General features: G+C 36.3%; 2 protein-coding genes across 3 annotated transcripts; one reads left to right on the top strand and one right to left on the bottom strand.

Moving 5' to 3' along the window:
• Window positions 1–24,246: 24,246 nt before the first annotated feature.
• On the bottom strand, window positions 24,247–34,229 carry LOC124388914 (mitochondrial poly(A) polymerase). 2 transcript variants are annotated; one of them, XM_046854039.1, is made up of 10 exons: window positions 34,018–34,229; window positions 32,455–32,624; window positions 31,720–31,953; window positions 31,267–31,491; window positions 30,312–30,520; window positions 26,502–26,728; window positions 26,188–26,280; window positions 25,890–25,963; window positions 24,917–25,253; window positions 24,247–24,336 (listed from the first exon to the last, which is right to left on the bottom strand). In XM_046854039.1, the coding sequence occupies exons 1-10, from the start codon at window positions 34,169–34,171 to the stop codon at window positions 24,323–24,325; spliced, it is 1,737 nt and encodes a 578-aa protein (XP_046709995.1). In that variant the 5' UTR covers window positions 34,172–34,229; the 3' UTR covers window positions 24,247–24,322. The 2 variants fall into 2 exon arrangements, with proteins under 2 accessions (XP_046709995.1, XP_046709994.1); XM_046854038.1 differs by lacking the exon at window positions 24,247–24,336 and having other exon boundaries at window positions 24,364–25,253; window positions 34,018–34,228.
• An 81-nt stretch (window positions 34,230–34,310) lies between these two features.
• map3k8 (mitogen-activated protein kinase kinase kinase 8) lies at window positions 34,311–44,233 on the top strand. Its single transcript, XM_046854041.1, has 8 exons — window positions 34,311–34,707; window positions 35,523–35,881; window positions 36,528–36,698; window positions 37,786–38,047; window positions 39,332–39,438; window positions 40,118–40,270; window positions 42,331–42,577; window positions 42,667–44,233. Exons 2-8 carry the CDS (start codon window positions 35,543–35,545, stop codon window positions 42,789–42,791), a joined length of 1,404 nt encoding a protein of 467 aa, XP_046709997.1. The 5' UTR covers window positions 34,311–34,707; window positions 35,523–35,542; the 3' UTR covers window positions 42,792–44,233.
• The last annotated feature ends 23,000 nt before the right edge of the window (window positions 44,234–67,233 follow it).

Here is a 67,233-nt window from a genome sequence, read left to right as displayed (position 1 = left end):
TGGGATGAGCTTGTTTTTGGTCTTCACAAGATATGTTTTCAGAGACACCACAACATTTGCACATCTGTAGGGTGGACGATCAGGGTAACAGAACTTTGACCACTGTAAAGCTTGTGATAAATCCAATTGACTTTATATAACCTATTGGATGTTTAGCTTATTGGTGTAAATCTACCCATTGGGGAGATCTGTTTCCTCACATCACACATCTCCTGTGGCTACTTAAATTTAGATAAACAAACTTTAGGAAACTCATAGCTTGTGGAACATTGAAGTAGCATCCGCTCAACCTCTCCAGCTATTGTGTGTGTGTTTGTGTGTGCATGTGTGTGTGTGTGTGTGTGTGTGTGTGTGTGTGTGTGTGTGTGTGTGTGTGTGTGTGTGAATGTGTGTGTTAATACCACAACACATGAAACCTGTACGGATTTCAATGCCAATATACATAAACCAAAAAGAATAATATAAACACTGGCTGGCCTGAGCAGGACTTATATTTAAACAAGCACCAAGCAGAATCTTCACTAAAAAGTGATGAAAATAGCAATAAAATCCAGATAAAAGTTAATGACACAAAGGGTACTGTGTATATTACAGTGTATATACAATAGTATTTATTAATTCTGTCTCCAAAGTCTTAGGTCATAGCTAAGGCACATCTTGCTTTTCAGCCAAAATATTTAGATAATTGTAACCAACTACAACTGCCTTGTGTGTATGTAATCCAATAGTATTCCAATATACCAATATTTATACAAACATCATAGAGGCTGTTTTGAAATAGAAAAATGCAAATGAAACAGCCAAAAATCTTCATTGATTATGATAAGTTTTCAACATGGTTATGACATGTTTACCAGCACAATAGTACTGCAAAAAGTATGGTCACAGAAAATACTGATTAGAATATAATAGGTACTGTGGGAGATAATTAAAAAGACACTATGATGGCCTGTTATTAACCTGATAGCAAATGGTGTTAAATTGAAGTCATTACTTACATCTCACATCACTCACATCACATGTATGAGTATGTTTTGAATATAAAAGGATATGATGTTGATCTGTTTTTAACATTATGTGAGTGAAATGGTTGGTGGTTCAAAACATCAACTTTCTACTTATCCCTTCGGGGTGGGAGTTGGATTATGTCACATCCTGGAGCCATAATAAAGTCTCAAATTGGGTGTGATGCAATATAATGGAATTTCTCTGCTTCCATTTGCTAAAGTATTGAGTTATAATAGATCAACACTGAGAGCAGAGATTAATGTGAATACTGAGAATTTGGTGGCTGCTGGTTGGTGGCTATAGACTAGGTAAGTTGAAGATCTGTGGAAGCCAGTTTATATGGTGATTGTTTTATGCCATACAGTCTTCCTCATTTACACAGAATTTTGTATGAGGGTCATGTATATATGATCCACCACTCAATGAAATTCAAAATACTATGATATTTTGATCAACTATGCTAAAAGCATGAATAGTAAAAAGTCAGACTGTGGTTTCTTTAGTAGGAAAACATGTCTGGCATTTTCTGGCCCCTCAGATACAGGATGGTGCCAAGCTGAAATCAGATGAAATAACTACTAGTGTTTAAAGACACACAGTTATTTAAGATTGAGCTCAAGCTTTCTTCTCTTCTGGTCCAGCCTAAACCTATAATTTAGCATAGTTATTTTAGAATACTTGCATTGTCCTGTGGTCACTTGGGTCTATACCATCCAGAAAAGGAAATGTCTCCATAACCAAACAGTGCTACAAATCAGCCCATTCTTCATGCCTGTCTGGTCTGAACTTTCTGATGACCACTACTCTGATTACAGCTGACACATGAAACCAAGCAACAAAAGGGAACATTTTTAAAATATTGTGGTTGAGTGTATTTGCTCATGCTGTATGCTGTCGTGCTATTATCTGTCCCACAGTAGAATAAAGGAATTTATATTTTACACACACACACACACACACACACACACACACACACACACACTCATTCCATGGTAAGGCATGACATGTTAAACCTACTGTCGTTGATTGTGGATGTTCACTGTTCACTGTCTGAATGTAAATAATAAACTATGAATTAGGAAAAATATATATATTTATTTCATTTATTGATAATTTAATAGTCCCTTAAAAACTTCCAATCACAATGAAATGGACTGTTCAACCTACTATTCAATCTCCTGCTACTGCATTTAATCTATCCAGTTTTCCACCACAAAATTTGGAATGAAGAAAAGGAAAGAGTCTGATTTAAACGGCCTCTATGTTGAACTAAACTGAGCATTTATTGAAACAAAATTTAACCACAAACATAAATAAAGTGAGTGTTAAACAAGTTAAATTAATGAGTGATTCAACAAAATGCCATCAAAAATATGAAAGGACTCTGAAACCCCAGTCTGAACACCCACTCCAAACAAGGACCTACGCACAGTTATACAATAACTGCACAAAGTGGATATTTGTAGTGCCACGGTGGTTTTGCACACATCATATGGCAAGTAAATACCCTTAAAACGACAAGCAGACCTCCCATGATCCACTTCTCCTCCTCCACTTCCACCTTGACCACAGCAAATCCTGAAGCAACTTGATTTTCCTGAGCAAGCTCCCACTCTAACGCAGAACAGATGTGCGTAGGGTGGAGCAGAGGCTGAAGGGTGGGGAGGGGTCGAGCATTAGAGACCAAAAGAAGGAGATGTTTGTAAATTCTGCCCCAGCTGGGGCATCTGGATATAGTATGAAAGGCTGAAGCATTGCAGGGAGGGGGTCATGGGACAGTGGGGCTCCGTTTAACACATGAGAATCATGTAGTGGTGTCTCACCTCTGAACTAATGTCTAAACTGCTGCCTACATGTAGTGTGGTAATTCAAGCTGATATACTTTGATGTGGAACAGGCTCACAATCTCATACAGAGAGACAGCTATTGAAAAACACTATGTAGGTTATTCAGGGTGAATTTCACACACTTAACCCACCTGCAATGTCGATTCTATGATGTGAAAATGGCGCTAAACCTAGAAGCAGCTGATTACCATACTACTTACTTATCTCAAGAAATTGTGTTAAATTGAAATTGACTTTTTTTAGGATTGCCCTTACAGTTCATAGGATTTTTTAAAACTCCTATATCCTATGTCAGTAGGTTGCAGCTATCTTTAGAAACATGACCTCAAGTTTAACATTAACAAATTAATTACTGGAATGAAACCACTGTAAAAGTGAAGCTGTGTTGATTGTAAGGAAAGCTGACTCATTGTATGGACTTCAAACTTGACCCAATCTTGGACCTGAAATCCACTACTGTACATTACAATGTTAATGAAAATAACACATTATAATATAACGATACAAATTGTAGCATAAATGCACCCTAACATTTATAACAGTTCTGATACAAAAAAAACCATATAAAAACAAGATGACAGCAATGAAACTACTTTAAATAAGAACAAGTGCATTAGAATACCGATGCTCCTGCTAAGTGCCTCTATTTGTGTTTGCAACTCTCTTTTTATTTCTGCTTTGTATTGTTTAAAAGCTGCTTTGGGTTTTTGTGGTTATCATGGTGAACTGGGCCACAACTGCACAAAATACCAGCGTTCACCAATCAATCAGAGTATCTGAAGGGTTAAAGCATGCAACCCAATAGCCAAAGAAACACTTTGTTCTGGTTTTAGACTTTTTTTTTCAGCTTGTAGCAGATTTGGCAAAACTTTTAGTCACAAAATACGAACACAAGTGAATTGTGAAGATGCAAGCAAGGAATGACAATACCAGGTGCGGATGATTCTTTTTCTTGGAAAACCTGTGACTAATGTTAATACTGAGTCTGAACAGGGCATTCTTGTTCTCCATGCACACATCAGACATCTTGGCTAATTTAACACGACTACCACAGACCTTTCGGCTGCCAAATATGAAGTCAGACAGTTTTCTGGGAGGAAACTGAGAAAGGAGATTCCCCATTTTAATCAATAAATAGAGACCAAGAGAGGAGGGGAAAGAAAGAAAGACAAGGAGAGAGACAGAGGGATGCAATCCAGGCCACATAAGAAATATGAAATCAGTTTCTGGAAAATCTAAGTGAACATTACTATGGACATTTTATAATGTTGCTGAAATTCACTGTTCATACATATTATTTCTGTATAACTTTTAAAAATGTTATTTTCTTAGATTTTCATTGTGTTTCAAAATGTAAAATTTCATTTATTGGCTGGATATCCATTACATGATCTAGTATCAATGTCCTCGTATTAACTAAGCCAAATCTCAGTTAGCTTCTATTGACAGGCTTTAAGACAAATTGTTTCCTTTTTTGATGAGTGTGATCTATGTCTGGTCAGTCAGCAATGCATATGAAATATAAAACATGTCTGTTTATTGATTCCAAATATAATTCAGATCCAATCCAGCCTCATTCTTGGACAGTATTGAATTGGTGCATTTCCAGTATACTTCATCAATACTTAAAAATACACCAAACCTATTATTACTTTTTAAACTTGAAGGCAATTTATTTAATTGAAAACCCTGATGAATAATATCCCGACATGTATATATCTCTTGTCTGATAATGACAAGAAAGGAAAAAGAGTGAATTAAGATAAGGAAAGCAATTCCAACATCAAATATCTATATAAAAGAAAAAAAACTAAAATGTTATTTTGTATTCTATAGTCCCACAGAAACTTCTATTAACTTAAATCCAAGCAGCAAAAGAATCTGGAACATTTTAAAGGTCACCACAGCAGCTACTTGCCTCCTACTCCACAATTAGAGTAATTGCTCAAAATGAAGGGTATTTAACATCCAAGTCACAAAAAATGAGACTATTCTTGTGCATTCTTGTGTAGAATATACAGGTTAGCTGCAAAGGAAGGCTATGATATAATGTATAGCAACAAGTCTTTATATGTTCTCTGGTTTTACTATATGGTTCTACGATAAATTCCCTAGTTTCTATTTCTTCACTAGAAACTTATTGGATCACCTACAGAGGCTCTGTTATGTGTTTTGACATCTGAGTGCTGGACTCTGAAATGTTTACAGTCTGGTCTGTGCTCCAACTAGCGCTGCAGTGTAAAACACACACACACACACACACACACACACACACACACACACACACACACACACACACACACACTTAGAAGCATGAAGTAACATTAAACACTCAGACTGAGGAGAATATTGCAACAGTAATAGACTCAACAATCTAAAGCTGTGTATGAATATACATCAAATTGCTTTATTTAGCTAACACAGATGATTATTAACAATGGGCTTGAATGAGGTCACCCACATTTAGCTTTAGTACCAGGCACTGACACCTTCTTCTCCATTTCTCTCCCAATGTAGCTGGGGTAGCTATGAGCTGAGTGAGAATATGGCGAGAAAATAGACAGTTTAGATTAAGTTATTTTGGATGACATACAAAGTGATAATCCACATCTGGAATTTCAGAATCTCCACATACAATGCACATACACACATGGGACATATAATTTAGTCATTATCATAAGAAAGTTTGAAAACAAGTGAGAAACCTAGGAAGCTTTGCACAGCTCGGAGGGCTGCGACTCAGCTGTGTGTACAGAGTCCAGTATCAGATTCCAGGACATCTGGACGGTTGATGGTGCGTGTTGGTATAGTGTTATATTCACGCAGATGCTTTGCACTAGACCATGCATTTTAACTGACAAATTTACTTATAGTACTGGGGAAAAAAGCTCAAGAAATAGTAACCTTCTAGTGAAATTCATGCTCTTGTTATGTAGTTTTTAAAATAAGTTAAGAAATTACTGAAAAAAGTGCTAAAAGAAAGAAAGAAAGAAAGAAAGAAAGAAAGAAAGAAAGAAAGAAAGAAAGAAAGAAAGAAATGGTCACTTTTAGAAAATTAAACGTTGATTAATGCTGGATGAAAGGATTTACAGCATACTTGCATTTAATTGAGAAGGAAAGGAAATGATATTAAAAAGAATATATGTACAGCATAAATATATTGCTCTCCACAAAGGTGGTTCAGGCTATAAGAAGATCAAGTTATTGAAACTGAGTTACAATACAGTGGCCAGAGTCATACAGAGGTTTTCCAAGACGGGTTCTGCTCGGAACAGGCCTTGCAAGGGTCGATCAAAGTTGAGTCCTCGTGCTGTGTGTCAGGTGCAGAAGCTGGCTTTAAAAAAAAGACTCATGAGTGCTGCCAGCATTGCTTTAGAAGTTGCAGAAGCAGAAGGTCTGCTTGTCAATGTTTAGACCATACGCCACACACTGCACAAGTCGGTTTGCATGGCTGTCGTCCCAGAAGGAAGCCTATTCTGAAGCTGGCTCAAAAGAAAGTCTGCATATATTAATGAAACCATGTCCTTGGAGACTAAGATAAACTTGTTTGTCTTAGATGGTGTCCAGCATGTGTGGCTACACATTGGTAAAAAAGGACAAAGACAATTGCCTACAAGTGTCTTGCCTACAGTCAAGCATGGTGGTGGTAGCATAACAGTCTGGGGCTGCATGAGTCTGGGGGCTGCACGCACCTGTGGGGCATCCTCAAGTGAAGGCAGAGAAGCGCCATGTGTCTTACATCCAGCAGTTTCGTGATGCCATTATGGAGGAGTGGAAGAGGACCCCAGCAACAACCTTTGCAGCTTTGGTGAATTCCATGCCTGGGAAGATTAAGGCAGTGCTGGACAATAATGGTGCTGACACAAATTATTGACATTTTGGACACAGTTTTCTGTTCACTTAGGGTGTACTCACACCAGCTATTTTGACAATAAATCAATGACAGTAAATCTATATTGATTTTCAGGCTGTACATTGATTATTGTAAAATATATCCAAGTTTCATTTCTATAGTATTGTCCTTGAGAAGATGTACTGAAATGGTTGTTTTGTGAGATACTGTACACATACACTGCTTTTTTGTTATTAAAATAACTCACTAGACAATATTAGACAAACTTCAAAATATGTTAAGACTCAACATTTGATTAGAAGAATACAAGTTTGAATTCCTAACTTTATCACAACCACCATGGTCCAACAAACCAACCTGACAATGCTATCTGAGTGGAAGGGATGACAGTAGTCTACACAGAGACACACCATCCAATCCAAGACTGGTTAAAGAACTCTATTGGGAATCTACATACAGCACTGACTAAGATACATTGAGCTATCACTCAATCATGTTATTTTTCAGGATGGGTTTCTTCACCTCCCTGTAAACTACTGTTTTCCATTTCCTAGATCTACCCTTAGTGAGTAATCAGTGTAATCCCTTCTTAGGATCACACCCAACCACGATATATCATTAAATAAACCCACTTAAAGTCTATACTCCTCTCATGCCATCCAACGTCCCATGCTCCAGTTTTTACCAGTTTTTATTTCAGCAGCACACTGAAGCATTTTTTTCTGGATTCCTCATCCCTTTTGGCATGTGCTAATAAAGACAGCAAAGCAAAGCCTTTACATTGAATGTAAACTAAATAAGAGATAAAGTAAATGTTCTGTTTCAGCTACTACAATATAACCTTTTGAAAAGGGAGGAGATTATGAGTATTGTTTTGGGTTTTTTCAAGGGGGAGGAAGCAGTGAGGTAGAGTGTTCTTTAGTCCAAGTGCACATTGTGGTCTGTGGCCTGAAGGCTCCTCCAGTGAGGCAAGGCAAAGTAAACAAGAGAAAAAGACAGACAGAGCTCGAATAAAGCAGAGTCTCCGTCTCATTGTGACATTTTACCCTCTTGGTGCAAGAATAGACTGTATTTTTAAAAGGACTATATTTGTAAAGGTGGAAGATATCTAAATGCTTTACAAAACAAAAAAGCTTTAAAATTTGTACATATAAACTAACTAAATCATTATACAGAGAATACTTTGAAATTTAATCTCAAAATTAAGTGTCAGAGGTGTTAGGATTGAGCCTAATTCATTGAGTGAATATTGGTTGGGTTGGGTTGAGTAAATCTGGAATGCAAAACAAACCCAGCCTATATATGTCTGCCCTTTTGGTCAAATATGCAATTATATTAACTTAGGACAGGTAGAATAAACCATGCCCTTTTTCTTTGTGGATTAATCACCTTATATAAACATTCAGAGATTTTTGAAATATTCACATAGTGAATAAAACTGGGGCAGTATTTTACTTTAATCAACCGCATTTTAACAAACTACAATCTAGAATCTAACTATAAACTATAATCTTTATCTATTCAAAACATAAGGAATACATAATAACCACAAAAACAAAACCCATGTATAAAAAATATTTGGGTAGTGTTGGAATGGGAGTGTTAAAATTGTAGTTATGTAACCCTTGATTAAAACTGATCACATACGAAGATAAGAAACTGAGAAGAAACAGTGAAGTGGCCAAAGTAACCAGCACATTGTGGAAACACACTGGTACAAGGCAGGAATTCATAACTTTCATCTAGACTGTTTTTAAGTGTGAACAGAAAGACAGCTGATGCTTTCACGTTCTTGCCTAATTTCATTCTAATATTGTTTATTCTAAAAATCCTAAAGTAAAAATATATATTAGTTCAAAACAGACCAAATATGGAAAAGGTGACTAAAGCTAATATTTAAACCAATTGGTCAAATGTTTATTATAGCAATCACATAAGAACCCAAGTGTTCATAAACTATATACTGTATTTCTTTTAGCTATAGCTGTGTAAGGTGGTCTCCATTATGAGAAGGATTCCAGCAGCGGGCTTCTTTAATGTCCATCCTTAATGGCAGGTTTCTGTGAGAGCAGCTCTCCTAACTGCTCTACATCCTCCTGCTTGTCGACTCAACTGCCCCATAAAGTCTGTGAGCCACACTGCAGCCAGACCACCAACATTGCCTAAACGACCTCTGTTTCTACTCCACTTTCTCTTTCATTATAATGACCATGTGCATGATTATGTTATTTTCCATAAAAAAAAACACTTAATCTATGGCTATTAAATGTTACTATTAAATGTTTAAAAAAAACATAAATAATGCCTCAGCTGTGCCTCATGCCTTATCTCAACAGTCATAAAAATAACAATGGAAGAAAATAATAAACTTAATTTCCAAGTTATTCTCTAGTAACCTAAAACTGATTCTTGTCCCATTCAGATCCTTTTTGCATTTGTGGGAAGATTCTCCCTTAACTTGGGAATTTCATTGTGGCATTTAACCAAGTCACCAAGCTTGTCTCCAAAACACCCAAGACCACACAATCCCAGTTGGTACTGCAGTGCTGGAATGCTGCCTGATAGCCCCAGCATTCCTGGAGATAAAAATGTAGGGAAGTGAGATATCTGAGCCCTTATCATCACTAAACAGAATCCAAACTACAGGCAAAAAACTATAAATATAAACAAGTACACAGAGAAGCCTACAGTCTTACTTATGCACAGGTAAGGACTACGTTGATCTGAAGAAAATATTTCTGTAGTTAAAAGGGATACCCTCATTCTATTAAACTTTTATCTTACTTATCTTACTCAGAAATTATATTTGTATTTCATGAACGTTTATTATTATTATTATTATGATTATGATTATTATTATTATTATTATTATTATTAATAATATTATTATTATTCATATTATTATTATTGTTATTGCACCTTTGTTTAGGTGTTCAGCCTAAGACCATACATGGAAAAAGCAAAAATAGAATGTTTAGGATTTCCCTGGGACTTCCTGTCAGGTCCCACCCAAGTCATATTATTTGGTCTCTAAAGACCAAATAATGCCCTATCAATTATACACTAAAGCACAGTTAAAGTTGTTTTCACGAGGAAAGATGGTACAGAGGAAAACCTATGACACCAGGTTTAATTTTTTTTATTGTGATTGTCAGATTGTGATTATTTATTTTTCAGCACAGCTCAGATTCATTATCATCTGTAATTTAAATCACAGCTTTTATTAATGTATTTATTGTAATATGTTAGCATTTAAAATGGTGGTTGGTGGATGTGTTTTATAACCTAAGCCTAGTAACTGTTGATTTGGTGAAGTTGAAAAAACAGAAATAACAGCAAGTTTTTCACCATAGGAGAGTCTTTGTGAATGGTTTATTTTAACAAAATGCTCCATTGTGTTTTATTCCCTACTAAACCTTGTCAATGTCTCTTTAAGTGTTTGTTATTTTAGGTCTGGTTTGAGTATGAAATGTGTGTCACTACTAAAGTATGTGACCTGTGACCCAACATCAACCAGAACCATTCATATAACCTCAAGTGGAGCTCACCAGGCTTAAGGACTGGTCAAACAGTGTATTAACCTCTGACTTTACCTGTCTTAATATCCTACATTTATTAACCGGTCCATTTTGTCTTGTGAGAGAGTGAGTGCAAGAGAGAGAAAGAGCGAGAGAGAGAGAGAGAGAGAGAGAGAGAGAGAGAGAGAGAGAGAGAGAGAGAGAAGGAGAGATGCTATAATATTGCAGCATTTGTTCAACAGTAACCGGACACATTAATTATAACAGACTAGAGGGGATAAACAAATGTAATGTATGAGACAAAAAACTGAGACTATAGCTATGGCATCATTATACCAGTTTTTTTCCATGAGAGCAAACTGAAAGCAAGTACAGAAACTCACAGATGGCAGATGGCACAAGTCTGGAATGACCCCTTAAGTGTCCTTTCCACCATAAAGGGTTTTCGAAAACAAGGACAAAGGCAGTGACTGAAAATAGAAGAAAACAAGCACATTAGTGGCCAAGCAAATAAAACTATTACATAAAGATATAGACAGAGAGAGAGAGAGAGAGAGAGAGAGAGAGAGAGAGAGAGAGAGAGAGAGAGAGATTGCGTTTTTATAGCACACATCCATGTTTTGGCTCCTTGGGCCATTAAAAAGGAACTGGCTTGATGACAACGAATGAAATGGAACCAACTAGGATGCAGTCTGTGAGTAATTGGACACAAAACAGTAAGATATTTTGTTGTTTTTTCTCTCTTTTTTGTCTTTTTTTTTGGCGTATTGGATTTTAAATGAAACCATAACTAAACAATCTCAGCTGCAGAATCTTACATCTTAAATCATGATAAAGGGTGTTGGGTTACGACATAACTTAATTCAGAAATTGACAGGTGTGATATTTGGTTGCACTAGCGCTCATGGTGCTGTCAAAAAGGGGTCTGCTTAACTTTAACAACCACTCAGATTGTCTATTCATCAAGTAAACTTATATATAACAAGGAATGTTCACCCAATAGCTCACATAGTTTTAGACGTCACTAAATAAAAAGATGAGTAATATTTAAATACATAGCAAGACAGTATGTATATTTAGATCAATATCTCTGTCTTTTCTGGACTATATAGGATTTAATTTTGTTCTGATTTCTGGAAATATCTAGAAATTTAAATGATTTAAGGTCAAATCTAAATTTTCAGTGTATGTGTAGTAATAGGTTAAACAATTTTTCCAATGTAGTCCTTCAAGTCTAGTCAGATTTGTTGGTACTGATAGGCTCACAAATTCTTTTACTTTTGAAACAATGTTTCGAGTAGGTGATTTTAAGCAGCCTTGAAGCCTATTGCTGCATATGTTTGTATTTGTTTAATTTTAAGTTTTGTTTAACGACCTATTTCCACAGATTATTATACTAAGTACATAAAATGCCATATTAAATTAATATTAATTACATTTATTCAATTCAAAACAAATTAAATATTCTGTAGGAGAGAATTTTGCACACATAAAGCATAGTAAGTTTGGTTCATTTGAGGACGGCAATTGATATTTCAAACTGGTGGTTTTAGTGGTATTAGCATGTGCATGACATACAGAAATAATAACTTGCAATGGCATTATTTTTCTGTCAAGCCATTCATTTCTAATGGATCCTTTGATGAATTTTCAGAACAAACTGTTGTATGGCATCCTGCTGACTGACAAGAAGCCAATCATTGCGTTAATAATCAGTGGTTAAAGTCAGTAACTAGGGACTGTAGCTGAAATTTTACAAGCATATAATTTATCCAATAATACTACAAGTTAGATACAGGCCATTACTTTCAGTTTGTTTTAAATGGGTTACAGACTAAAAAAATCAGCAGCCATTCCAGCATCTTTTTCATGGTGCAGAAAGCAGAGTCCCAATGTCCCAGGAGTCCTAGATAATTACTTTCAAATAAAGAACATTTCCAGTTAGACTAAATACAGAAGGAAAAAATCCTACAGATTTTAAAGGAGCAAAGAGAGCAAGAGAGTGACCTAGTTTAGCCTACAACACTGCCAGTCACAAAGTCCTTTGTAATTACTATTCCAATTCTTTGGGACTCTCTGGAACCTCTACATTTAACCCCCAAAGACTGAAAAAGACAGATTTAATTTCATCAGCTTGATTGAGCTTAGTCAGGCTCAAGCAATTTACAGATGAGGAGTGTGAGGCACAAAGCAAATACACATATATTTACAATAAAAGAGAGAATACATTTTCAAACCAGGGAATAAGTGAGTACAGAGAGACAGGCAAGAATGATGCTAGTCAGAGTAAGCAGATGTGGTGAGTCTCTTGTAGTTCCTCCCACTTTAGTAGCCTTCCTTTCAGACTCCCTTTGGGTATTTTAGAAGCACAATAAATACAAAGAATATTTCCTTAACTTTGGCTCATCTACCTCCTTTACTACAGGATAAACTCTATTATCTCCAATTTTATCATCATGTCAACGGCAGTTGTGTTTTTTTAACCGGTCAGTGTTGAGCAACACAGTCTTAGACTTGCAGATTCCTGACAATTCTTATGAAATTTTAGGAGTGTTGTGGTCAGGGTTAAGGGTGGGTCCATTTTTTATGACTTGCTGAAATCCAAAAATAGAACACTAATTCCTTGAACAATGCAATGTTTTTTTTCATCGGATAAGACAGTGATGCCTTTTCTGAATGTGCTAAGAAAAGGATTTGCTTTAGGGTTCTTTATATAGTTAATCGTTTTAATGTTTTACCAGAGATGTGCTATCCTCCATTATAAAAGTGTATGTGTGACCAACTGAGGAACGGTTTCAGATGATAAATGCATCCTCTATTACTAACAAATGAACAGAAAGTGCTTTTTAAAAAATAATATTTATATATATATATATATATATATATATATATATATATATATATATATATATTTTTTTTTGGAAAGAGCAATTATTCATATTTATATTTCATTAATTATTAATGAATAATTTTTCTGCAGTATATCTCCATCGGAGGCATTATCCTACTCTCCCTTTTTTTCTCAATAGCTCCATTATAACAATTTTCTCCCTCTTGAATCTGATATTCCTTAAATAAACAGGCCATGTTAGCCATGTCAGAGCGATGGGGTAAAACTGGGCAGTAGCTTCACACCTCTTGCTCTCTCTTTCCTTCCATCAGCAAGCATGTGTGCTGATCGGGGTGAGGGTGGAAAATTCCTGAGCTGTAAGCTAGCTGCACTCCTGGGCTGCCTCCCTCCTAAATTAAAGGCATGTGTGGAATCTTGAGCCAAGGTTCTGACAGTGAGGCAAGAGAAGAATAGCAAAAAGATGAGGAGAGCACTCAAGACAGGGTGGATAATGAGAGAGAGGTATATCTAATGTGACAGATGTATTAAAACAAATGTGGAAGGGGAAAATCCAAAGTTGGGGGTCAGGAGGGGTTGGAAATCATAGATGTATTATTAATTTTGATGGAAAACATCAAAGCATAAGAACAGCTGAGAGACACTGAGGGCAAGAAGCTGCTCCATAGGGATGGAGTAGTACAAGTCCTTTAAGTTTACATCTCATTCTTTGTACCTTTTCTCACTCTTTGGCTCCTCATTCAGTGGCCCATGTGTGTAAAGAGAAGGGTGTTAAAGAGTGCAGATGTGAATACCCCAAATGCCAGTTTAATAAAAAGAAAACAAATCTGGTCCACTTTCTCCAGCCTAACCTGGCCTACCAGAGGGGAATTAGAACCTGCTGCGAGGGGTCGGAAAGAAACTTCTGGATCCCTTCCAGTTCCTATGTTCAACCTTCTCATCCCCACTGGCTACCTAAACACAGATGTGTAGGAACACACACCCTAGACAAGCTCTGGGTGAGTGTATGAGTGCTTCATACCAAATAAACTAGTCATATACACTCCTGGTTTATGGACTAGCAAGACCCCAAATGTTTGTTCCTTTCAAAGGTAAAGTATTTAACCTGGGAAATTAATAAATGCCTGTAATGAACCAGAGGCGTGTTTGATTTAATTAACTGTGCTATTGATTTATAGACACCTTATATCTAAAACAATTGGATTGCTTAACTCTGATATAAGAGTTTGGGTAGTTTGTTATTCCCAGAGCCAGGAATAACTGTAGATAAAGGTTTCTAGTTTCAAATTTCAGATGACCCTGAATCACATGCAAACTCTCTCCCAAAAGTTCCCTAACACCGGGAGAAAACTTTTTTTGGCTTCAGCCCATGGTTAAGACAAGAATTAAGAAATTGTAGTTTGTTTCAAAGTAAATGTGATTATTAATTTTTTTTTACATTTTAATTCATTAGTAAACCAATTATATAATGCAAAGTATTACACTATAGCACTGCCTCTTTGTAATGTTATTAGCAAAAAAGCACAACACAAAATCTTGAGTTTCAAATTGCTAGAAGCAAATTCTGTGAAAAATCTTTTAAATGTCAAAGCAGCATCAAATGTCAGGCTTCAGTTGATTCATCCAGCATCCAGCCGACTAAGCTGTTGGCAACAAGGCAGCAACATTTATTTATTTATTTAATTTTGTATTCATGGCTTATCTAACTAGTACATTTGCCACTGTAACATTCTGCATTGTATGCAGCCTGCTGTTTTCCTAGCTAAACTACAGAAACATGTAGGATAAATGAGAGTATAGCTCTAATTTCAACAAAGTGTTTTTCTCCTTGACCTCTTTTATTGGACAAGGAAGTGGAAAACACCCATTAGGCAAAAAAAGCAGAGGTCCTAGAGAAGAAATAGGAAAAACCTGGAGCTACATGTTTATGAAGTATGACATTCAACCTTACAGAGGTCAACAACTCAGGTGGTATTTTAAATGTGATCTGACAAACTTAGACATTTTTACTATCATGTCAATATGAAGTGTTTATAAATTGTAGTAGCCCTTAAAATAAGGAAAGAAAAAATGGAGAGACATTTATGTAACTTCAGAGACAGGTAACACTTAATATAATGTAATGCGATCAAGACATACAGAACCCTGATTAAGCATGAAGTTTTAATGCAGTGGTTTAGCACATGCTGTTTTATTCTCCTGTGAGATGACAGTAGGTAATTAAGTAATTAGTCCTGTTTTGCCTGCAAAAAAGTGGTAAAAAAAAAAAAAGTAATAGTAACCATTAATAAATTAATGCCACCATTTTTCTTTATCATCATCTATAAGACATTCATAACAGCAGTAAAACATGTTTTCACTTTCTTTCCCCCCTTGGCAATGATGTGTCTCTATTTCACTTCCAGACAGACAGCACTAAAGACCTCATTGTTTATGTGACCTTATTAGCCAACACCTGCTCATTTCCCCTCTCAGTCATTCCTGCTGTCTGTCTACACTCTCACTGCATCTCTAGTCATTAGGAATACCATCAGCAAATAACAAGCTTGTATGTGTAAATGATCAATCAGTATACTAGATAATGGTATATGACACACTTTTTTGAAATAAGTGAAGAAAGAAAGAAAGAAAGAAAGAAAGAAAGAAAGAAAGAAAGAAAGAAAGAAAGAAAGAAAGAAAGAAAGAAAGAAAGAAAGACTTAGTATACACCTCAGTTCTTTCCTAATAAACCCTTGGAAGTCTATGGTATGAAGTGTTTAATGATTAGGGTGGCGTCTAAATTACAACATTTCTGTATATTTGGTTAAAAGGTTTTGCTTAAAAGCCATCAATCTGCTGTTTGAATTACAGTTTAAGGTTCATTTAAGGGTATTTTAATACATATATTACAACTAACCTAGAGTTTTATATTATTGTTTTTGTGAATCAGATGTGCCAACATCATTATCATAAACAAATGCTCTTAATCTACGTACGCTGGAAATGTGTCAAGCAAAGCAGTAATGGTGCCACAGTCAAAGTGCTCCATTCTGTTGTTTGAGGCAAACATTAACCCATGATAGGCTGATTGGATAATTTCATCAATAAAGTAGTCATTGAGTGTAAAGGCTCTGATATTAATAGAAGGTGTAATTAGGAACAATTTTCTAAATTGAAAAAAACAAGATCACTTTTTATTGCCTTGTTGTTTCCTGTAAGCGTGCAACAAAAACGAGTTACAAAAACATCTATACGTGGGTCTTTTATGCATCAGAATTGATGGAATTGTGTTTACAAAAAATGATGGGCTGCAAGCCACAGCTGGACCGAAGACAAGCCCCCCCACATAGACAATGCTGGAACTTTGCATAACTGGTGTGGGACAGTAGGGAGGTTTTCTGATGAAGGCCAGACCTGACAGAGCTTGCTTTGTGTGTGTCAACCCACGTATGCATCCGCACTGCCTGAGATGATGGGAGTTATAATTGTCCTCGCCCTCAACTTCACAGTTCAGCAACCCTCTATTGACACTATATTTCCATACTTTGTATGCCTTAAAGGAGTAGCTGTTTTTCCAGAACAAAAACAACATATTAACAGTTAGATAAAATGTTTATGGTGCATAGTGCATTAACAAAAAGATTTTTTATTATAAAAAACGATTAGAAGTTCTTTACAAAAAGTACACACACACACACACACACACACACACACACACACACACACACACACACACACACACACACCAATCTAGGATGAATCATTGCAAGTTGGAAAGTAGGAAGAAATCATCTTCATGCTTCTCATATTCAAAGAAAATTTAGCATGAAAGGTGAAATTAGAGCCTACAGTTGGGTCATTCACTAATAAAACCAGGAAAAAAGAAAGCTACCACCCTAGTACTACTATACTAATGCTTCTAACAGACAGATCCTGCTCTTTATAGTTCCAGGAATGGGTGTCATTACTTATGGATCCACAACCACAAGTAACATGAGCTCTGAAGCTCAGAAGTCAGCTCTGTGCAGAACTTCCAGAACTAACTAAAGCTGTGACTGTTGTCTGAGGATGTGGAAGACCGAGTGGGACAGAAAGAAAAAGAGAGAGGGAGAGAGAGAAAGAAAGAGAAATGGAAAGAGAGAGAGAGAGAGAGAGAGAGAGAGAGAGAGAGAGAGAGAGAGAGAAAACAGTTGCATGTGATATGCATGTGAATGAGCACCTATATAATTTAAGTGTATAAGAACAGTATTGGCAGTTAGTCTTTAGACACACACAAACACATTTGGATGACAAGTGTAAGTAAAAATGAGTTGGTTTTATAAAGACTTATTCAAACTCATGTTATTTCACCATCTTGGCTACTCAGCCCCAACACACTAATTTTGAATCCTTTAAGGCTGCACATCCACACGCAACACACCAGCATTACTATTGCTTTTTTACAGTGGTTTTGGGTTGGGCCTTTTCCATGTCATATTAGTTATATTCTGCAATTGCATTTATATTATTTTGGTCATGCACAGACTATGGTTATAATTAACATGTGAATTATTATGTGTCTTTTAAAAAAGAACAATAAATGAATAGTAATGTGGTTTAATAAATGTCTATTTTACTGTTTATACTATATGATACCCAGTATATGATATTTCTGATATAGTTCTATCTAATAATACAAAACCACTTTAGGGCGTTGGTCAAAGAACCAACTGTGTGTAAACATTAAAGCACCTTGTGCAATAGAATTGGACATAAAAAGTTATATATGTTTTGGAATAACGGATTTTGAGGTTTAGTGTTGGTTTGGTTTTGTCATGTAGACTTGGCAACCCTGTTATGCACTCCGAAAAATGCATTTTGTATTTATATAGCAAGTTTTATCTGGATTTCAAAATCTCCACTTGGGTTATAGATAATTATTAGACATTAAAAGAAATAATTTATAATAAAGGTATTAAGGGACCAATTTACAATTATTAATTCATTATATTGACCTGTAAATCATTTCAATTCTGTTTACTGGAGTAAACAGAGGTTTAATTGTTATAGACCAGACTCTGTTGCTAAAATCAATAAACAAATATAAACATACTGAGACTGGGCTAACTGAATAATTGTCAAAAAGAAAATGAGAAACAAGAAACCAATTGAGCTGAAGGCCACTGTCAAATAAAACCTGGTCTTCCATACCACCTCACAGTGCCACAGACTGATCACCTTCATGCCACAGCGAATTAAGGCAGTAATTAAAGCAAGAAGCCCCTACCAAGTATTAAGTACATATACAGAAAATGAACATACTTTCCAGAAGGCCAACAATTAAAATTTTTTTTTATTGGTCTTATGAAGTACAGTGGAACCTTGATACTCACAACCTTGACACCTCGATAGTTCACCATTTTTCATTTAAAACCGGACTAAGAGTAACTCGCGAAAAATCTGATAGTCGCAAGTGGCTCAAAAGTTCGGAGTAACATTTCAAAATAGAGTTTGTTAAATTATAAATTACATTAAAATATTAAACATAACAATCAAAAGGAGAGAGTCAAAACCTCATGATTTTTTTTGTTACTCATGAGGGGTCACAGAACAAAACCCCAGTGAGTATCGAGGTTGCATTGTATTCAAATTTTTTTGAGATTTAGTGGGTTTTTTTTTTTATTGTGAGCCAAAATCATCAAAATTATAAGATATAAACACTTAAAATATATAAGTCTGTGTGTCATGAATCTATATAGTATACGAGTTTCACTTTGTATTGAATTACTACAAAAAAATCAACTTTTTAATTATATTCTAATTTATTGAGATGCACATGTATATATACTCTAGTAATTTCATTTTACAAACTTTATATAGAAACCTTTACAGCACTGGAGTGAATGAATTGCTAAAACACACAGACACAAAGTAGCTGAATTCAACTCTGTGAAAATATGATGTGTGATAAGTTTAACCAAATTAGTGTACACCTCATCCTGTATAAACACTTTCAGGCCATACAATAAAAAGTAATGTGTAAGCAAAAAAAGTGTGTAACATGGACCCGGTGCTCATTAGGATTGCACACAATGTGATTTGAATGGAAAAAGCCCTGTCTTTGTGAATCAAGCCTTCCTACAAGCCATGTTGATGCTGTCATTGCTTCCTTGTTGTGAACAGACAGAGACCAGCACAGACAAAACGTCTGCATCATTCCTGTGAGTTATAGCCACAGTGCCATGCTCCTATTATACCTTGCTGATGTAGACAGTTGAAGCAATTTCACTCGTTGGCATACACAGAGCTGTCTAGTGTTGGTTATAACTCTAAAACAATGAGCATGTGTGTTTGTGTGTGCATGTCAAATGAAAAGCCTGTTAAAAAAACAACAAGGCTGGATTTTCCATCAGATTAGTGAGCTAAACGCTACTGGTTGGTTCAACCTTCCCAGGAAGGAAAAGCCTCAAAATCACTAGACTCTCACGAAAAGACAACTCACACGCTAAATACTGAGCATGTGAAAAGAGCAACATTTACATCAGCAAGGAGTTACAAAAGAGATAGCGTGATCACAATTTGGAATATTATTATATTATTATTATTATTATATTATCTGTTCAGAAATGTCATAATACAGTACATAGACATCATTATATTGCATATTACATAAAAATATTAAACTTTTTTCAACTAAAATATCCCTGATACATAAATATCAATATTATTTAATTGTATAAGAAATTGATTAACCAAGCAAAAAAAAAAAAATACAAATCACAAGCTTAATTTACCCAACAAAAACTTCTGAAATTCTTTTATTTGAAGTTTAGACCTAAATCCCACTAAGATGGAAAAGCAAAGGCCATTTTCATTACATGCTGTTTTTCCTGCAAAGCCTATGTTTTTTTAAACCCTCAAGCCACCTTTCCAAATTCTTTTAGGCTCCAAAGAATGTTAAAGCCAAGAATAGAGAAAGACTTTTTTCAACTTCAACTAAGTTCAACTTCTCAGGATCAAGGTTCAAAGTCATGACAAACCCACTGTTTTCAGAAATGGGTTTTCCCAGAAGATGTGCACATCAACCTTAACTTTTGTTCTTCATGTTGTTGTCTTCAGCATTGTTTCACAGGGGGCTAGATCGATGACCTGCAAAGGGCTCAGTAACAATGCAAAGGACATGATGTGGTAAATATGGTTGGAGAATTGAACTGAGGTTTTGTGTAACGATCAAACATGGTATGATTTGCACTCGAGCCGCCCTCACACCAGGCTTATCCTATTTAACCATTTCTTTATAATTGGTAGCATATGGTTCTCAGTCATGTTATGCAAGCAAATGAACCTTTGAATAATACACTTCAAAACAGCCACACACACACACACACACACACACACATACACACACACAAAGACACATTATCAGTGTGGTGTCTGAATCAAACCCAAATCACTACATAAGTAATCTATCTACTAGTTTACTACAGAGGGAAAAACATCAATTTTTATCACAGTGCTCTCTCTTGATAATGTCTAAACTTTTTTCCCTTAATCACACCATTATTCATGCCTACAGTATGTCTCTCAGGGACAGTCTCTCATTTCACCTTCCAGGTCAGTTGAAGTGCAAAGTCACTCTTCAGTATGTGTTAAAGTCAATAACTGACTCACACTCCTTCATTGCTCATGCGGTGCTCCAGATGAGAGGAGCTGATGAGAGATATTTTCAACATTTTTCTTTGACCCTTGAACTTGACAGGCACGGGGCAGAAAAGCAGATATTTAGAGCACACCCCTCCACTTAAAGAGGGGACAGGGCCTCTCTAGTTTTCTTCTCACCCACCATCACTGCCACTCCCCCTGGTGTGAGAGGAAAATCGGCCACAGCTATCTGTGCCCCCAGTCTGTGGACCACCTCGAATTTAAACGGCTGAAGTACCAGATACCACCGAGTTATCCGCGTGTTGGTATCTTTTATGTGATGGAGCTAGTGCAGCAAGGCGTGGTCCGAACAAAGAGTGAAGGCCCGTCCCAACAGATAGTATTGGAGGGTGAGGACCATCCACTTGATGGCCAGGCACTCCTTCTCTATGGTGCTGTACTGGCTTTCCCGCACTTACAACTTATGGCTGCTGTACAGCACCGGGCGCTCCTCCATCACCAGGGACACCACAGCCTCCAGCCCTCTGTCCTACACTTCCGTCTGCAAGACAAAGGGGAGAAAGAAGTCAGGAGAATGTAAAAGCGGTCCACCACAGAGTGCAGCTTTCACACGAGTTGAAGTCTACTGGCACGACTCCGCCCACTGGACCGGATCTGGCGCTCCCTTTTCAGTGAGATCGTCAGTGGGCTGGTGATGTCCAAATAATTAGGGACAAACCTCTGATAATAGCCAGCCAGCCAGCCCCAGGAACTGTTTCACCTCCTTTTTGTTCTTGGGTCTCGGGCAGGCTGCAATCGCTGCTGTCTTATCAATTTGGGAATGCGCCTTCCTATGACCCGTGGAAACCCAGATACCGTACTTCCACCCGCCCAAATTGCACAATACCCTACACTCTGTGCACACTGTTGACTATTAAAGGATTTATTTTGGCCCAAAATGTCTGTATGCTCTAGATTTCAGCTGGGTTCTGTGTTAGTGCATGGATAGACTCTAGATCTGATCATACACTTCTGCGCTAAAAAAAAAATAGGCCAAACCCAAAAAAGTAAAATAAATCTTCTTGTTTTCATTTATTGGTCAGTGAATTAGCAATAAATAAATAAATAAAGTAATTAGAATGGGATTTCATTGAAATTTAAAAAATCTTTAAGCTTTTTACAGAAGGAAGTCAGTGTCGTTCTATTCATTGTTAATGAGCTGCTAACAGTTAATGAGTAATTAAGAAACCAGAAGTTTTTAATTTAACAACACAAATATTGTAGAAGAGTAAACGGGTCAGGGAAAGGAAGAACAGTGGGTTGGCGACCAGTTTCAACAGAACCAGGTTTCTTTATTAGATTTCTGCACTTTTGCGCACACGCACGTCTCTCAGTATTTCTCTTCAGTGTCAAAACGGTGCTCGACCACGCCCCCCGCTGCCACAAATATATTACAATTTTCCTTGTTTTTAGCTTTTCCCCAAACAGTTCACATTTCCAGCATTTGGCGAACACAACTGTTCCGTGAGGCTTACGTTAATATAATCAGAATCAGAATCGGGTTTATTGGCCATGTGTGTTGACACACACACAAGGAATTTGGTTCCAGCTATTAGTGACTCTCAAAGTACAGACTTAAATAACACTATACATTCAGCTTAGACTATACAAGACAATAAAGACAATGTGAGACAATATAGACAGTATGAGTATTAAATAGGGATACAGATTATATGACAGATCAGTAATGTACATAAAGTGTGAGAGTGCATGGTAGTGCAAATTACAGTATTTAGGACTATACAATATACAGCAGCCATAGTGTGTGTAACATATACGGATAATGTGATGACAGACAGTTCTGATAGTGCAGTACTTATAGATATGATATGAAGCAGGGAATATATTTATGGTGAGTTGTTAATGAGGCTGATTGCATTGGGAAAGAAACTGTTCCTGTGTCTGACAGTTTTGGTGAACAAGGTTCTGTAGCACCTGCCAGAAGTGAGGAGCTGAAGGATGTTGTGTCCAGGGTGCGAAGGGTCAGCAGTGATTTTTCCTGCCCGGTTTCTGTTCTTGTATATAACTTATACAACTGAGCAGTTGAGGATTAGGAGCTTTGCCCAAGGACCCAGTAAAGTCGGTAGATTGGCGAGACTTGGATTTGAACTCACAACTATGTAAACAAAAATTTAACCTGAGCTACTAATTTATGATTGCAAACAGAAAACGAGCAAATGCCATAATATTTTGCCATTTTGAGCTTGGCCCAGGAGTGTATTCAAGAGATATTCATTGCCAAACTCATCAAAGTACTTTCAATATATTGGTGATTACAAATAAAAAAGGACAATAAGAAATGTTTTTTACTGTATTCAAAAAAAAAAATTTTTTTTTGCATGAAACAAAACCAAAGATAATTTTGGGACACGAGGATCTAGCAGAGGTAGGACAGGAAGGACCAGACCCTCAGTATAGGATATTAATTGTCTTAAAACCAAAACATACAGACATACTATTATTTTTTTAATATTTACCTTTTGATTTTAAAGACATTACAAAGAAGTTCATAACAGAAAAGCAATAAAATAGTATACATATCATATATTTGAGTATATTTTAATGATAAAGATATACCTTTGTACTTTTATTCGTCCCCTAGTGGGGAAATTTCTGAAATGCGTTCATGCTAGTTAATAATACCTAGCAGATAAATTATATTGTAAAGCACCAGAGATTTTGTCTCATCAATTTTATGAATTATCTTAACCGGTTTCTAGGTTAGTCTGTAATCAGTACTTTGCATTCGTAACTAAGTAACAAATTAGTTTATTTTCTACTTAGTTTTTTGTTGTTTTATTTATATATTGTGGGGCTATAAAAAGGCTGTTTTGAAATACTGATATATACAGTATAACAAATGTTTGAATAAATGTTTTGTTCTCTGAAGAACCTTGTGAAATATGGCTGTTTGACAGAAATAAAATATACATACAGTAGCACCAATCAAATACTCCCTCAAAACTTGCGACATCTGTGGCATTGTGCTGTGTAATAAAACTGCCAATATTAGAGTGGCCTGTTATTGTGGCCAGCGTAAAGCACACCTGTGCAATAATCATGCTGTCTAATCAGAATCTTGATACGCCACACCTGTGAGGTGGATGGATTACCTCGGCAAAGGAGAAGTGCTCACTGACACAGATTTAGACACATTTGTGAACAATATTTGAGAGAAATTGGCCTTTTGTGTACATAGAAAAAGTCTTAGATCTTTGAGTTCAGCTCATAAAAATGTAATATCTTACACATACATACACACAAATAAATTTACAATGCAAGTGATTCAGAGCTCAAAGCTTATTGGATTTTAAAGAAAACTACATCAGTAGGGTATCTATAGCAGCTGGTACTCAAGGTTTCAGTGCTGATATTGGTATTGTGCCATCGCTATAATAAAAACAATGTTTAAAATGATGGGCCACAGAGACCAATTAGTAGACAACTCTTCAACCCTTTTTGTTAGCACTCCAAGCAGTGAATGACCATGTAGACAATAAAGGCAAACATTTGTAGTGAGAAATGATTCTTATTGGTCCATTGAAATTCTTTAGAAAACAAAAATATTTCCTCAGATTCCTCTGTAGGGTCACTCTACGGTTTCTAAAAATGTCAAAGGAACACAAGAAACACATTTTGTTAAGTTATTTAATCGTCATATAAAACAGTTAATTATATATTCATATAGGCTGAATTTAAATGTCTCTCTGTTTGGACGATGAAGTCACATCACCACAGAGAAAACATTCATTCAGAAGCCAGACGGCTGTGTACCACAATGCCGTCTGTATAATTCATTACAGTACCATAATCCCTTTAATCTGAACACAGTGAATCTCCACTGTCAGCTATTCATCTTAGTGAAAGGAACAACAAGCTCTCAGGCTTTCTGTTTACACAAACCTAAAATATCCCACAATACCTTAATGGAAACACTGTAGGTCTTTTGTGGATGCGGTGGTGGTGTTTTGTTATTGTGGTTCTAGTAGGCCAGGTTGCTTAAAACAGTCAGACAGTGGAGTTGAATCTCCGGGCGGGATTCACCACAGGCTGACTCAGCTGAACTAAGCACGACTTGGTTTGAAGTTCCAAGTTTGTGGAACATTCTCAGTTGTTACAAATGCAACGAGTCAGAAAAATGCTACCCCCTAGTGGTGACCATTAGCAGCATTCTGTTTCGCACCTGCTCCTCCACTGTTGCCCTTCAGTGACTCCAGCAAAGTCTTTATCCTCTCGCTCGCTGGATGGTGCTTCTTCTTCCTGCGCCCCTTCACCCCTGCAGACTGAGCGACCGAAGGCAACAAGAGTGCAGTCAGTCCCCAAGGTGGGATTACGTCTGCTGACTGAGCAGCACTTCGTGTAAGCACTTCCTTTTGCTCAAGGAGCCAGGCGCTCTCACGGCACAGTGCCACAAATCGCTCCAGCTGTGTCGTGTTCACGTTTTTGCTAACGTTTAGACTTGTTTCGAATGGGTTCTGGATGTGCAAAGGGCTGGACTCAGGCTTGTTCTGCTCTTTTCCCTGCAAAGAATACATTTACATATGAATATGTTGTTCTATAATTCTGATATTCTGTAAATGTTTGAGACAATGTCCATTGTGAATAGCACCATAGAAATAAACTTGAATTGAACTGAATATGTGTAACTTCCAATTTTTTTCCTAAACTATAGCAAAACTGAGATTCTGGGTTACAGAGAATCTGCACTTGCACAGCCAAGACTTTATGGAAGATGCCTCGATGAAATAAAGTGGATGGACAGAAGGATAAAAAATGACAAACGGCCAGAGGCCTGGTGATAGATTCCCAAGAAGCAGCACATTTAGAGGCCAAGGTCTGTATTTTACAGCAGCAGTAGCCCCTCAATACATCAGCACAACTACTGCAAAGTGTGTGTGTGTGTGTGTGTGTGTCTGCGTTGGTAAAGAAATATTGATAGTTGAGTGACCACGAGAAGTGAATGTTTCAGAATATTTATTCCCTACCCACTCACATCTGTCTCGTACGGGCTGTGTTGTGAATGTTCTTCAAAGTCAAATCTGAGTAAGATCATTATGCTTCACCTTAATGCCTTAAGGCCTTAATGCCTTTTTATTTTCAATTATGAATGTATAAAAAAAGAAATCATCATGCTCAGGGACACATTTGTTACGTACCTTCCTTATGTTGATGGACATTGAACTGAAGGCAAAATTGCCATAAAACTCAAAGAACTCCTGCAGCAGTTTCTCTGTTGCAAACACATGGGGAACTATTTAGTTGTATAATAATGATGATGATAACGATTATAATAAAATAATAAAAATAATGATAGCATAGTAATTACTAACACACATTCAGGGCTGCATAACATAACTGTTAATTAAATTATAATCACAATTATTTTACAGTCGTAAATCTTTGAAAAATATATTTTTTTGCACTTTATCATTTGAACTCAGTAGAACTCTTTACCTAATGTATCTGTATTTTTCTGCAGTGTAATTTTGCTCAGGTCGCTGACGATCGTGCAGTCATTCCCCTCAATAATACACTGATCTGAAGGGTCTACAAAAATACATACACAAAGCTGTAAAAGGGTGTTGTGTGTGTGTGTGTGTATATATATATATATATATATATATATATATATATATATATATATATATATATATATATATATACACAAATTTAATATGTTTGCGTGCTTCTGTGGAATGCATAATGTGTAAAAATGTAAAATAACGTGAATAAGGCAAATTATTGTGTATAGGAGATACAGTATATACCAGCCAGGTCTCTGAGATGGTCCAGCGTGGGCAGTAATGGCTGCTTTCTGCGCTGGAGGAAGAACAGCACAAGGACTGTAAGGGAGAAGTTGGTGATCCAGGCACCAGGAATGCTGCTAGTGATGCCATGCACACGAGCCCAGCATCGGATCGCAAACACCAAATGTCGCACACGTACATCCAATTTCCCGAACACAAACAGCAACTCTGAGCTCTTCATTGCCACCCTGTGGGCACAATTGGAATAACAAAATTAATCCCCACAGAGAAGTGTTATTGTACACAATATATAATATACATACATATATAAACACCACACACATGGTTATTTATGTATTTTAAATATAAAATAGGATTTAATTCAATATTTAATTTATATTTGATAGGGTTCATAAAAATGGCTTCATATTTTGTATAAAAATACTTTTTTATATTTGTAGTTTTGAAATACAAAAAAAAAGTCTACATAATCACATCATAAAAAAATGCAGCCTTTGATTTGGTGCCTACTAAATAATTTGCCCAGACTTGTTGAGATCAAAACAGAAAATAGATCCATATGAAAGGTGGTGAAGGTAAGAAACGTGAAGCGTGCAATTATTTGGTTTCCAATAACTGATAAATAAATATTTGATTGCTGAATATTGTACCTTAATTGAAACCGCTGTTTAGTAGGATCATGATTTTTCACACTATTGAATGAATGACTGCCTGACACATAATATATTATTATATTTATGATTAACAATCAAATGATGAATTAATTATAAACTAGTTGCTTTAAACACAGGTGCCATCAGTTGTCTTCTTATGAATGACTTGTTTGTTATTGTGTCACTGTTGCTGATGCAAAGTAGCCCTTTATTACCAAACAACAACTAAATTAGGGTACAATTATGAGTCATTCACAAACTGTTAAACATTAAACTGTTGCTTACTTTAAAACTAACCTTCATCTGGGAGATCACAGCGAAATGTTTGTGAATATTTAATCTGATTGTTGCTCATGTCAGATTCACGAATCATAGCGTGTTTTTTGCTCTGGGGAAAAGGGATATGTGTCTCTGATTCATTACTACAGGAGATGGCAGTGTATATATATATATATATATATATATATATATATATATATATATATATATATATATATATACATACACACACACACACACACACACACACACACACACACACACACACACACACACACACACACACACACACACACACACACACACACACACACACACACAGTATATATAACTTTTTTTTTATACATTTTTGTATGTTCTCAAGGGACAATATAATATAAAAATTTAACTTGGATATATTTTAGAGTAGTCAATGTGCAGCTTGTATAACAATACAGATTTACTGTCCTCTGAATATAATTCAGCATACAGCCGTTATTGTCTAAATAAATGCCAAAGAAAGTGAGTATACCCTAACTGATAACAGCTGTACGTCATGTAACCATGCAAAGCCACAAAGTTTTTAGATAAAGTTTTTGAAATTAGGGTTTTTATTATTGAGGGAAAACAAAATCCAAAACTACATGGCCCTGTGTGAAAAAGTGTTTGCCCCCTGTTAAAACTGTGGTTTATCACACCTGAGTTTAATTTCTCTCGCCACACCCAGGCCTGATTACTGCCACACCTGTTCACAATCAACAAATCTCTTAATTCGGACCTGCCTGACAAAGTGAAGTAGACCAAAAGATCCACAAAAGCTAGACATCATGCAGAGATCCAAAGAAATTCAGAAACAAATGAGAAAGAAAGTAATTGAGATCTATCCGTATGGAATGGGTTATAAAGCCCTTTCTAAAGCTTCGGGACTCCAGTGAACCACAGTGGGATCCATTATTCACAAATGGCAAAAACAGGGAACAGTGGAGAAACTTCCCAGGAGTGGCCAACCGTCCAAAATTACCCCAAGAGCACAGCAACGACTCGTCCAAGAGGTCACAAAAGACCCCACAACAAATCTAAAGAACTGCAGGCCTCACTTGCCTCAGTTAAAATCAGTGTTCATGACTCCACTATAAGAAAGAGACTGGGCAAAATGGTCTACAAGGAAGAGTTTCAAGACGAAAACCACCGCTGAGCAAAAAGAACATAAAGGCTCGCCTCAGTTTTGCTAAAAAACATCTTGATGATCCCCAAGACTTTTGGGAAAATACTCTGTGGACTGGCGAGACAAAAGTTGAACTTTTTTGGAAGGTGTGTCCCCCATTAGGTCTGGCGTAAAAGTAACACCGCATTTCAGAAAAAGAACATAACACCACCAGTAAAATATGGTGGTGGGAGTGTGATGGTCTGTGCTGTTTTGCTGCTTTAGGACCTGGAAGACTTGCTGTGATAAATAGAACCATAAATACTGCTGTCTACTAAAAAATCCTGAAGGTCAAGCCATGCTCAAGCAGAAGCAAACTTTGGTTCTGCAGCAGAACACACCAGCAAGTCCACCTCTGAATAGCTGAAGACAAACAAAATGAAGACTTTGGAGTGGCCTAGTCAAAGTCCTGACCTGAATCCTATTAAGATGCTGTGGCATGACCTTATAAAGGCAGTTCATGCTCGAAAACCCTCCAATGTGGCTGAATAACAACAATTCTGCATAGATGAGCGGACCAGAATTCCTCCACAGCGCTGTAACAGACTCAATGCAAGTTATCGCAAACGCTTGATTGCAGTTGTTGCTGCATAGAGTGGCCCAACCAGCAAACACTTTTTCACACAGGGCCATGTAGTTTTGGATTTTGTTTTCCCTCAATAATAAAAACCTTCATTTAAAAACTGCATGTTGTGTTCACTTGTTATCTTTTACTAATACTTAAATTAGTTTGATGATCTGAAACATTAAAGAGTGACAAACATAAGAAATCAGGAAGGGAGCAAACACTTTTTCACACCACAGTGTATATGTGTGTGTATATATTTTATATATATATATATATATATATATATATATATATATATATATATATATATATATAAATAAAATTTCTTTATTTTTTACACACCAAATGGATTGTTAAAAATCTGCAAGCCATCCAAATAACTTATGACTGTCTATACACAGAAAAGGAAATAGTACCACAGGAAGGAAGGCCAGTGGTTGAACTTTTTTTCCTACACATGTAAGAGTTTGTCCTTCTCACTAACTTCCTTTTTATTAAAAATGCTTGCAGCGGCATATCAAGAAAAGTGACTGCTCGTAGTGTTTCCGTTACATCCTTAGGTTTCTGCTACAACCATTTATGCTGAAATGTTTTCCATCATTTTAGTGACAGTGCAGGGATTTTCCCACAGAGACATCAGAGTTCAAAATTTTTACCTTTCATGTCGCTACAAAACAGGCATATTTCTGTGCATTTTTAACGATCAGAAGAAAATAGAAGTGAAAATGAGCAATATGTAAAGCATGGTGTTTGACATTTCACTTTTTCTCTCCCTCATGTTCGTAAGAAGCCTGTATGAACTTCTCTTTCACCTTGCCTCATTTTTTTCTCTGCTTCACTTTGCGTCAAACTGCAGTTTCACTTTGGTTTACATGTGGATATTTTTAAATGGACTCTCACTTCTCTTTGTCACTTGATTTCATCAGCGGTACGCTTAATGCAGTCATCAACAACTTAAACCCTTCATGTCTTTAAAATCAGTAAATATGGATATATTTCTGTATTAAAAGATAATTTGGTAAATAATTTCGCAATCCTTAAATACACAGACAGTCCTAATACCTGCACTTTTACCCTAAAGCCCTGCATGAGTCATTAAATGTCATGGGATTTACAAAGATTTTTACCTGTTATTTGCAGTGAGGTCACACTGAAACCCTGAAGGTTGGTGAGCGAATCGGACAAGGGGGCAGCGAGCGTTGAGAATTTTCTGAACGCCCACACAGCCTGGGCCAAACTGGTCCACACACTCTCCAATAACAGACAGGACACTTTGAGTAACTGTACGCTCTGATGTTCCCTGTTTTACATGGTACTCAAGAGACAGACCAGGACCCTGGTAAATGTGAAAATACACTTTAAATATGATGCTCACACGTTTGTTAAACAGCCATGTGATTGAAATATATATTGAACATTAATTGTATATTATAAAGCCATGGCACAATAATAGATTCATCTACAGAACAGTGAGTTAAACATACCCACTGGTACTTCCCCCGCCATGAGATTATGCAGTAAAACCAATTTCAGAATTTTACACGATGGGGACTTCAATCTAAAGATTCCTGATAAAACTACAATCTAAAGACTTCCAGAATTAGACAGTTTAAATGCTAATTCAATTTCCATAATATTTGAGCATTTAAAAAAATTACGTTTTATGATTCATCTGCCATATTTTTATGCCATAGTTTTTTTTTATTTGCATAAATGCTGCAAAATGAAGCTTAATGTCAGTGACAAGAAAATACTCATAAAAAAAAAAAATTCTGAATCTTTAAAGTTTATATACCAGCAAATCAGTGACATTCTTTAGACAGTAACAACTAAGCAGGAAAAGGAACAGCACTAATACTGTTTTTAATGTCCTTTATTTTTAGTACCTGATTATTTAATTAATTTAAACTTCATATGCAACTTTTGAAGGAACACACCATCTCTATGACTACATAGAGTGACTAAGCCTTGGTTCATTAAATAACTAAAACTCTGTCTCTTGACTCTGACATTACACTGTACCGCTCTAAAATTTCTCTACATGGCAAACAAACAGGTTTACGTGCCTTTTAAGATACTGACCTTCTTCTTGTTTTGCCCACTAATGCCATCTAGGTCCAGGAACATGTCAAGGTCACATCCCAGTTTTCCGAAGCTGTTCACAGTGGAGCCGAAAGGCCTGATGATGCATTCTGGGAAATAGGCAGCAGCGATGTCTCTGAGCAGCGAACAGACCAAAAAGCGTAAAGAGATGTTTTCCTCTGTCAGCTGATATAGATCAGTCAGACACTGCAGCTGCTGATCTATCTGTAACATATAGAAAGGTCGAAATACATTTTAATCCAAACAAAGATCTATCTGGCAGTAAAACGCAAATATTTAATCACCTAACATCATGTTTGTATAATAGATTGTGCATACCACATAATCAGATGTTTCAGATTAGAACAGTGCTAACTTCTAAAAGGTTTATCTGTAGACTTTTTATACTTGTTTACTTGTATATTTATTTACTTGTATTTAAAGGTTACTTACACTCTCTTGTTTGGAGAGATGTTGAGTAAGCTCATTGATAGCAATAGGTAAATGCTTTTGAAGCTTTAGCGTGTTCGAGGCATTTGCCTGGCTGCCTTGCCCCGTCCATTTCAGTGAAATAAGACGAGATTTGAAAGGCACAGCTGCTTCATGTTGGACATATGGTATGGTGCAGTTTGCTTTCAGTGCAGCGATGCTGTCCTTTGAAGAGAATTCCACCACAGCATAAATACCCTGAAGAACAAAGAACACACATTCATCAGACACACCTTTCAGTGTATTAGAAATGCCATAAAAATGCAATGTTGGTAATAATGACAAGAAAGCAATGATAAAGATGTCTCAGGAATGAAAACAAAGATGGCTGTTATTTGTTAAACAAAATCACATGCAGCATAAAAAACATCACAAAGAACAGATACAAATTATTACAGAGAATTAGTGTGAAAAGAAGCAAAGGTTTTAAGTTAAATGTTTTCTACAATGTTAATAATGTCCAGACCTGAAGTGTCTCTGACATCTATCATATATGTCAGGAAAGGGGAGAAAGATAAGAAAAACTTGTCCATGTCCTTCTCCAATTGTATATAAACACTGGGGGTGTTTGTTTTGTGTATATCATATATTATTTATATTATATTTTACTGTCTCAGTGCATGAGCTCTGAAAGTACAGCAAAAAAAAAAAAAAAAAAAAAAAAAATAACCTACTGTGCTCTGCAGCACTCATACTTACATAAGACTGATAGAAGAAATGGTTCTGTATGTTCCCGTGTTTGGAGATGTAGTCTAAGAACCTTTTCTGATTGATGTTCGGAGGGCAGCTGATTAGGACCGACCTCTCTGCTTGTTCTCGTCTTTCCTCTTGAATAGCAGAAAACGATTCCTTCCCTGCTGCTGCTGTACCTAAATAAGATGTTGAAATTTAAGATTGTTTCTTTTAATTCTTTTTCCTAATTACATACCAGTACATAATTTTAATTGCTGAAATCAGCAGACTCACAGGTTGTATAAACAGCTTACTTGAATCTTACATGCACTACATCAGATTACAGTAATTAAAGTCTTCAACAACTGTGATAGGATAAGTTTTCTTGTGTATAAACAGTGCTTTAAACAACTACATATGGTGAAATTCATGTGTTACAGTTGTAAGACATAGTGCAAAGAGTTGCAAAGCTGTAAACATTGAGCATAGATAAAACACTGCAGATTGTTAATATGCTCTTCTTCTTCTTTCAGCTTCTCCCATCCGTCTCCATACCACCCTGTCCTCTACATCTGCTTCTTTCACACCAACTACCTGCATGTCTTCCCTCACCACATCCATGAACCTCCTCCTTGGTCTTCCTCTTTTCCTCCTTGATGGTGGCTCCATCCTCAGCATTCTTCTATCAATATAACTCATGTCCCTCCTCTGCACATGTCCAAACCATCTCAATCTCGCCTCCCTCACCTTGTCACCAAAACATCCTACATGCGCTGTCCCTCTAATAAACTCATTTCTAATCCTGTCCATCCTCATCACTCCCAACAAAAACCTTAACATCTTCAGCTCTGCCTCCTGTCTTCTACTCAATGCCACCGTCTCTAATCCATAAATCATAAACCACAGTCCTATAAACTTTCCCTTTCATTCTTGCAGATACTCTTCTATCACAAATCACTCCTGTCACTCTTCTCCACCCACTCCACCCTGCCTGCACTCTTTTCTTTACTTCTCTAACACACTCTCCATTACTTTGCACTGTTGACCCCAGATACCTGAACTCCTCCACCTCTTCTCCCTGCAACCGCACCACTCCACTGCCCTTCCTCTCATTCACACATGTACTCTGTCTTACTCCTACTGACTTTCATTCCCCTTCTCTCCAGCGCATATCTCCACCTCTCCAGGCTCTTCTCAACCTGATCACTACTCTCACATGATTGTCCAGGGAGACTCCTGTTAATATGCTCTAGATAAGTAAAAAATAAAAATAAAAAGACACCAGACTTCAAACAATGTTAACATTGTGTGTAGTCAAAAAATTGGTAAAGTGAAAGATATTGCACATACAGAACATGGACATTCAGTCTGCCATCAGTCTATTTTTTTACAGGCATGTACACAGTTCATATAGAACATTCAAGCTTAATAACATCGGGAGAGACAACAGTCTTAAAAACTTAAAGTTACCAGAAGGAGATATATTGTATTGATTGTTTATATTATTATCATTATTATGGTAATTTAACTAGCAACCTGATAACATGAGGTGCCTCTATTTTGAACTAGAATGAAGAGAGTTCAACTTACTCGCTTGGAGTGTTTTTTTGACCGTTTGTGCTTTAGTTGCAAAGGCGCATCCAGTGAGAATTTGCCGGGCTCGTAAATCTGCCTTTTGGCCCAGTTTGGCGAACCTTTCTGCTCTATTCACATGTAACCTACACATCCCAAAGCAGGACGCCATTGTTGGGCTGTAAAATGCGCATGCGCACGTCTAGTTCTACGGCAACTGCGAAAGGGGAGATTTTTGCGCGTTTGCGCTTTCGAAACCTTTAATTAGCTTTCATTTCCATGGGGAAAAACTTTTTATTTCCAGGGGAAATCAAAAACGTTACTTTTTACCATGTGCTTAGAATGCCTTAATAATATTTGCATGCTTGTCATTATGAAAAGAACTTTAGTAAATAACTATTTGATGTTTCCAGTATGGTATAAGTGGAGTAAATACAGTAGATACCAAGGAAGTAGAAGTTCTGATTCGCGTATAAATTGACAGAGAAAAAGGGACAACAGGTGGCGCGATTAGTGTTTCAAAAAAACGGTTATGGTGCAAGTGACCTATGTGATAGTCTGAAAAGGAGAAGCGAAACCGCAGCAGACGTGGGAGGCTCTGGGGGCAGTGGAAAGAAATCGCAAGACCTATTTCCCTTATCACGGGTCAAAACAGCAGCCATTTCACAGTATGGAGCTTTACAAACACGACGCTTAAGTTAGGTGAAGGTAAGAGAAAACTTCATATATATATATATATATATATATATATATATATATATATATATATATATATAATGTATATGTGTATATATATATATATGTATATATATGTATATATATATATGTATATGTATGTTTATATAATATGTTTTTCCCAATAAATGCATGGAAATTCAGTGGAACTGGTGGGGAGTAAAAACTTTAAACTGACAACAGGTGTTTGTTTTAGATGGCATTCGTGTTTGAAAAGGAAATGGTAAGAGATTAGTGACAACAAAACTTGAACAAAAATTGTATCCAATCATTTTTGTTTGGTTGTTGTTTTTTTATTGTGTGTAATTGAACCTCTAAAAAGTTTGTTGACATTTTAAAAAGTAGGTACTTTTGACTTCATGTGAGGGGCAGTTCAGGTTTGAGCTTCCCCTCCACCCCCATCTCCAAAATCCCCCTATTTGTAAAAACAAATAACAAACAGCTCAGACACAGTTTAGCAGTAGATAATCATGCTTGGACACAGGGATTTCAAGGTAGTGGAAATTAGATATGCATGCTTTACAAATTTTAAACTAGTCTCCAGATGACAGCAAAGATTATTGACTTTATTATATATTGCTTAGTACTAGGCTTTTTTTTGTTTAAGGGATTATAAAAAATGGACCAGTTCTATTAACAAGCCATGAAGTTGGCACTGGTGCTTCTTTCTGCTTCAAAAAAACAATCAACAAATAGTTGAGAAAAAAAATTAGTATATATTAAGCATGCATGTGACTGAATGATAGACTTGAACCTGAATATTTAAATATTGTGAAACTCTGTTCCAGGCTTAAGTGCGTTTAAAACCATGGATTTCAAGAACCAAAATGTTGGTTTAGAACTACTCTTGGCACACATGAATATTGGAGACATCATTGAGGCTGTGGAGAGGCTCTACTCGGACGAAGAGGACGAAGAGGACGAAGAGGAATCACAAGAGTCGCTCGTGGCTCTTTCAGGAAATAATATGGATGAAACCGAGCTTTCGGATGGCACAGCCTCACCTGACTTGGATTCCCGTGTGCAGAATGACAAAGTGAGATACGGAAACGTGACGGACCTGCTGGCGTTTGTGAACATGGTGTCCAACACATCTGCATCCACGCTTTCCAAGCTTGAAGATGAGCTCGGGGTGCTACTGAACAAGGTGAGGAATGGGCTTTTTAATAGAATAACTTTATATTTAGTTGATCATTGTGTCTGGAATGGCATTCTGTGAGTTTTCTGTGTCCTCGATTCCTGTGGTTCAAAAAGTGGGATTTGAAAAGTAGACTTTCAAAAAATTTGTTACAGTAGTTTTTATTATTATTATTATTATTATTATTATTATTATCATCATTATTCATAGACTCAGAATTTTTTATTTATTGGATCCCAGAGTAGTCAGAAGGATTCCTGACAGCAAAATGTGTAAGTAAGCAGCTAGCGTCCCCTTCCTCCTGTGGGGTTTTGGCATCTTTCACTCCCAAAATCCCATAATGCAACAAAACAATGTCTGACCATTGTACACTAGCTGGTACAGGATACTTAAAAATAATGTTGGTGGTAAGGATTAGGCATTGGGCCCAACAGACTTTCTATCTTTTCTTTACTCATTAAATCTTAGCTAGTGAGGGTTTTTTTATAATTTTGGTGCTTAGCACATACAATTATCATTATTATATAAGGCAGCTCTTTAATTGTCTTTGTTTTCTTTTCTAAATTACAATTAATGAATACTCGCAGTGTATGTTATCATGAGGTTTTTGTTGCATCGTCACATCTCACCGCTCTTTCCCGTTGCACCCGTACAGACAGACATGGTTATAAAAGAGGGCCGCTATCGCATTGATTTGGACGTGCTCCTATTTCCATGGAGGCTGACTTACAAGGCTCCAGGCTCAGGCCACATTCCCAAAGGCTCTTTCGGGAAAGTCCACTTGGCTCAAGACATCGAAACACGCAAGCGAATGGCATGCAAACGGGTGAGTCTTTGTAGTGCCAGGAATTTGTGTGCTCTCTGCCAAAGCGCCCCCCCCTAGGTTAATGTCTTCCAGTTAAAGGCCTTGTATTTTTCCTGTCAGAAATGAGAACTTTTTCCCATCAGCTCATAACTATACATCCTGTTTGACTGCAGTTTTAAGTAACTTAAGTAGCAAAATAGTAATGTGTCAGCATGCTTTTTTTTTTACATTGATTCCATTTTTAGGAGTCTATTAGTAGATGCAAAAATGTCCTAGTTATAGGTAATTGTAGTTGCATACTGTGTGCAGGAACTAAATAGATACAGGAAAATAGATATAGGAAAATAGTCACTGTACTTAGTCACATGCTTCAAGAGATCATGTGTGCCCTCATGGGACATTCACAAGAACCACAAGGGCATGAGGAACAGAAATGCAACTGCTGCATGTGTAGTTGCTGTTGCAATTAAAGAATATTCTTTGTAAGAGGAAGAGAATGGTTTAGGAAAGGACCTGATTTGCCTGAATCGCTCTTTGGTGGTGTTTTTTTTTCTTTTGGTATTGTTAACCTGAATCTAGAAACCTAACTTACCTAGCTCAAACATACCTCCTGCAGACGACATTTAAGCCTGGCCACTACATTATACACACACACACATCCAGCGGATAACGATTATTTGTGTTAAAAACAATTAAAATAGAAATTGATAGGTTATAGATTGAATAAACTGCAAGAATGTTTAAAAAGACAAATGTAAACATTTTTTCAGCTTTTCTGTTATCCTTCCTTCAGATCTAGAAATCTCATACCAATGTAACATTTAATTTGAGGCTTGAAGAGTAAACCAGCTTCTCAGAACTCTCTTAAACTTCCTGTTAGTTTTTCATGTGTACATTGGGAGTCCCCTTGTCTGAGACCACAAGTGTTTCTCCACACCTTCCCACACAGTACTAACATACAACATGCATTACAAACATGTACATTTCAATGCATCATGTAAGTTTCAAGTTTGGTCAATACTTTGAAAGCACAATTGCACATAGCTTAGCATAGAATTTATAAGTTCTCAATTATTCATGCTTATGCCTGTCCCCTAATTATATTTAGATCCCTTTGGAGCACTTTAAGCCAGCAGATGTGGAGATCCAGGCTCGGTTTCGTCATGAAAACATTGCTGAACTGTACGGGGCCCTGCTGTGGGAGCAAGGGGTCTATCTTTTCATGGAGGCTGGAGAAGGTGGCTCAGTTCTGGAGAAACTGGAGAGCTGCGGTCCAATGAGAGAGTTTGAGATCATTTGGGTCACGCAACAGGTTCTTCGTGGATTAGAGTATCTGCACTCTAAGAACATCATACACCATGACATCAAGCGTGAGTCTAATGCACTTATATTCATTATTAGATGTTTAAAGGGATGAATTTGTAGCAAGCAAGCAAATTCATGGATTAAAAAGATTAAAATTGCAGAAAACCAGACTAGCCATTGAAATCATAGTAAATTGGTGTAGAATGGAGACTGTTGAATGCTGGGAAAGCACGTCTTCTTCAGACATACAGAGTTCATGAATAAATGGTATTGCACTTTCTTCTGTTCTAGCGCTCTCACCCCCTTAATGTTTTTGTAAACTGTAAATGAAATACTTGCTTATATCAGCTGACTGGCTTTAGTTGCAGTAAACCAAAAAAATAGTGGTTGAGAGTAAAGTGCATGCTTGCAGTTTACTCGACTGCTGTATTCAAACATTCTTTCTAAGCAGTGCTGCAGCTACTGGAGCCATAGGAAATGTAACATATTGAAAATATGCAAAACTTTTTAATTCTCATCAGAAAATATGAAGGAGAAAAAAAAGCAATGTGTAATTCCCTCAAAGCCAAATAATACCTAATAAAGAAGCATTGAACACTGAATAGGGCTGCAGTTATAAATGGTTTGTCTCTGCACACATTAAACTGAATGTCCATTATGTCACTTTCTTGTTCTGTGCAAGTTTACCCAAACAAGAACTCAATGAATCGCAAATATTTTAAAAGCAGCATATGCATACTTCAGGTTTACTTTAGGTAAATCAGTATACACCCATGTCAGGCACAGGCCAGAAAGCAAACTAGCAGGAACTGGAATCTAGGCCAGTATTAGGAGGAAGTGGTGTTTTGTTTTCTTAGCTCTTTTTTTTTTTTTTTTTTTTTTTTAAACCTTTTGTATGGTCTGGAACCACAGCCTACCTCCGTCATGGTAAAGTGAGAAAGAGCGCTAAGGCCAGCAGGATTCCCTTTCCTTGAAGCCAGCCTGGGTGCCAGTGAAAACCAAGAACTAAAACTCATGACCTTTTAAACATCTGGAAATTCCAGCTCGAAACAGAGAGACAGAGGGAGAGAGAAAGAGGGGAGATCGGAGCATGTAAAACAAGTGTTTAGACACAGTGTTATGTTAAGTGGTGTGTTGTCTTTGTCTTTTGCTGGATGAGTTTATATCGAAAGTTATTAATCAATGGCAGAGAAATAGTAGAAGAGAGGAAATGACATGTCTGTGAAGTCTTTTTTTAGTCCAGAAGTCTCTCATATTACATTGATTGATAGTGTCCACGTCTCATGTCACTCATGTATACTCCTTACATCTGTGTTCTTGACCATTTTTCCATTTCTTCCTCACTGTAGCCAGTAACATTGTGCTGATGTCTGCCAAAGCTGTGCTCGTAGACTTTGGTCTAACAGTGCAGATGACTGAAGATGTATACATTCCTAGAGATCTCAGAGGGACTGAGGTGAGTGTGCATGTGTGTGTTTTTGTGGGTGAAAGACTATAATTGACATTCATATAAAAGTACATGTATTCATTTTTTTACATTTTGTTATTGAAATACATGAATAAAACATGAATAAATATATCTGACACTTTATATATTTGTATATTTAAAAAATCTTTCATTACCAAACTAATGCCAAGACCCATATTAGTTTTATGTGACACTTTTAGTCCTATGTGTTATTGGGAAACTCCCTGACACACACAGCACACAGTGCTGATCCTGCCTGGAAAGTCCACTGTGCAGCTGATTTGCTCTTTGCTGACTGACTCTGAAACTCCCCATATGTTGCACTTGATGTTAAGTGCTTCTTTTAGTAGGTTCAACTCTAAAAGAGATGTGTTTGCAATAGTGGAGAAGGCTCATGTGTTCCTTTTGCAAACATGGACCATGTATTTCTGCTTGATTATTTGGAAAACTTTGGATATTTGGATATTTAAACTTGCATGATCTGCTGTACCAGGAAGCGACAACTGAAAAATGTGTCCCTCTAAAACGTCATAGCATGTCCAAAGATTTACTGTTTAATATGCAAAGTGTAAGAAGTTTTGTTTATTATGATTGTATTATTATACAAAGTGTATAGCTAGAAGAATTACATTCATGATTATAATCCTTGTTGTTGTTTTTTGTCCAGATGTACATGAGTCCGGAGCTGGTTTTGTGTCGAGGCCACAACACAAAGACAGACATCTACAGCCTGGGCACCTCCATTATTCACATGCAGACTGCTAGCCCACCTTGGGTGAGAAGATACCCACGCTCTGCATACCCCTCGTACCTCTACATAGTGAGTATATCACACATGGTCTATTGTTCCTATGATTCCCCACTCTTGGAACCTGGTCAGAAATTGAATTTCAGTTCTGCTTGGCCAGAGGGTGTTAATTAAGTGTCTACAACAGCAGCTCTGACAGTATAGTACAGTTTTTTATTATAATGCTGGTTCTTATGCATTATCATTTCTTTGGTAACAGCTTGTTTATATAGACTTATATGGGCCTCCCTTTTCTATCTGGTTCTTCTTAGGGTTGCTTCCTCATGTCATGTCAGGTGTTATTTCCTTGTTACTGTTGCTCCAGCCTAATTATTGGAGCACTTACATCTACATTTCTGCAAGGCTGATTTGTTATATTATCTAATGTTATAGGCATCATGAAATAATTAAATATATCTAATTTGTAATTCGTGTTGTATTTTGGCTTCATTGTCCATGCTGAACACTACAACAAGCTGGAATTAAGTAGAAATGAGCACACTAAAATATCATAGTAAATTAGTAACCAATTAATAACTACACACATCAATAAAAGTGTGAAAGTGACTCATGATTTCTTTGACAGTATGGAAGCAGTTTCCCGAATGTGGTCAGATATGGTGCCTTCATATTTAAACCACATAACACAAACCGAGAACACCCTGTTGGTGGAGGTTATGATGATCTACCTCCTACACCCTTCTTGCAGTGCTGTTGATCTGATAAAATTTCGTTTAGTTTATTGTTGTTCCTCTTTAGTTCACTCAGTATCACTTGGTCATGTAAATGTCTGCATTGAAACCAGTTCTTCTTTCCATGAAGTAGCTGGTCCTGTTTTACTCTGCATCTATTTTTATTGTCAAGTCAATTGGCTTTGTCATTTCAGCTATATACAGGTAGTACAGTACATAGTGAAGTGAAAGAACGTTCCTCCTCCAAGGTGCTACATAAAGGAACATAAATGAAAACTAGATGACACTAGAACAAAAAACTAGCTAGAACAACAGGTCTATACACAGAGTTTGCGATCTTATACTGCACAATTCCCAAAGTAGGCAATAGGTAGTGGGATCTGGACTTTCCTCAGCCTTTTCAGGAAGTAGAAATGCTGCTAGGCTTTCTTGTTTATAGAGCTGGTGTTGCAGGACTAGTTGAGGTTCTCAACCTACTATGACCGTGTTACCTGTAAACTCTATCATTCAAAAAGTCTAGGATTCAGTTGACACTCTGATGGCCCAGGACATTTTGGCACTTACTGTCCTTAGGGGCACCTTGTCACCTGCTTTAAAGGTGGCATTTTAGGTCTTTAGACGTGTAGGCACCTCTATAATCATCCCTAGTCTCTGCTGTGAAAGGTTTCTGCAGAAATGTTTTGTAGCTAAAGCCTTGCATCGATAGCATTATTGTTTTAGTCACTGGGCAGTTTGGAAGAACTGGTATATATTTAATAAGGTAATTCTGTTATAAAGCTTAGACCTTAAAAAGCAGGTGCAACATTATTTTGTATTTTCCAGTGCTTGTGTGTACAATTAGAAGATACATTTTCTATCTTAATTTTTTATAACAGAAATGTACAATGCCATGGTCTTGGAATGCAAAAGGGAGTAGCACAGCTACCGTACAAGGTACGGTACGGTACAGCTTATCTAGCAACAGTATAAAAAATAGTTAACAATAACTTCATCATATGCCTAGTAGTGTGTTCTGTTTTTAAACGATTACAGTGATTGTAATTAGACATTATAGTTATGTTTGTGGCTTTGTTGTAAAGGCATTTGACATAGATACTTTGCTGCATTTATGGTCACATCACGTCTGGTATAGCTTGTGCTTGATTTGATCAAGAGAATTGGAATGATATTGCTTTACATATTGTTGTCGCATGATGTCAGAGTTGTTGTCACACCTGGCCACACATTAGATTTAAGTGATCTGACATTATTGGTGTACCACACTGTTCTAGCCTTACAGTTTTCAGTTCCCTAATAATAGGGAACTATTATTAGGGAACTCTTTTTATGTGCAAAGCTAAATGTATTATATTATATTTTTTTATTAATGCAAATCTTTTTTGTAATTATGTGTCTGTGCAGATCCATAAGCAGGCTCCTCCTCTGGAAGACATATCCGAGGACTGCAGTCCAGCTATGCGTGGCCTTCTTGAGCGAGCACTGGAGAGAGTCCCAACACTGAGGAGCTCTGCCACAGAGCTTCTGAACGAGGAGGCTCTCCACCCCTCACGAGAAGACCAGCCTCGCTGCTGGAGTCTAGACTCTGCCCTTGGGGACAGCACACACCCGCTTATACGCCAACACAGTCAGATGACTGATAGCACGCACGGTAAACACACAAAAAGCACACACTGGCACATACTTGCAGTCTAGAGCTTTTTGCATTCCTTTAACTTTTGTTTCTTGTTTATTTTTTAGACTCCTCTCTGTACCTTGAAGATTCTGGCCCTTTTAAAAGAAAAGCTTCCCTCTACGTAGACCTTGGTGCTCTCGCTGGCTACTACAATTTTGTCCGTGGACCACCGAGTGCAGAGTATGGCTAGAGGACTCCGGGGGTCAATTTTGTGTTTGTGATTGTGGGATTTATGAGGTACCATATAAGGTATCAATGTCCTGAAGAAACACATGGGCTATGTAAATGTACGGGACCTTGTTTCAGTGTTTCTGTAAATTGAATTCTGTCACCACAAGTACCAGTTTAAAATGGCTGATTTGCTTGATGATGGGCTGGAAATTATATACATTCTTTCAGTCCATAGTTTGTTATGGAAACCGGAACGAGATGACTATTAGCAATGTCAGTAGAGTTATAACCTGTATGCTTGCATATCATATGTGGTTAATGGTAAAAAGAGCAAATCGGTGTGTACAGGTCATCTTTAATAAGAGAAAAGTGATTGTTGTATACAAGGAAATGGTACATAAAGTGTATACAGGACTATAAACGATTATAGTAATGATACTCGGATGTGTAGATGTGCAGTGAATTATTGGATTTAAGAGTCATAGGTTACAGTATGGGGAAAAGCCCTGAAGTAATTCTCACTGTCTGTGAAAATGTGTTGTCCTTCATTTTAGCCATGCTGGATTTACAGTTTATATCTGTTTCACATTTTATAAGCTTGAGGCTGGGCCTTCTCAGGACTACTACTTGTATAAATCAAGAAAATGTAGTTCAAAAGTGTCTTATAATTGCAGGACAATTAACACTCCTGGTTTAATATGTAATACACACACATTTAATAGGATATGCTGGATCAAATCCTTATTTCATTTTAATACTGAAGGTTTTTCCGCTTGCAAAAGGGTCATTGTGGCTGCAGGTTTTCATAACAGCCAATTATTTACAGGGGTGGATAAAGTCTGGAGCTATTAACCCTTTGTAAATAAAACACAATTAGTTTACATATGTGCTTTATATGTATGCTAAACATAACTTCTGTTTACCACAATATAATTATTATAATACAGAACAGGGCAAAACAAAATTTAGCATTATATTCAAGATATTTGCTTGATGGGGTCACTGGACACTTGCCCATGTTTGTGTTTTTCTGTACTGTTTTCATTTTCAGATTTTCCTGGAAAATGTTAATGTTGTTCCTGTGGAATGTGTTTTTTTTTTGTTGTTGAGTACTTGCAGTGCAAATAGTCACAATTGAGCATGTGCTTTAGACACGAATAACAACACGGCTGTAGTGTGGCATAAGAAATTCTTTATTCATTTAGTAGCCTTGTTTAACTATACGCATAAATGTTCTGCATATCTGTACACTATACTGCCAATACATGCGTTTTGAGAAACTTTTATTTTTCATTATGTACTTTGGTGTAAGTTGTTTTGTACACCAAGAGTGTGATATGTGAATGTGCACTGTATTGAGAATCTGCAAAGTTCATAGGTTATGAACTTAATACATTTTTTTTTTTATAAACATTGTTTTTTTTTTAACTTCTTGAAAGTCTTTATGGAGTTAATAAAAGTTTTAAATTAAACCTCTTCCTGTTTTTGGTATGTTCAGTTTAGGTAAAATCAGCAAATACATTAGAACAGTTACATCCTGGAAAATGTCAGTTCTGTAGAAACATTAAGTCATTCAGTCAATTCTGGAAAGAACACAGACCTGTACAGTTTACAGAACGACGCATGTTCTTATCAAGGACAGTTTTCTGCTTGCCAACTGTAGCAGAAGGGAAATATTTGCAGTACATTTATATGAAATGATACCTTTTGATGAGAAGATAAGTTTCCCCATTGTAAAGTGAGTCAATCATCAAACCATGTGTGACCTTCATTTTCTTAATGCTGTGAGTGTGCATTTCTCTTCAACCCTAATCTTTGACGAATATTTGTTTTATAGATGTACTGCATTTTCTGCATTGACAATTCAAGCTTTTTGTACTGATAAAGAGTCCTTGTGCTTCTAGTGTCGTTATTTTACTTCTACACAAAAGCAGATGGACTGAAACTATCATTGGTCTTATGATATATTAGACAGCTACTATAAAGGTTTCATGTAAATATATTTTTTAAAGCATATATAAATATATGTACACATTTATATAAAAACCTAGGAAATATCTTCTTTTGAAAAATCTGCTGAAGGAAAGGAAAAGGTTATTGCTGTTAAGGTAATTAGTTTGCTTTGGGTGGTTGAGGGTGCCACAGGTGCTATATTTCCATAAATATATTTGCATAAATACTAAAAAGCATATTTACATAAACAAATTTAAAAAGCAAAAGTTCCTTGGACTATGTGACTGAGGACTGCAGCAGCAGTATAAGGAAGATTTACAGACTGTTGGTCTTTTCCATATCTATATATTTATTTCTCTAAATATGAAATAAAATGACATTGAACACACCAGAGCCATCAAGCATACAATCGTAAATTATCCAATAAAGAATGATGAATATTTACCAAATTTGTATCACTAATTAATCTTTCTTAAATAAGATTGGATTTTGTCCTACAGCAATGCTAATGTCAATAAAAGGGATGAAATATAGCATTAGAAAACGTGAGTATAAAAAAGAAATGGAAACAGAAAGAGAGTAGAGTATGAAAGACAGAAAAAGGGAGGGAGCGAGAGAGAGAGAGAGAGAGAGAGAATACAAGCTCAGTAGAGAAAAACACGTAAAGGGAAGTGAGTTTCCCTTTTAGTGTTCCACTGACGTCATAGTAAGCGTGAACGTGCACGCGTGTAAGAAGGTATTCCCTGATCTCACGACTGCTTTCTTTAAAAAAAAAATTAATTAATTAATTAATTACGTGTAAAAGCACAGCTCACGTTCTCCTTCTTTAATACATCTTACATATATGTTATATAAATGTTAGATAAATATCACACATATGTTTCGGAAAAATAAACCTGATGTTTGATCTATAACTCTAAACCAGATAATTTAAATAAATGAATAAAATCAATCAATGTGGCAATAAGGCCAATGTGCTTATATAAACACTTTTACCCTATTCATAAATTCATGTCATAATGACTCTATTATATAACATTATTGCCTTTTTTTTTTTTTAAAGATTTTACCTACACTACTTTGCTGTAGTGTGAATTTATGGCTCAACTAATTTGTAATGTAACTTCCACATTTTGTATTCTCACCTCCGACCACTCTCTCCAAACTGCTAATCTGATTTTCAGCACTGTGACATTTATGAAGTATGTGGTGTTTTCCCTCTTGTTTATTTGTATCATGTTAATTTTGAGTTTATAATATGTGTTACAGTGGGGTTGTAGTGCAAGTCTGACATTTTAGTAACAAACCTTTGTACTGCTGTATAACCATCTCTACTCATACTTTATCATTCAGGGGTATTTTCTCAGCCTTTTACAGTAACATAATCACCTCTAATTAAAAGTATATACAAGTGATCATATCAGTTTACTGGAGAAAATTTCATTCTAATAGAAATTGTACTTCCTCATAATTTTAATAGGAATATATCATTGAGAAATCCAGCAGAGGGCAGTACGAGATATTTTAAACATTAGCACTGGTTTTCTATGGTTTAGGGTTCCAGTTCTCATTCAGGTTAGGTATCTTACTTATTATTTGAGACAGGAAATATTATAAAATGTGCAAACTCATCAGATAATTCTAATTGCATCTTATTTTTTTAAAATTAATTAACGAACTTGTTTGTTTGTTTGTTTGTTGTGAAAGAGCGAAAAAAATAATAATAAAAAGGAGACTTTGAACCGAATTACAATGCAGCCAGCAGTGGGCAGTACAAGACAACTTTTATCAAATCACTCTCTATTCAGATGGATGGATGGATGGATGGATGGATGGATGGATGGATGGATGGATGGATAGATAGATAGATAGATAGATAGATAGATAGATAGATAGATAGATAGATAGATAGATAGATAGATAGATAGATAATTGAAATTAGTGCCTAATGTCAAAGAAAAACTCTCACAGACAATGTAAAGGAGAACCCTTGAGAGGAACCAGTCTCTAAAAGGTCTCCTCATTTGGTTGATACCATAACACAATTATAAATCCTTTCCCTTCTTTATCTGTGAAATATATAGTCAAAATGTGCAGATGTATAAACAAGAATTAATGATTATATTATCACTTTATGACTATGAGCATCAGAGTAATTTTGGACTTTCATTATAGTTTCAGCTTGAAGTCTGTTGTATTGAAATTACTGACTGTTTAGTAACTGAGACTTAAGTGCAAAAGTACTACTATAAACCTGCCCAAGGATGCAAACTGAATAATTTAGAACATAAAGGACAAAATCATTCCTACTTAAGTTAGCATTATTGTCTTTATTTACTGCCTTGAGCCAGGAGTTAATTCAGCATTATCTCATCCTTATTCTCCTGACAAAGCAATATTTAGTTTATTCCACATTGTTATCTGTACTCTAATCTCTCTTGGTCATTTTTTTTCTTTTTTTGCTTGAGAGTGAATTTCCTTATGCACAGACAGATAGCCTGTGGCATGGCACCATCGATGTTATTGTAAGCTACTGTATACAATGGTCTTCTTTTCGATGAGTAGTTAGCAGGAGACATTCAGTCTCCTAATGTCCAGACTGTATAAACAAGAGAGCCACCAGAATGCACTTATTACTTTTAATACACCATACTATTTTTTTACTTACAAAACCAACCAAAACTAAGACATCCGGACCTCAAAGCCCTGTTTGTCACTGATGTCTGGACTGTGAGAGTCAGGACTCTGCTTAGTCAGCATTAGCCTATTTATGTGTGTGAATAGAATTGATTTTTATGGCTTTTCCACTGGATAATCTATGGTTTAGTTTGTCACTTGACTGGTATTCTTGTGTTAACTTTAGGCTTTTCTTATCCTGCTTATTATAGGATTTTAAAGTGCCTTCTTGAATTTTAGAGCCTGTCCTGTCATTTGAACTATGAGCAGATGTCCATGTTCTAAAGTGCTTGAATTTAAGAAATGAAGGTCATTTATCCCAGACCCTCACAGCAGAGCAAAATGCTGTCCATTTTCCAGATCCAGCAGAGCCAGTGCACAGTATGTTCATGTTCTGAATAAATGAATCATACTTCATATTATTATTTTCTTTGCCTCCAGCTGGACCTGGTCTTTCTCTTTCTCACTCTGTGTGTATATGTGTGTGCTTTTGTATGTGTGTGATTTAAAAAAGCTCTAGTTTTGCCTCTAGGGCATCATACTGCATCCACAGAACTCTGCCCAGACGTAAGTAGTGCCAGGATGGCTGGTACTGCCAAGCTGTGGAGAGGGTTACAGCCTAGTGTGTGTCATATCCTGACTCACTGAGCTAACACACTCCAGGGAAAGTCAACATCCAGACAATGCCAGCATGCTGGTTGTGCCATCAACACACACACAAATTCACTTGCTGTCACAAATACACTTGAACGCACTCACACCTTACACTTTCATCACATTCCAGGAGTGAAAGCATAACTTATTTGCTAGAATTTAAATACAAAGTTAAAGCCTTAAGGCATTTGAATGCAATTTTCATGTATTTTGTCATTTCTTTTATTTTAGACATTTAGGATATGCATGCAGTTTTTTATTTATACTTGGCTGGATTGGAATGAAGAACATTCACACCCAAATTAAACAAAATTCTTAAATTGTACTCTATACCCTGTACCCTTTGTTCATAGAATCCAAATGGTCCATTTGTAAACTGTACACTTGTAAATAACATCTGTACATTTATTTAACAACATTTTTACTCTGCATATATTGCATTATTATTTAACTGTTTACTATTCTGTTACACCATGTCTGTACTTCTCCTGCACTGGAAGCTCCTGACACCAAGTCAAATTCCTTGTGTGTGTAAGCATACCTGGTAATAATAAAGCTATTTCTGTACTTGGTCATGTCGTTAATGTATGGCTGTGTGTCATGGCAGTCCTCAAGGATGTGATGTTGAAAAAAATAACAAGTGTGGTAAAGCATTATCAGACACACTGTCTATGTCATTACTTACTTACATGGTTGTGCTGTGACTGCTGATAATTTTAAATTTTTTTGTTTAAAGACAAAATTTTTATGAACAGCCTCATCATCTGCTCTTCTGCCATAAGCAGATTTTGTAAAATCAGAAATTTTACAAAAATGGCAAAATCTGCTTATGGCAGAAGAGCAGATGATGAGGCTGTTGATAAAAATTTCATACCAGATTGTACTTGGGTACTAAACAAACATACATAAAAATGAAAAAACATTTAAGATATATGAAAATATAGTTGCCTTGATAAACATTTTGTGCATTTTTTTTATTCTTCTCTCAGCTAAACTTTCTGCTGCAATTGATGCCAATATCATATGGAATTGTGTATAATACCACTGTTTAACCTGCACTCTTGTGGATGAATTAGGGTAACAAAAACACCTCATATTTTTTATACCAAAAATGAGAAATGGGACCTTTTGCAGTCCCAGATTTTGCAAGCATGCACCATTGAGGGCCACATGTACACCGTTAGGGACAGGGGAAAAAATCTTACCTAAAAAAAGTACACTAAAAAGGAAATGAGCACATGAAAGAAAATTGAGAGAAGGCTTATTCAAGGGCAGTGTTCATACTGCATGCTACATGAAACCTTCGTCAACCTTTCCTGACAACTGACATAAACTACATAATCATATATAAAGGCTTATTCCAACATATGTCAACTGTAAGACAGACTACTTTTGCAATTAATGTCAAGCTGACATAACACTTCAATCAAGGGACAGATTCCAGTTGAAAATATAGCCCTGTGATATGCCTTGGCATAGAAGAGTATCGGGATTTCCATAGAATATTTTAAAGAGCTTACACATTTTACACAATTTGGAAAGAAGGCACATAACTTTGCAATTACTGGATCATAACATTGCCATAAGCATTCAGAATTCTAAAACACAAATATGTAACTCATGTTGGATATAATAATAACAGAGGGTAAATATATTTTAATCTGTAGGTACAGTGTAAAAACAGTTCAATAGAAAGGGACGTGGAAGTAAGCAACTTTTTATATTACAGTGTCATTACTGATTGACTATGCAGATGTGTTGTATGGTTTTTTTTTGGTTTATGTTTCCATTAAGTCCCAGGTAAAGCAGGGCATAATTAGTACTTACATTTGATCATTTATCTAATTAATCCCACTTGATTTTGACATCGTAGGTCTACAGTACAGCCAACTGTCAAGATTTATTAATAACAAAGCTTTATCCTACCAAAATCTGTTATTTAATTAATGCAGTCTTAATGACAGACAACTACTTGTATAAGCCTTTGTATATTTTATATAGCTTTTTGACAGATATCATACATTATCAATGCAGTTGTATTTCTCATCAAAAATGTAATCTAAAATTACATCTCCTCTGTCCAGTTGAACTATCCTCATGCATTTCATGTCAATTTAAATGACTGCTCATTCAATTGAATTCATTTCTATTATAATGCTTTAATTCATTTCATCCTTACAGCTGTGCTAGCTTTTCAGTTCTGCTACAACTCAATTTTAAAGTGGGGCAGCAATGGATATGGTAGCACCTGGTTTGTGTAGACGGCTTGGACAAGTGTGTTTAAAGTGCATGGAAAATCCAATTACATCAGCTTCTTCAGAAGAAAATACCTCATGAGGAAAAAGAAACAATGTCATTCAGCAGCAAAGTTACTAAATACATGGAGTGCTTGATAAATATCTGTGCATGTTTAGTAAACCACAAAGACATTTGAGACACCCTTTCCTCTGTGTTAAAAGCGTTCTCTGTGTGTTTGACACAAGACAGAGCCAAGGTGGTCCTTAAAAACACTATTTCACAGGCCACTACCTTTCCTCCACATGTATTGACTTAGGATTTCCTGACATTATGGGAGCTCAATCCATGCACTGACATTATTGCAGGCTTCAAAATCCCTGAGAAACAGGATACTTTCAATGTCATCCACTAGTCTCTCTCATTCACCCGCATACACATACAGTACAGTATATGCACACACCCAGGCTTACAAAGGTCTCTTTCTGTGACAGGCCAGAGTTGGGGTCTGATGTTTAATAATTGAGGTATTTTAATGCAGCCTCCGCTGACACTGCAGTAAGCTAATGACAGGACGAAAAGTCTACCTGCTGAATTCCACAGCTATTGAGTTACAAAGAGCTGCCTTGAGCTGTGTTTATATTCTTTTACTTGGTGTTTCTCAAACAGCAGTGACATCTCAAAACCTGGTCAGACTCCTGTAGGATCATCCTGACTGGAAAGGTGTATGTGTGTAGTTAGACATGTAGACCAGGGTGATTAGGGTGGACCACAAGATAAGCTCCCTAAGGGCTTTAGCGAGATGTCATGCAAAAATTCAGCCATGTTGTTTAATTCTACACTGCCAGTGAAACTAAGGTCCATTGGATACGATATGATTCAACAAAATATGATTATAGAAATGCAATTATGTAGGTCTTAAAGTTTTAGCTAGACAGTTATTTCTGTTCTATAGCTGGGTTAAGACACTGGCATAAAAAAAAAAAATAAAAAATAAATAAATAAATAAATAAATAAATAAATAAATAAATAAATAAATAAATAAATAAATACTTTTTTTTAATCAATTTTTTTATATACATTTTTAATGTTCTGTTCTTCTGAAAAAAACTTTCATTAAATTTATAATTTGCACATACCGATACAATTAACATTTTTTTTGTAAAATTTTAAAACTACTTGAAGACTTATATTTATATTTACAAAACTAATTCCAACAAGTCTGCTTTCATTAACTTGTCATCTGTCATGGCTTTTAATACAGATGAGTTATACATCAACCTGTCATCAAAAGTGACTTCTTCATGACAGCCCATGTGTTTTTGAATTGCCATCATTAAAGGGTAATGTTCATTGTCAAGAAAGGCTTGTGTGGTAGATGTTATGGTCACAGACATATTAACAAGCATATATTATATATGAGGACATTGAAATTATTAATTGTTTAAGCAACTCATACAGATAATGAGCTTTGTCTTTCTATCAGCAAGTAGGTGAATGGTGTTGTGGGTAATGCAAAAAAACTAAATCAATAAATGAACTAAAAATCTAAACTTAAATAAATCCTGAACATGAGTGAATATCAGATATTAACATTTGAAATATCGATATGCATTCAAGGGGATGTTCAAGTAAAGCCTAGCAAAATAAAATGTACAATACAAAAGTATTCCAGTGGAATGTATAGGATCATCTGTTCTATTGTGGATGATGGAGTGATTAAGAGTGTATTTTAATGCCATATGACCTTTACTCTTTCAGCGAGGTGGCGCTTATTCAGGCCTGTTAGACAGCAAGTGTTCATAGGAAATATTTCAGCAGAAAGACATGGAGTCTCAGGGTCCTTCTGGCTAATCCCAGCCATGCTATTTGCAGACCACGCTATTATAACTTTTACGTTATTCTTCTATTTTGTTCTGCCATTCTCTATTTTTATTTTTTTTAATTTATTGTATTATATGTGAGGGTGGGGCTGTATTATCAGAAAATCTTCTGTAATATAATCATATCATAAAAACCTCCCTTGAGATCATATTCTCGGTTAAAATCTGAAGTTTGCCTGCTGTTGTAAAGACCTTTGACTTTACTGATTCCTTATATGTAGAATTTTATTTACAAAGATAGCATGAGATAAAATGACAGCTCGGGTGGGGTGGGGGGGGGGGGTTTATGATCAAGCTCAAGCAGAAAGAAAAACAAAGCACTCTGAAATTAGTTGGTTTTTTTTTTTCAGAAAAAAAGATCATCAAGTCTTTCCTGAGATCATACAAACTGCTGAAGTTCATATGCATGCTCTCATCTAATGGACATCTTTTTTTCCCCTCTCATTTTATATCCTAATAAATTGTTTTAACTTTGGCCTTTTGGAAAGTACCTGCATATTTTTTAGGGGTGGGCAGAAATATTTGTAACAAGATCTATAGAGCATCAGATAGTGAAGGCAAAAGGGTCAATTCTGAATAAAAGTTAAAGATGAACAGAATCAAAAATTAATAAGATTATAGTTACTATAGTTATAATCAAATATGGGATAACTAAACATTGAGTTATGATTTGGATTCATTCTTCAATTGTAGTGTTGTGGGGAGTGAGGGGGAGGGAAATTCCACTTTTTACTACTATCTTTCTATATCTATCTATATCTATCTATCTATCTATCTATCTATCTATCTATCTATCTATCTATCTATCTATCTATCTATCTATATATATATATATATATATATATATATACTGTATCTAAATTGTTAAATATATATTAATTATAAAATATAGAGGTATTGTAATATATAAATATTATTGTGCTTATATATGTATTTTCATACTCTTAAAATACGTATTGTTGAAATAAAAAAATTTAAATCTTTATAAACCAATACAAATATTTTGGTGACAACAGCCAAAAGCGGTAAGATTTTAAAGCTACATGTCCGATATATAAGCATTTAATGACAACATGTGATTATGTGGACAATAAAGTTAGGAAAATGAATAAAGCAATACAAAACAGGAATTAAATGGAAAATGGCCATGTTTGATGAAGTGAAGAGTGACAAAGATTGGCAGCCACAGTAACCTTTAACCTTTCTTTCTGGCTCTGCTGCATCTGTCTGTTATTGTGAGATTCTGTACACTGGTACGTTTCTCTCCAACCTGTCCTATCTGTCTAGACCTATTTGTTCATCCTAATGTATTGTATACACACACACACACACACACACACACACACACACACACACACACACACACACACACACACACAAAACAGAGGAATGTGTACATATGACAAATGGTGTCCAATCCCCAAACATACACAGGCACACATAAACACACACACACACACACACACACACACACACACACACACACACACACATGACTTCTGTTTAATGTCGCTTGTCCATCAGGTTTCTGTTTCTTCAAAGGGGCATGAGAAATAATCGTATTATGTTTAAGCATGCAATGACAAGGCTAATTATACAACTTACCTGTTCTATAGGGGATAATATAAATGTAAAAAGATGATTTCACAGCTTTAGTAAACTGAATTTTCTCTCATTTAACTGTATACTACGCTGTGCAGAGTCCAACTTATGCAGATGTTCAATGCAAATTTGATCATAAATAAAACAATTAGTATTTTTCTTGTTTTCAGCAAACATTTCGAGAATAACATTCATTTAAATTGCAGTGTCTGAGTGTCAACACTAATTAAACCCATGGTATAATCTGATAATAGGCAGTCTAAACTAAAGGAACAGCAGCTGTGAGGTACTTTATGTGAACTGGAGCACATAGACTAATTAAGTCAATATGGCTTGTAACCTACTCACTCCCTCAAAGCTCTGGCCCCTTCTCAAACCTCTTATCGAGCCATCGGATATTGCTGAGGTTATTTTTCTCATTTTTAATGAAACACACTATGAAAAGTCCCTCTGTCATTTAAGGGTGGAGAGAGGGGAGTGGAATGTGTGTGTTGCTGCACAGGAAATCATAGTGTGCATATGTGCTTTGGGGGAGTCCATCAGTCTGGGCGCTAGAGGGGTCTGGGATGTCTCCTTCCTGCTGACTTCCTTATCGTTCTGGCGATCCTGAAGCTATGACTCTCTGGTGTCTGCCTCCATTCCCTAGACACAAGCAACCAAAAACAACACACACGCATTTAAGACGGGATGCAGGAAGATTTTGCCTTCACATCATGGTGGTCTGACTGTCTCTCAAGAACCTTCAAATAAGTGTGTGTGAGCGGCAGCTTTTATATAGATCATCAAATCAATTAATTGGTCTGAATTTGTTAATTTGTCTCAGGTTTATACTTTATGTGTCTTTTATATAAATAAATAAATAAATAAATAAATAAATAAATAAATAAATAAATAGTGAAAGCCTCAGAGAGAGAGAGAGAGAGAGAGAGAGAGAGAGAGAGAGAGAGAGAGAAATTTTTTACAACTTTAACGCATTCAACTTCTGCATGAAGTCGTCAGTGTAATTCCACAATGCTGAAAATAGTACAACTGAGAAAATCCCTCTATTATCTGTCCCATTCTTTTGCCTGATGCTTTGTGTGTGTGTGTGTGTGTGTGTGTGTGTGTGTGTGTGTGTGTGTGTGTGTGTGTGTGTGTGTGTTAAAGCACTTTGGAGGGCCCCAACAGCGGCAGGCTGCTCATTTGTTTTAAGAGCCATTACTCTGACAGGCTGTTTACTGAGAGAGGCAGATTAGAGCAGCACTCTACACTGCTGCTGATCCCCCATCTGTCCTATACAAACACCAGTCATACAGATTTCAGTCTGCAGTTATTAATGCTCTCACAATTTTCTTTCTGGGCCTGCTACTTAGGATGCATTTTATGAAAATCATCATCCCCTCACAAAATGAAGATTCCATGCATACCATGTTTTTAATTCAATATACAGTATCTTATATAAAGGGGTTTTTTTATGTAATGTATTGTATTTCACAATGCAACTTTTCACAATGCACATATCACAATGTAGTCAGCGTTCCAATTCATCCTATATTTGTTCTGTAGGGTTGAGGGCAGGGTTCTACAGCAGTTATTGTATTAGTCATTATATTTAATTATCCTTTAATGTTCTGTAGACAACATACTTCAAAGATAACTTTACTGAGAGAACAGTCACTGCAGGTAATTATCTATTTACTTATTCAAGTAAACACACAAAAAAAAATATACTTCATAAAATTTAAACTCAGTTCAAACAAATTGTCCAGTGTGTGTTCATAAATTATTTATGCATTTCTTATGAATGATTTATGATGCCCTTATGTACTGTAGGTATGCATTAAACATTGAGTTATTTGATACTTTTCTTTTAAGCTGGTTTGTGACAATGTCCATTGTTATACAATACAGTTTTATACAATACTATTACTCTGAATATTTACAATTTTGAACTATTCATTCTAAAATACAATTAAGTTTAAATGTTTTCACATGTTTAAATGTAAGCTTAAACATGTTATACTAGTTTTCTATGTAGCTACTAAAGAATATATGCTAGGGTCTGTAAATGTAAAGGACCATAACATAAACCACATTAATTATTTACTTTTAACTTTAAACCCAGTCTGCTATTTAAGCTGTTCCTTATTGTGTTTTACAATAAAAAATTTAATTTTAAATGAAAATTGTGTCAAAACTGAGCGAAAAGACATCTTTTGGAAAAAGTGCCATGAAAGCTGGCAGTCACACCGGATGCTGTATTGGCCACTTCCCTATGTGGGAACGCAAGTAAAGTGAAGCAAACCCCAGAAAATGGAAGGAAAATTATAGTAATAATTAAAACAGTGTGCTGCTGTACAGTATACAGAGTTGCTGCTCACCAGAATTGCCACAAGCATTACTTCTAAAGAGTTATGTTAAGTAAAGAGTAAAACCCAATGCCATGTGCTGCTATAAAAGTACGAAATAAGGTTGTCATAAATTCACACACACTTTTCTAGTAAAATGATCAGCAATGGAGTACGGTAATGTGAATAAACAATTTAGAATGTGTAATAAAAAATATAATATTGAATAACAATATGTGTATTCAACAACGTAAATTACTACTATAAGGCTTAATGATGTATAATAGGAATTGTAAAAAATATACATTTTATAAATAATAAATATAAAATAATCTAGAAAATAATATAAATAATACATCTTTTCTACTTTTTTGCTTTTTTGCTTTCTATTGTTGTCAGGTTATTGTGTACATTTTGTAGCTGTGAATTTTAATAATGTGAGATGTTTTTGAAGAGATTTTTGGAGGATTAAGTGTGTTCCATGTATTGGGTGAGACTGGTTTAATTGTGACCTTAAGAGAATTCATCTTGTGCACACACACACACACACACACACACACACACACACACACACACACACACACACACACACACACACTACACACACACACAGACAAAGGCTGAATGCCCATCTACAAACTGATTTGACACAAGTGGACATACATATACATAATACTGTGCTTCTGAAACCCCGACTGAGAGTGAGGCTTTATGTGGGCAGAATACACTGCATTCAGTGTGTGTCACTAAAGCATTTATTCTCTTTTCAGACTTTAGCGACACTCCTCAAACATGAACACAATAAACAGTGGCGCCTGTCTTCTTCTTCATTCACTGACTAAACACACACAGACACACACACACACACACACACACACACACACACACACACACACACACACACACACAGAATGCAGGCACGCAACCTTTCTTTTTCTAAGACCCAAACCTTTAGGGAAGATGCGTGTGGCTATTCAATGGCCCTAGCTATGTGTTTTTGTGTGTGGGGGTGTATATTGAAGAGAAATAAACACAGGCCCCATTTATTAGTGTGATTTAGTGTGTGTGAAACTCACAGATGCCACACAGATACACACTTATATCCCAGCCAAAACATGGCCTGCACACTTCCACATAGTCACTTAGCATCCTTTTATTTCCTTCTTCTTCCTTTTCATCCACTTTGTTCTCCACATCCTAGGCCTGGCATCCCGACAGGAAGTAGACGCCACTGTTTACCATACCACCTGAAGACTGCAAGAGGACACGCCGGCACATAAAGGTCCTTCTTAGGAGTCGGGTGATAAAATCAGGCAGGAAAGTCAGACTTTAAAAAAAAAACACAGCATATTAATGTGACTTTTGATCAAGAGATGGAAAGCCGGAAGTCTCTAAAATGTTTAACATTATTCAGAAGCTGTCAGCCGGGTTAGCACACAGAGACTTTCATACAATTTCCACCCTCAAGCTGAGAAACACAACAAACAGCTGCCTAGAGTAATCCACTAGGGTGAAAATATCCTTCAATACAGGATGTGTATGTGTGTAAATTTGTAGAAGAAAAGTTTTTTTTTTCATATTTATGCCAAGTAGGCTTTAGTTAAACTAATACTGTTTATACACAGCAAACATTTTAGTATTTGATATGGTTAGAAACTACATTTCTGTATATTTACTCCGCATTTTGTAACATAAATTGTTATACAACAAACATAATAGAAAAGTTTTTTTTCAGAAAAGATTAAAATGAGAGATAATATGCTTTAGTTAAATCAATAACTCAATGGGGAGTAACAAAAACATGGAGTTATATTCTGTAACTCTGCAATTAATGCTGGAGTTGAATGACAAGTTTTATCAAACTTCTGTTTAACAAATGCTGAATAATTTATTTTTTTTGCTGTTGCTTTTCTTGAAGTGTCTATATAGGCACATTGTTTGTTCTTCTTTTCAGAACTGTTTTGGTATTAATACTTCTACGCTCCAGTTATTTGTGTCCTAGCCTGAAGCAACATTTGATACTATTAAAGAGACTTTTGTAGAAGTTGTGTCATTCTGTGTGCCAGTATAGGTAGGTGTGTGAGTGTTTTTATGCTCATTTTTGTGGCTCAGAGGAATCCAAAAAAGCTCAGGCCCAACCCAAGTAATGTCCGTCAACAAGGGAACACTTCTTAACCAGAGTCCCTGCTGCCATGACAACAGGATGGAGCAAAGGGCTGAAGAGGGATGAGGTTGAGAGAGAGGGGGTGTTGTGAGCGGTAATGGGAGTTAGGAGCAAAGGGATGGAAACAGGATGAGAAGACTCCTGGAGACTCATTTAACTGAACAGAATGGGTTTTGAGATGCCACTCCTAGTACAAAGGGTTTTTTTGTCCTTTTTTTTTCCACATTTCCTCTCTTTCGGTTACTTCTTGAGAGAGCAAGGCCTGCAGCTCCATCCAGCACACTCATGTCAGAAGACATTTAGGATGGTACATTTGATCTAAAGAAAAAATGCAGCTAAAAATAATTTGCAATGGAAAATGTTCAACGCCACTTTATTATGCAGAATAACAAAGCACAGAATTAAAAACAGTTTTGAGCCTTTTGTGACAGAGAAGCAGAGTTTAATGGATTCCTTTCATTCTATTTCTGTCATCTGTCCTCACTGAAGAGAAAAAAGAAGACGGAAAAAAAGAGATTTTGTGCAGACTGACTTTTTAGCAGCAGGAAACTGATTTATTAGATATAATCTCTCTAAAGACACCAAGGGTGAGAGTAGATTAAATCTCACCATGCAGAGAGCAAAGGGGCAAGTGAGTGAGGGGGCTACAGAGGAGTTCAGAAATAGTGGGGAGTAGACATACAGTATAATTCACAATATATAAAAATGTTAATGGAGAATATCTACCTTCCCCCAACAACCCTCATCCATCCACCCCTCTCCCCAAAACACACACACACATAAACACACACACAGAAGAAAAAAAATACAAACCCAGATTACATCCAGATCATAACAGTTTAATGTTCATTAATAATAATTTTTACAAAATCATAGAGTTTTAGATTTTGTAAAATCTGTCACATACAAGGTGTTAAGCAGAAAAGGCTGAATGGAAGAAACCAGTGAAAATTTACAAAATTGGAGGTTTATGGGCCATCATGAATTCATTAATTTTTATTTCATCAACCTGCATTAAGAAAAGGTGTTCATGATGTTCACAAAGAAGTGCCTACAGGTAGATGTTGTGCCACAGTTAGTTTTGTGTAGTTTTGTGTCTTGTGTTAATGTTTGTTAATTTATCTTGCTTTATTTAGCACCTGGGGCCTCAGGTAATGTTGTTTTGTTTCACTGTGTACTGTACTGTAAATGACAATAAAAACAATAGTAGAAGAGTCCGGGTGCTGAACTGGCCTGTCTGACCATTTGAAACATCTGGCACATCATGAAACGAAAAGCACAACAAAGGACACAGCTAGAATCCTGTATTAGACAAATATGGGACAACATTCCTCTCCCAAAACTTCAATAAATGGTCTCTTCCATTCCCTGATGTATATAGACTGAAGAAGAGATTTTACATAGTGGTAAAAATTGACCTGTCTACTTTTTTGAGATGTGTTGCAGCTATCAAATTCCAAAATACCTTTGTTTTCCCATAAAATGGTATACATTCTCAATTTAAACATTTCATATGCTTTCTGTGTTTTATTGTGAATATTCTGTTTTTTATATACATTTTACAGTGTCCCAACTTTTTTGAAATTGGGGTTGTAATATATAGCATAGTTTTTTTTGCCATTTGTCATTTTTACCATTAAAGCTACATAAACAAACAAACAAAAAAAAATAATGAAATAAAATAAAGACAGACATAATTTGCCTGTTTTCTAAAATGAACTTCCTACTTCCTAAATACAACCGTCCCCTCCGGTGCCCCTTACACTCTCTATCAGTGGCCTCTGAACAGGATTCATTCATTGTTCCTTTCAAAGTCCCCGACAGTGAAATCTCTGCTGCCATCTCGCTCTCTTCCTCTCTCGTCTCTCGTTTTTTCACTTCCCCTGGTGGTCTGCGTGTTGGCAGAATGCATGAGGCAGACGACTTTCCCCCTCTTTGAAGTAAGCGTGTGAGTGAGTGCTGTAGCATGAGAGAGCGAGTCATACAGCTTCAAACAGCACAATCGTGACAGAGGACATTTAGGACAGTACGTTTGATCCGTTTGCCCCCCTACCCAATCCTCCACCACCACCACCACCACCACCGCCTCTAGTCTATTAAACGTAATGTGAAACTCAGTCCAGGACTTGTTTGGGTTAAGAGTCGCTCAGGTGAAGGGTCATGGCAAAGGTCTTGTAAATGGAGTGGGAAGCTAGTCAATCTAGAAGTATTTCATTTTTATGTAAATCATTATATGGTTAATACTTACAGAACAGTGTCATCTAGCACTTTAAATGTTATTCCCTTCTTGTGTACGGCTTTTGTCTTGTCAAAAAATCTCGAAATGAAAAGATAAAAACAGCACACTTTCTGTGCCACCACATCGTTTTAAGGCATATAGCACTGCTACTTGTCTTGATATGTTTGAACGAGAGTTCTAACCCCTATAACCTACTGCACTGTCACTGGCTAGAACAGAGGAAATGTCCCAATTGCTATCAAAGTGCTAATTATTAATTTTTGAGCTATTGTGGTTTCACCACATTGTATTTTATTGTAGCACAAAGTATATAGAATAAGGAATTTATTAACAGGAATAAGGAACAGAAAAGTAAGGTTAAAGGTCACACTCTCCACAGGTCTCAAAAGAATAAAAAAAGACTAAACACAGCCACATGCTGATGCTTCTCTTCCTCAACATACACAGGAACAAATAGATAAGCCTGCATGCATCACATAAACCATGCTGTGTGCAGATATAAGTGTGCTCTGTATTCCGTATCGACTTTATGCATGCTGGTTTTTAGAAGGAAACAAAATATATTTTTGAAAAAAAACGAAAAAAAAAAAAAAAAACAGCTCTAGCAATTATGATGACTACACTGATAACAGTGTGATACTCTAAAGAGAATTGCCCATACAAAGTCATCTTCATACTGCATAAAGATATACATATATGCATGATTTTAAAATAAAATACTATACATTTTGAACTATTGTCCTTAAGTTTTCCAACAGACTCATGTGCTATGTGCTTGCCATGTTTCCTGTTAAAGTCCATCACAATCTTTGTGGCAACTTTCCTATCTAGCCAGAATGATTCCAATCACATCTTTTTACACTTTTGTTGAAGGCATTCTAAAAGAATATCTGAAAAAAATTGATATAAAATTGATATAATAGTAAAACATTTTGGAAGACATTTTGCAGAAAAAAAATATACATGGATGCTTTTGAGACAATCTGTAGTATTACTTAATGAACAGTTGCTCTTGTGATGGCAGAAGTCATAAGTTTTCATTACAACTGACACACAAGATTTCATCCTGCTGTTGTCTGTATCACATATTGTGCATATTATCTTCCTGTATCACATACAGTAATGCATATCATCATTTACTGTCATTTGTTTTACTTTTTTTCCTGCACACTAAACCTTAACATTAAAACGTACTCATCACGTATTTATCTGTTATCCAATCTGTTTGGACAGTAGATTAATGTGAAAAATAAACAGGTTACGTTTCTCAGAACTAATGCAGCTAAAAGCCCAATAAAAGTAAATTGCAGAGCAATAACCGTCATTGTTTAAGTGGTGCATGAGCAAACGCTTGCGGATAGTTTGCCTATATTTACTTTTTTGTCAAATGTGTACATGCTCTGTGTGGACATGTCTGCACAGGGTGTGTCATATGCATGTCCAGGAAGAGTTTGCTAATAAAATGGCCTAAAAGGTTTTTTAAGGAGTGCATGGGAGTGAGTCTGCGTCTTTGTTTAAACATCTTTGTGTGTGGTTTGAAATAAACCTTTGGTAATTTTGTGTTGGGCTTAGTGACTGTTTGCCCTTGGGCCTCGAAAAACAATTCTGCATAAGTCTCCTGTGTCTGTACATTTATAGATATGTCTTTGAACCTTCATCCACACTGAGTAAAGCTTCTTCTCAAAAAAGTGCAACAATACCTCACCATTTAGTTGTCATTTGTGGATGAAAGCTACGAATTTTCTAAAACAGGCAAAGAGATCTATATCTACAGTTTAGCTTATGAAAGAGTAAATGAATCAATAAATTAACTGAAAGAGCCAAGGAAGATTATATCTAAGACATTTTTTTTTTTTGCAAGTTGAGGTTAAATGGTAATTATAATAAGTTGAGGAGTTTGAATACCTTAATGGTCCCTTGGAACCATTTAATCCACCAATGAGCCTCAAAGTCTGGTGTATTTCATTTCGGTGAGGTGCAAACCAATCCAATTAGCTTTTTTGCTACTTTTTATTAGAAAATTAAACTTAAAGATGTTGAAGCACTGTAGTAATATGTAGAGCGATGGTGTCACATTGTAAGGCCAGAGCTACGTAGATTTATTTCTGACTCATAACGTTGTACTTTAATTGTCATAACACTGCAAAGACATAATTATAAATATTAATTATAACCCTATAAACTAAGTCCATAATATTTTCTCTTTCACATAAAACATCCTTGCAGTGTTCTTTTACCTCCCACACCTAAGATACATATCTTGAAACAGCACGGCTGTAGGAGGGAGACGAGCAGCTGAGTTATCATCTGCACTTACCTCGTCTAGCCTGTTGGTGGCATTACCAATCTTCTTTGCAGGTACACAATTGATCGGAAGCAGACAGCATGCACATTTTGTGTCTGCTTAAAGAGATTACATTCTCACGCCTGTTCAGCCAATCACATTCGGACTGGGTTTATCAATAAGTGCTGATCTGCCTCAACATAGAGATTTTATTAAAGCAGCATAACAGTTCACGACAAAAAAAATCTGTTTATGTGTAAACTGCGCAACCTGTGTGATGTATGACACCTCAAAAATCAATGAAAAGACAAAGCAGCTGAGAGGTAGCAAAATGAATACGGTCAGGTGAGGATTGCTCTCATTGGAGAACAGAAAGAAGGGCAGGCTTCAGGTAAACCAAGATACCTGCTGAAACATTGGATGAAATACTGTCATTCTTATAACTCTCTCTTGGTTTCTCTTTCTCTCTTTCTGTCTTTCTTTCTCTCTTTCTCTCTGTGTCTGGTATCAAAGCAACATTGCTCAGGTTAAGCAGCCGCTCCTTTGATCCCAGCCTGTCAGGACCCCAGGGGCCTCAAACGACTCTTTTATCTGCCCAACTCCTGGAGCCTTTCACAGAGGAGGACAATAATGCGATTAACTTTAATGCTCAGCAGAGTAAAAGAGAGACAGAGAAAGAGATCTATAGAGGCATCAAGCGTAGCAATAATAGTGCAACTTTAACAGTCACTCTGTCATGACCTTGTACAGTAAATACAGCCATTTCTACCATAGCTGCCATTACTGAACAGGAAATATTTAATTTTAAACAATTAATACAACATTGGCTACATTTATTAGGTAGTAATTTTAGCTATATATGTTTTGCCTTGACATAAACTTTGTAATTAATGTGAAAGATTTTGGGATGATAGAAAAATCCAACCAGGCCATTTTACTTTTAATGACATTTTATTTATTTTGTAGCTAGCATTAACTTAAGATATCTTTCAGCTCCAGTTTTTTTAAAGATGTGGAAGTAGTAGCTCAGTGACCTGGACATTGGACCGTGGAACGGAGGGTTAAGAATTCAAGTCCCATCACCAGCAATCTACCCCTGCTGGGTCCTGGGTACTCAACAGTTCATTTGTAAGCTGCTCTAGATAAGGGGGTCTGGCAAATGCTGTAAATGTAAAGATGTAGCACTGTTTAGTTATTAAAGGCAGTATGCTCACTGAATTCATTACTTAAAATTACCACACACATCAGGAATAAACTTCCTAATTGTTAAATTAGTAATTTTCTTTTAATTCATAATCAAATCAATCAGTTAATAATTCAATTGAAAGTTAACCTGATGAGTTATACCAGTATTTCAGTTAGACGATTAATTCTTAGACAATGCTGTACCAGATCTCACAGGTAAATCACTTCCTGTTTCAGCCTGCATTTTGATTTCTCCCAAATAACTCCCACATACCATCATAATATGTGACGATAAAAAGACTATAGATGGATAGGAAAAGGCAGAGGTGAAGATATAGGCCTATACAACAATAAAAGCAGACAGGTTTAAACCTATCCCATGAAAACTAGCATGGCTTCCTTCCAAACTGCTGATTTTGCAGGATATCCTGTGCTAATTTAAAACATTACTAATCTCTGTTCTAATGAGAAACATTCAGGGATGCTGCACATCTTGCACACTGTTTACAGTAACTGAGAATGTGGAACAGTTGCTACATATAAGATATGGGATATATTTAGCATATGACAGCTTATACCTTTTTACATTTCTTTCCCTCACTCTATGTCTAGAGTTCTGTCACATGTCCAAGTCCTGATTTCATCTGAGGGAGCACTAAATAAAGTCAGGGTATGTATTGTGTCCTAGCTAGCTTATATCCTGTCCCCTACCTTGACATAACTATGCCTGTTTTATCCCATCCTTTATCTTTTATATGATCTGTTAGCCTCCCATGTCATTCATATAGAAATAATAATTCATGTCTTATGAATTACACAAATTAAATGTAAATTATTAAGTGAAATTTAGAAGACTCTAATTTGCAAAATGTAAAATATGTCAAAACATTTTCTCATCCAATGACCAGGGTACAAAAATAATGTAAATCAATATAGGACCAAACTATTAAAAATATAATGTAAAAATATATAATTGCCCATTATTTATCAAGTAGTAACTATGACAGTCATTCATATAGAAATTCTGATGGAAATTTAAGAGTAATTTTTACTGGTAATATGACAAATGCTTTATAGCCCTTCCTGAGAACTGGAATAACATTATATAAATATTTTTCAAGGTTTTCAGATCTAAGATCATTTTGTCTAACAGCATGACCACTGACTAACTGCTCAGCGAACGTTTTATGCAGACTTACACGTGTGCTGTATGATTGCCATTTGTCATATGACACACACAAACACACACACACACACACACACACACACACATACACACACACACACTCACACCCACACAGTCTCAGTGTCTCCACTGAGTACAGTGTCACAGGCTGCACATAGGACAGTATGGCAAGATAAATGTGAGGTTGAGTTACTCTAATTTCAGACCCGGCAAACAAATGCTCAGTAATTGCACGGTTTCCGAACCCTTCTGAAACCAATTCCAAGCTTAGATCACAGAAATAGTGCTGTGGAAGGAAATGCTTGGGTCAGAAAGAAAGGCACAATGCTTATGAGTTATTTATGAAGCAATGGGCTCATACTTAAAACACACAGACACACACACACACACACACACACACACACACACACACACACACACACACACACACACACTGATTTCTGCAATACTGTCTTTTTCTTTTGCTCTTCAAACAAACTTATCGAGTGTGGTTTAACTGTGGCAGTAAAATGCCAATCAAAAATAATATGATTTAAGCTTGAAAGTCTTTTTCGCATTGCTAATAAATTATGTCGACATAATATTTAGCACAAGCTCTTTTCTAATGCCTACTGAATGTCTGGAAGGAGTCGAAACAAAATGCCATTCTGTATTTCCTGACCACAGATGTTTTGAATATGGTGGTTGTTTCTTTTGTTTCCAAAGCACTGAAGATGATATTATAATAAGCCCACAATGAAACGCTGCTCTATTCTCATCTGTTATGTTTTTCCCCCATCTGTAGGTTTTGTTTTAACCTGACTGTTATATGTTACACCCCAGATGCAAAAAATATATTACTATTCAAACATTTTTCTAAGAAAATGGTGCCTTTAATATATATTTATATACATAACCCGAAGAATCACAGTTTGTTATTTAGCCCCTTTAACAACCAGCTCACGTTACTTTGTTCTTTATGGTTTCTCATCGAGCACACTCTATTCATCACTTCAACAGTCCCTCATTGGATTTGTTTTCCCATGCGATGACTCCATTCCTAGCCTAACCAAATGTTCTTTAAATTGAAATCACAGTGCATCCCCTCACTAGCATGCAGCATTACCGTCTCCAGTCTTTTTTTTAATGAACCACAAGCTGCCCAAGTTTTCTCCATGTCACCACAAATCATCAGCTTTCGAAGCACAGGGTCAGAATCCCCTATTAACTGTAGACTTTTCTCATTTCTTGCCCCATTATTCTAGGGTAAAACAAAGCAGACAGGAAATAAGATAAATGCGCTGAAATTACAGCTTATGATTGGACCATTGCTCCCAGTGTTTAGTGTGTCTGGCTCCATTTGTGCTCCTGATGGCCTCTCACTGTTCTATGGATAAACGCTGTTTTATAGTATACCTATGTGAAGCCCTCACACAAGGAGAACAGCTCTGCATGGGAGCAGTGTCCGTTTGTGTGTGTGTGTCAATGTGTGTCCTTGTGTGTGTGTGCACGTCTTTTTATCACAGTGTACAAAAAGTGCTGGGCCTCACAAACTGGTTCAAGAGTTCAAGTAAATGTCAACATTTTGCAAACTGTTTTCAAAGCCTAACATTAGGGGCATTTGTACTACCCTGTAATCCTGCACCCTTTAACCTGCTTTCACTTTAGTGGCCGGTGCCTGTAAAAAAAAAAAAAGTATCCTCCTTACATCAAGCCTGGAATGAATACCACCGTTCAGCAGCCGGTAATCGCCTGTCCTCTGGAGCAGTAATTATCTTCATGCTAATCAGTATACATGGTTGTGGGAGTGAATGGTTTTCTTCATCTCCTAAAGCTATGTGCAGACAAACAGCTGAAATCTGATTTTTACCATATCCGATTTGCAGAAAGATTTTCTGCAATTTGAAAAAAAAGCATTCAATTCTCATTAGTATGTGCTCCTAATTAAAATGGGATTAATGGGATTCTATAGTTTGTCTGTTTTTTCGTTGTTGATCCCCCCCCACTGTCTATATTTAGAATTGTCACTGGATTATGCATCTATCAGAATGTATGGCTAGATCTCTGTGGCATCTAGTAACTAAATATCTACAT

The sequence above is a fragment of the Silurus meridionalis genome, chromosome 7 (genome assembly GCF_014805685.1).
Source record: "Silurus meridionalis isolate SWU-2019-XX chromosome 7, ASM1480568v1, whole genome shotgun sequence".
NCBI classification, from domain to species: domain Eukaryota; kingdom Metazoa; phylum Chordata; class Actinopteri; order Siluriformes; family Siluridae; genus Silurus; species Silurus meridionalis.
The sequence above is the reverse complement of the archived record's forward strand: the minus strand, read 5'-3'. Positions and strand labels throughout refer to the sequence as shown.

Coding starts and splice junctions, on each gene's coding strand:
- LOC124388914 (XM_046854038.1), bottom strand. CDS start 34,171: ATGGCGTCCTGCTTTGGGATGTGTAGGTTACATGTGAATAGAGCAGAA. Junction 26,281..26,501: donor CCATCTCAGAGACCTGGCTG/GTATATACTGTA, acceptor GTATTTTTGTAG/ACCCTTCAGATCAGTGTATT. Junction 25,964..26,187: donor GAAAAATACAGATACATTAG/GTAAAGAGTTCT, acceptor TGTTTGCAACAG/AGAAACTGCTGCAGGAGTTC.
- map3k8 (XM_046854041.1), top strand. CDS start 35,543: ATGGATTTCAAGAACCAAAATGTTGGTTTAGAACTACTCTTGGCACAC. Junction 38,048..39,331: donor CATACACCATGACATCAAGC/GTGAGTCTAATG, acceptor TCCTCACTGTAG/CCAGTAACATTGTGCTGATG. Junction 40,271..42,330: donor ACCCCTCGTACCTCTACATA/GTGAGTATATCA, acceptor GTGTCTGTGCAG/ATCCATAAGCAGGCTCCTCC.